This window comes from Mytilus galloprovincialis, chromosome 1, assembly GCF_965363235.1.
Source record: "Mytilus galloprovincialis chromosome 1, xbMytGall1.hap1.1, whole genome shotgun sequence".
Taxonomy (NCBI): domain Eukaryota; kingdom Metazoa; phylum Mollusca; class Bivalvia; order Mytilida; family Mytilidae; genus Mytilus; species Mytilus galloprovincialis.
This window is the reverse complement of record NC_134838.1, coordinates 85,685,081-85,757,169: the sequence shown is the minus strand read 5'-3', so window position 1 is coordinate 85,757,169 and position 72,089 is coordinate 85,685,081. Positions and strand designations below refer to the sequence as shown.

Genomic DNA, 72,089 nt, shown 5'->3' with positions numbered 1-72,089 from the left:
GTCATTTTGGTCTCTTGTAGAGAGTTGTCTCATACCACATCTATTTTTTATATATACCTGTTTAATATTTGATACTACATGTATATTTTTCAATGTTTTTAAAAAACTAGTTCAAATTGAAGGAAAATATGTATCCTTGTAGAGCTGCTGATCAATGATTTGCTTGACGTGTCATAAAACGTTACTGATTGAGGTCACTGTAACCTACTCTGTTTGTAATAATCAAATTTGTACAGACAGTAAACTGACAAACAAAAACATGATTTATTTCATTGATTTTGCACCTTTCATATATATTAGAAGATGCCAGTACATTGTATATATTAATTGAAATGGTTTTTTTTCTTTTCTGTAGACATTGAAGCCTGGTCTAAAGAGAAAGTTGACTATCAAAGAGGAACTATCAATCACACTTATACGTTTAAGAAGGGATTTCGATACCAAGTCACTTGGGAATATGTTTGGCATGTCAGAAAGTAGTGTCATTAAAATATTTAACACCTGGATCAACTTAGTGAGCCATGAGTTAAATTTTCTTATTAGATGGCCATCTATGGAGCAAATAAGAAATACACTATCCAAATGTTTTAAGTATTTTCCTAAAACCAGATGTATCATTGTTTATACCGAGTTCTTCACACAACGACCAAGTCTTCCTTCAGCACAACGAATTACCTATTCACAATACAAACACCACAACACATTCAAATGCCTACTGGGAATAACTCCAAGTGGTACTTTTAGTTTCATATCTGATTTATTCACTGGCAGTATTTCTGACAAAAAAATTGTTCAAGATTCAGGATTTTTAGATAACATACAATTTGGCGATGATATTATGGCAGACAGAGGTTTTTTTAATAAGGGGGGAATTAGCTTTAAAAGGTGGCACACTGAACATTCCACCTTTCTCTTTTGGCAAACAGATGTGCAGAAATGCAACCACTAAGACTCGCAGAATAGCAAGGGCAAGAATTCATGTTGAGGGAGCCATTGGAAGGTTAAAAAATTTTGCTATTTTACAGGGAATAATTCCTTTGCGTATGAAGCCTATCTACAGTGAGGTAGTAAAAGTATGTGCAATGTTATGCAACTTGGATGAACAGCTTGTAAAATGAATAAATCAATCATGTTATGATTGCTAATGGGACAATTATCCAAGTTGTGCATTTGTATGTCTTATCACCTATTTCTACTTTCCCAATACTAATGATACAGAAACCCAACACAAAAGAAAACAACATACATTTTTTGTATATAGTATGTTGTCTTAAGAAGAAAGAACTCCTTATCATTCAATCAATATAACTTGAGTTCATTCATTGGCTTCTTGTTTTACTGTTATCCAAGATCATTAATCATGCTGTGTCCTTTGTTAGACTTGCCAAGATATAAAATGCAATTCAAGGGAAATGTGGGACGGACAGACGGACAGCATAACACTAGTTAATCACCATCTATGGAGTAGGTCTACATAAATAAATAAGAAGAATTGTACATGTTTGAATAATGTGATGAGTCTTTGTATTTATAATTCGTTGTCACATGTTCTCCAAATCTGATAGCATATGGAAGTAAGTGTTCTCTATAAAATTTATCTAGTTTTGTCACCATGTTATTGAAAAAAATTGGGTCAAAGTCTACAGTTGTTACACATATTCCTTTTGAAGTGTAAATCACTAGGTCACATTTGTCAAGTCCATAAATACCCATTTTCCCTTGTATTTGATGGTAATAATCATTCTTATGAGATTTATCTATTGCCACATCCTTTGGGTTGTCAAAGCGTGCTGAATATGGACATTTCACTTCAATAACTTTTGAAGTGTGACATTTGCATGTGAAAATGCCATCTACCGAACACCCAATGTATGGCATGTTCTCATACAGCAGTAATCCCTTGTTCTGCATACAAGCTTTTTGATGTGCTTTCTTGTTTACTTTCATATACAAGTGTAAAGCTGTTTCTTCCTTTTTTCGACCCCAATCTAAAGAAGCTGAAGAAGCATTGCTGTATTCCCCAATTAACTGTTTCAAAAGTGAAGGAGGGCATCGGTCTCTTTGGACAGCATTTAAAACTTTCTCAAAATTTGACGCAGTAATAATACCTTTTCTCATTGCAAACCACAAATCATTATTTGATTGTCCACGAGTGTTCATTTCTATCAAATCAATATCACCAGAACTGTATTTTAATGTATCTGTAATAGAACCTATGTCATCATTGTTGTTCAATTGGTCAATTACTCTTTTATGTACTTTCAAGTTATCACAATTTAAATCAATGTTATTCACTTCCTCTACATGATCACTAGGGTCTCCTAAAATGTCTAGTGCCTGCAAATTTGGAGATATCTGAAGTACAGTATATAGAAAATACATTTATACAATATTTACATTTTTTGTAAGAAGAAATAAATAAGTACAGATGATGATTTAAGTTTCAAAAGTTCACATTGGTTTCTGTGGGTAATCATAAGTATGCAATTTTTTTTACACTAGTAATTTTTAGGGCCCTTAATAGCTTGTTGTTCGGTGTGAGCCAAGGCTCTGTGTTGAAGGCCGTACATTGACCTATAATGGTTTACTTTTTTAAATTGTTATTTGGATGGAGAGTTGTCTCATTGGCACTCACACCACATGTTCCTATATCTAAAGTTACAATTAACATCAATGCAAAATATAGGAACACACTTAAATTAATTGAAAGTGTATAAATGGACTTACAAACTAAATTCTTAATGATGTAACTCCTAGTTTAATCACAATTTCCTGTCATTATTATATACAAATGTATACATAGCATATCCTTATTATGTAAAACGTTTTATGTAATTATGCTGTGTTGTTTCAGAAAGGTTCAATTGACAAACTTAAAGTAATATTTTAAGGCCAAAATTATAAGGTCAAAGGGGCACAACTCCTAGAAAAACAAAGGAGTAGGTTCAGTAAGATCCCTTTTTGGCCCCAAAATATAGCAGTTTTACAAAATTGTTAAAATGTAAACCTTTAGTTATTTATTGAACAGTAGAATGCTTCTGCAACATAAATATGGGCTGTTTTTGACAATACAATGCACATATATCCGGTGCTAGCACCATTAAGTCATGCTAAATTACTGAAATCCTCATAATTCTAGCATTTTTGTTAAATTTTAGACGGTTTTCGTGTAAAACGAAAGTGGCCGCATTCGTGTTCATCCTTAATATTGAAATGTAAGTTGTATTTTATGATAATACATAACATATATAAAGGTTGAGGATGAACACGGATGCGGCCACTTTCATTTTTACCAAAAACCATCTGAAAAGTGACAATTTTCGGCATATTAGGTAGATTTGTCATATTTGAGCTTGAATCGGATCGTTTTTAATGACTAAATCTGTTAAAATCTTTCACATAAACGAATTAATTCAAATAAAATAGACACTAAGTGTTTAAAAAGTGGTCAAAATCTTTCGTCAGATGAACCTGAAATTTGAGGCCAAAATCGATCCTTACCGGACCTACTCCTTTATGTAGATCACAAGTTCCATAGTTTGATGAAAATATGTGTTTCCTTTGAAATATTTTCTTTTGGCATAGTACTTAATTACTGAAGGCATGTAAGGGTTATAGACTCAGTATTAAAATTCATTTGAACAAAGTCAAATGAAAGTTTGTATGTGAGGCTTTTATACATGTAATTTTGTCTTTCTGACATTAATACCAAACTAAAAACATAGTAATGTGTATACCTTTTCAAGGTCTCTTGCTATAGCTTGAATTCTTTCCAAGTTGTAATTTGCCCTCTGATCCACACTTCTGGGGTCAAAGTTTTGTAGGCCACTGAAATCCATGGTAGGTTCTTCATTGTACCTGTTATTAAAAAAAAAGCAAACTATACAATTCTAGTTAAGAATTTGATACTGAAAATATGTTGATCAATATAAATAAGATGCGGTATGAGTGCAAAGGAGAAAATTGTCCATCAAAGCCACAATATTAAACTCATTAAGTAATTCAGGTTACATTTCTTATCATTTTTAACACAAACTGATGATAATACAGAATAGATTTAATAAATAATAGACATTATTAAATATTTAGGTCTTTTGTCCTTCATAATCAATGGTTAACTATTTCAATGTTGGTTTATTTAGGGATCAATATATAAATTCCAGTAAAATGGGTTCATGAAATGAAAAATCATATAATATTTGTCTAGCTTCATCTGTTTAATTGGGACTGGACAGTCATGGCTTCTTGATCTTTTCTTCCATTGGTTTTCTCCATCTGTTACAGATTTAACCTCAAATGCTTCTATTTCATACAAAGTGGCTCCAACATGCCTACAAGCACCATCTGCCCTGAAAGTTATGATAAGGATTAATCATAATGTGATATTAAAAAATGTTAATTTTCTTGCAATGATTATGTATACATTGTACATGTGTATTATAAGTATTCAATTGTTTAAAAGGTAATTTTAAGTCTTATTTTTTAGTTGTTATTTTTTTTGAATTTGTGATTTCTTGTTCTTTAGTTCATTGTCTAGCACTATATATATACATTAAACATAAACTAGCAAAGTCCAGCTTCTCTCTGACCAACTAGTAATGAGGTCACTTTGTAATATTTAAGAGTCAAAGTTAAGCCTAGATAACTAAGAGATTTCCAAATTTTGTCATTGTAATTTCATAGCACTTGCTATATATTCCTTTTCTTTTTTGGCTCACACAATATGTGCACTAATGAAAAGTTTGCAAAAATTTATAATGTTTCCCTCTTATATAATACTGTATGTTGTATCAATTATATATGTTATGTGTATATGCCCCCCCTGGGGACCTAATTTGGAAAATAAAATTTATCTTTATCTTATCTTATAGAATCAGTGTATTGCTTGAAATAGAAATTTCATGTAGTTAGAGGCCATGTCATAAAAAATCCCAGGTGCATAGGTCTGGCTGTATCTGCATGTTCATTGGTACATACATTGTACATGTACATAATAACTGAGTTATGCAAGTACATTAAAATTTGTCATTTTTTTTCTGTTTAAACCCTAAACATGCTAGAGCCAATCATAAATTAGGGAGAGATCAACAATTATAAATATTAAGTTGTCAACTTTTTACAAACAATCAGGTTACGGAACAAATGCTATATTTTCTCCTAATAATATATATTATATGTATATAGTTACCCGCCAATGCATGTACAGTAGGCAGTTTTAACCTCTCCATTTTTCTTGTCCATGATGACCCACACATCATATGTTGCCTTGTTTAGATATGTCTTATCTTTCTGTGTAGATTTGACTTTGGCCTTGAAAACACATATGTCCCGACTTGGCACTTCTGTATATTGTAACTCCTCTACATACCGATCAAATAAAGTCTGTAGTCCTCACTGGATTTGTAGGCCTTTAATTTTCGTCGGTCATAGCTAGCAGTACTATGAATCAGGTAGTTAAAAAGGTCACACAAGCTAAAGTTTGAAATGAACGATAAGTCTGACGTATACCCGTCAAGGCTAAAAGGATCACAAACAATTGTTCTAAATTATGCTTAACACTGGTTACTGATTCATTTTTTCTCAAATCTGGTTCCAACGGTAAATTTAGCTTATCCACGGCCTCACATAACTTGGTTAGTTTCAGTTTGTTAATATTAGTAACACTTATACCCCGTTCTTTGAGATATTCCTGCAACTGAGGAACTTTAAAGGCATTGAATCTGGCGCCGTCCATCTTGTTGTCAATAAACAAACGATGTCGGGTGTCACGTGATACAACAACTTCCGAAGCAAGGTTGTCGGCTCTCCGGACATTCCCGAAGTCCTGCGTTTAACAAGAAACGGCAATTTTGTTTATTGTCCACCAGCGATCAGACCTGACACCTATGCAATTGAATTCTTATACATTGATTTAAAATAGTTATATCGTTTAATATAAGTAAAAATCATACCTGCATGGTTTGTACGCTGGCGGCCGCCAACTTGGAAAACGTAAACAAAGTAGTTCGCATGTACGCACTTTCCACAGAATGGTCAAACGGCTACAAATTGTCGTATGTTTAAAAATGAACCGTTAAAGTTAATACAAAAACATATTTTAAGTATATGTTTATGCAATTAACGAGAAAATGTATGCATGCGCTGCGGATGATTAAGTTCTGCAAGATCTTGCACGGTGTGAGTACGGCTGAAGGCAAGGGTGTTAAACGCAGGACTTCGGGATTGCCGAGTTTATGAGCTTCGGTCCTTGCTTGGAAGTTGGTGATACAAGTTATGTAAAAGCGGGAAAAAATACGGAACGGTCTAACGGAACAAACAATACGAAAAAGGTCTATTGAGTTACCGTCTTTAAATAAAGATTTTATTATTATTATCATTATTATTATTATTATTATTATTATTATTATTATTATTATTATTATTATTATTATGTGACTACTGACCTAGCTATGCAAATGACCCACATTGACGTCACACCGTCTATGATGTAACTCTCACAACTTTGAGCGCCAAATTCGACCCATTTCACTTTCTCTGTCCAGTTGGAAAGCAAGTACTTGGAAACGTACGTTGTCGTCAAGCTCTACCAGCAACAATAGCAGGGGGAATTAATAAGGTGGCACTACAGTCGTCCGTAACGTCAAAAAGTCCGCCAAATCAATCGGATAAAAGTTTGACGTTTAAAGTATTTTCTTGAACTTGTCATGCTTTTATCATAATTGATTTTTAAAATTTGTAGCATTTATGACCAATATAATTTCAATACGACATACAAACATTATCAAAAAATGCTTGTTACTGCTATTTCTTTGTCCAGTCCATTCTAAAAATTGTCAGCCATCTTTTTTTGTTCGCCAAAAAAACATTGATTTTTCATAACTTGACGTTTTCGTATCCAAATACGTAAAAGAACGATAATAATCTTAAATGAACCTGGAAAACCTATTTCAAATTTCTACACAATTTTGAAACCATGATTTTTTACTATTATACATCAATTTTAGTGACCACCAGACATGTCAATTTGTACCTGGTTTTAGTGGCGTTTCTACATCAAAACAGTAAGTTTCAAACTTTCAACTACTTTTCGTTGTACTTGTTTCCAAAGTACTCTTAAATACTGATTTTATTAAAGACATGAATGCAATTGTGATTAAAAATTGCTGTTTTCACAATTTCATAAGATACCTCCATTTTGATGTTAAATTAAAACCCTTTTTGATTCCGTACACAAGTTGACGATGCCATTGTTTTCTTTTTGAACACACGTCATATAAAGGTTAACAAAATATGTTCATAGTGAAAATTTACACATTGGAAAAGTGAACAACACACAAAGTTCTTCTTTGTTGCGTTTGAAACTATACGTCTTAGAAATAATCATTTATACTGGAAACAAATATGACAAATTAATGCTAGCCTATGCCTATGGATGGACAAAAGCCCCCCAAAAAAAGCAATAGAAAAAGCATTGCAAAGAAAATTTTTGAAGGAAAAAAAACATATGAAAAAAAGGAAAATTGAAACCATTGAAGGTCAGTTAATTATATTTCTATTTTATAAGTTAAAAAATTTGCTTATTTGATTATCTCTTCACTAAGTAAGCTACATTAGTAAGAGCAAAAACTAGCTTATAAAGTCAAACAAGAAGTTAATTTATACAATACTAGTACTTTGTTTGTAAATATGTAAAGTAGCTGATGTTGTACAGCTCCCTGAAGAGAAGAAGCTACATTTTTTCTCTCTCAAAAAGTATACTTTCATAATCTATAAAATACCCTGAGAAATTAGACAAGGGCTATGCTAGCTAATTTAAAAGTAGAATTCTACAATAAAAATGATTTTATTATTCAAAATTGTGTTACTTTCACTTATTATTGCAGAATTTCTGTCAATATTTTTGGTAAACTTATCCTTTTTCTGTAGGATATTTTCTAGGCAATATTGTACTGTTCAACTAAGAAACATAAGTTTGAGTCTAAAGGCTCTTTTACTTTGATTAAACTTATTGTGACTTTTGATCCTACTTTAATTTATATATATATAAAATATAAATGGTGCTATAATATTTATTATTTTTATTTTCAAAAAAAAAATATTCAAATTGTATAAAATATGTTTCAATGCATTACACATTATCAGATATGTTTACAAAAAAAAAATTACTATTCTACCAATATAAAAATGACAAAGTTAGTATATTTCACCAACCAGAGCTAATTTATATCACTATAGCCAAGTTTCTACATGTAGGTGCCATTATCCACATTCATTTTCTGCTCTTTTTTTAATAATTTTTTGTGTCTTTTTACATTTAATCCTTATTTTAAAAGTATCTCTTTTTTTTTTTTTTATTATTATAACATAGTTGAAATTCGAATTTCGTTTATTTTCTCACTGATTTTTGTAAAGTTAACTCCTTTTTATGCACTTTGCTGGGTTTTTACTTTTGCCTGGTGATATTAAGGGGAGATAACCACCTGCACAAATCGACAAAAAAAAAAAAAACCCAACGCTTCGTAATAACTTGACGTTTGCGTATCCAAGACTATATAGCCTAGATCGTCATCAAAAGCAAACAAATTAGCAAAACTTTTTATCAATGCATCACAAGATTGTTCTGTTTTTCGTTTAATATATTTTACATAATGTCCGTTCCTGTCTCGGGATGTTTCTTGAATAGTCAGAAACATGAACAAATCAAAACGACTTCAGGACATAACTTAAACTCCGTACAGTGATCGTTTCCGTTCCGGAACCTTTTTCCTTTACTTCATCAATAGAGTAGTATTCGGGCCCGTATGCGAATCGGAACTGGAACTGCCGGGGAGTTTGGACATGACCCTTTACCAAGACTTGGTGCTCATCCTTATTGGTCACGGCTAAGTACATTACCAAGCGGATTTTTTTTAAATTTATGTATAGAGGCGATTATTTGATCTTCTGAGGAGGAGGGGAGACAGTTTTCCGGATTGATATTCTCTTTTCATTTTTTGCTAGTACAAATTGTTTTCATTCATGCTGATTCCCTTTATTGTAATGCATTTTGTTGGACAAAATATTCATTTTCATTACGACTTGGGCCTCATTATTCATAATGCCATAATATTCATTTTCACATTCCTACCAGCCCCATTCTCCTATCCTCAGAATTTTAAATGGTCATCTCCTAAAGACATGATTTCGTTGACCGTCACGGTATTCATGACTTTGTAATGGCTATGACCGCACCTTACTGTTGCATAAGTTTACAAAAAAAGATAAAGAAATACTTTCAGAATATATGTTAAAAGCGGGAAAAAATTAACAAGAAAAATGGGTCCTTTATATCATAAATTATAAATATGTCTGTTTTAAGTAAAACACTTGATAAATTTCATGCTTCCGTAGCCCTTTTCTGGATTTACTTTCATCATGCAGAAATGCTTAAAATTAATTATTTAAAAGCAAAGAATGTTTAAGAAGCGAAACATGTGAAGACAGTACATGATCAAAAGTATTCGTCACCTCTATTTTTTGGCCATATATTTATTTCATGTAAAAACAACTTTTTTTCTCAAAAAAATAAATTGTTTTTGGACAAAAAAAAAAATCCCAATAGAAAATAAAAAAGCTCCACAACAAAAATATAACCAATTAAAGAAATAAACCTGTGAAAATTTGGCACCAAATTGCTTATTATTCAACTAGAAATTACCCCCAAAATTTTTTTGAAAAAACGTAGTTATATGATATATAAAGTGAAATATCACAAGTTACGAATTCTTATGGACCAAATGATAAAAAAGGCCAATCTGTCTTCGGTCAACTAAATATGTCTTATTGAAATTATCAACAATATAAACATAAGAAGATATGGTATGATTACAAATGTAGCAATTACCAAACATCTTCTTTGAGGCCATTTGACGTGTAGTCTGTTTCCCGGCCGTTATTGAAATTCTTGACAATACTTGTATATTCCGAAGGCATACTGAATGTTTTACGGAGGGGACCAACCTATTTGACGTGATGAATGAAATCGTAAACCACCGTACGGCCTTCAAGACCTTCAACAATGATGAGCAAAACCCATATCGTACAGTAAGGATCCGAAATGACAAAGTGTGAAACATTTAAAACAACAAAAAAAAAAACAAAAAAAAACCCCAAACGGATTTATTAACGAACAGCAAAATTCAGATATGATAGCTAAATATACATGACATCATTGTAACGTCATAAAAATGGCTAATGACGTCATGAAAAAAGGAAACGTTAATGAAATGGCATTGACAGAACATCATTTAATTATGCTTTTATTGCTAAAATCAATATTTATATTATTAACCTTAACCATCGGCCATATCGGCCCATTGGCAGTTAAAGAACAACTAAATCGGCCCAATCGGCCCTTTGGCAGTTAAAGACAACGTTCATTTCGCCTTTACTGGAAATTCCAAGTAAATAAGGTAAAAAATATACTAAGGCCAGATGGGAATTGAATTAAGGCGAAATGTGAATTTAGATAAAAATATTAAATAAACAAATTAAACCTCTGTGTTGTTTTTATTGCAATTTAAACAACATGCAATTAGGGAATTATTTGTCTTGAATTATTATTTTTAATTAAAGTGACCATTTGTATGATTTCAAAAGTTGTGAAATCAGGAAAAATCTAAAATAGTAGGAAACTTGCTTCTCTTGAACTATTGTTTGTTTCATATTTAATAAAAGTTGAAACTTTTTTTTATTTTATGAAGTTAGAAAAATCTAAATAATCTTAGAGTTATCCTCAGAATTATCCTTTTACATTATGCAACACACAAAAAAGTTTAATAACAAAAAAACATGTTTTCCAACAGACTTTTATAACAGAAACTTTAATAATAATAAAAATTTTAATTAAAAAAAAAGGTGTGCTTATTGTATATTAAATTTGCAAGGATTCCATTGAACCTGGTGTCTCGCCTACTTTTGATGTTAATCGCAGCCTCAACAAAAAATGAGAAAAAAAATGATAAAGATATTCCTCTCTATACTAACTTTCGATTGTCCAATTTTTGTAAAAAAAAAAGAAGAAGAGGATAGTTTATGAATCTAATAAATGTTTTAAAAACTTTAACTGCAGACTATATGTAATGTATCTAGAAGAAAAGCTAAGTCCATTCATAAGTAAAATACTGAAATAAAGAACAAAATTTTAACTTAATTTCTTTCTAGATACTACCTTATGATAATAAACAAGCTTCTGTCCAAGTTTGGTACAAATCCAGGATAGTATAAAACTAGAGGCTCTCAAGAGCCTGTGTCGCTCACCTGTTACTGTATTTACTGATGTCGGCCATCTTGGTTGGTAGGCAGGGTCATTAGACACTTTTTTAAAATAGATACCCTAGTAATGATTGTGGCCAAGTTTGGTTAAATTTGGCCCATAGTTTTAGAAAAGAAGATTTTTGTTACAAAAATGGCGAAAAGTTGTTCAATATTGACTATAAAGGACAAAATTTAACTCCTTAAGGAGTTCTCTGACAATTTTGGTCATGTTGACTTATTTGTAGAAAATACTTTGCTGAACATTATTGCTGTTTACAGTTTATCTCTATCTATTATAGTATTCAAGATAATAACCAAAAACTGCAAAATTTCCTTAAAATTACCAATTCAGGGGCAGCAACCCAACAACCAGCTGTTCAAACCATCTGAAAAAGAGTAGGTCCGGTAAGACCTCTTTTTGGCCCCAAAATATAGCAGTTTTACAAAATTGTTAAAATGTAAACTTTTAGTTATTTATTGGACAGTAGAATGCTTCTGCTACATAAATATGGGCTGTTTTTGACAATACAATGCACATATATCGGGTACTAGCACCATTAGGTCGTGCTAAATTACTGAAATCTTCACAATTCCATCATTTTAGTTAAAATTTAGACGGGTTTTGGGTTAAACGAAAGTGGCCGCATTCGTGTTCATCCTTAATATTGAAATGTAAGTTGTTTATTATGATAAGACATAACATATATAAAGGTTAAGGATGAACACGGATGCGGCCACTTTCATTTTTGACAAAAAGACATCAGAAAAGTGACATTTTTCGGCATATTTGGTAGATTTTTGATATTTGAGCTTGAATCAGATCGAGTTTAATCAGTTAAAATCTTTCACATACACTAATTGATTCAAATGAAAAAGACACTTAAGTGTTTAAAAAGTGGTCAAAATCTTTCGTCAGATGAACCTGAAATTTGAGGCCAAAATCGGTCCTTACCGGACCTACTCCTTTCAGGGCAGATAAATCTTGACCTGATAATCAATTTTACCCCTGTCAGATTTGCTCTAAATGCTTTGGTTTTTGAGTTATAAGCCAAAAACTGCATTTTACCCCTGTGTTCTATGTTTAGCCATGGCGGCCATCTTGGTTTGATGGCCAGGTCATCGGACACATTTTTTAAACTAGATACCCCAAGGATGATTGTGGCCAAGTTTGGTTAAATTTGGCCCAGTAGTTTCAGAGGAGAAGATTTATGTAAAAGTTTACGGACGACGTACGACGGACGCCAAGTGATGAGAAAAGCTCACTTGACCTTTCAAAAGTTAAAAACTTAAAAAGTTATCAAAATTTTAAAAACTTTAACCTCTGAGTGAATGTAATATTTCCTGGCAGAAACAATAAGTCCATTTATATGTAAAATACTGAAAAAAATTGAATATTTCATCTTAGAAAATTTACTTCTGTAAACTATCTTATGATCATAAACAAGCTTCTGTCCAAGTTTGGTACAAATCCAGGATAGTTTAAGAAAGTTATTTTAAAAACTTTAACCACAGAGGGAATTTTATGTTTCCTGGCAGAAAAACTAAGTCCATTTATATGTAAAATACTATCATTATATTAATATTTATTTATGTTTATGTAAATAATTTTTGTGCTTTAAGTATTAACGCTTTTTCTCTCATGTGATTCTTAATTACATGTACATTATTAGTTTTCTAATTTAAAAATACATTTTAAAAAAGATGAGCCACTCTAAAGTCTTAAAAGAATTATTCAAAAAGAGAGACATTGGAAAGACACAAAAAAAATCTTTAAAAAGTATTTCAAGACTTATTTTGACATTAATAACACATATCAAACATAATTGCAATATAAACAAAGAATAAGTTAATTCCATTGTTTACACAAGTTCCCATTTCGCCTTATTTAATTCTTTGGTGTCTTCTCATTTATCCAACTTTTTAAAATAAGGCATTCTCATTTAGCCAACTTTTATTTTTGTTAATTATTGAGTTGTTTGTTTAGTAATTATAAGGTGTTTTTCTAAAATTTGACAGTAAGTTTGTTCCTGTATGTTTTTATATTATTTTAAAAATATATACATAAAAGAGGCTATAGTAAACTTGTTACATTTTATTTTAGAATAAAATTTAGTATATTTCATATAAAATTCAGTATACTTTGAATAATAAATAAATGTTTCATCTTTTATACAGAAGAAACCCACAAATCAATAATAATTTTATATTAACATTTTATTGAGTAAATATGATGTGTTTATTACTTTTTTAGACCTGTTAACTTTTATTTGTGGTGCTGATTCAAAGTGATTACCAAATTAATCATTGTTCGTGTTCAGCATATTTGCTCATCAATGCAAAAATCTAAACATTTTTCACAACCTAATCCCATATCTCCAAGTGTTAAAAATTAAAACTATGTAACAGTACTCAGCAATCTTTCCAAAACATGTGAATGAATGAATGAATGAATGAACTCTATTCTTATAAAGAATATTTCTTAGTTAAGCTCATGGTTAGTATATATATAGCCATTTAATCCGAAATTTTATTATTGCACAAATGGCAAACGCACAAGTAAGAGTACAACTAATTCCTCATGCCAGAGGTCACTACCTAGCAGTTGCATGCTACAGATATTGTGTTAAGACCAGAAAACAGGGAAGAGATGGAGAACTTGTATACTGGAAATGTACAGAAATGGACTGCCCTGGCACTGTCAACACCACAGATAATCTAGTTATGAGTATTTTATATTCTTTGTTCTAGAATTGCTTTTGCTTTTTTTTATATATATATATGCATGCATATATGTTTTGTGAACTTTGTTCTGTTCAGTCTTTGTGTAGTAAAACGTATTCAACTTATATTTTGTCCTATTTGGATCATTTGGACAGAAGAACAGAAACCTGAAAATTTGTACTTACTAAAGGCAAACTGGGATTAATTTTATATATTAATTTTGACAGCTAAGGCGAAATGAAAATAAGCCGTTAAAGGTAACGTCAATCGGCCCAGATCGGCCCGCTGGCAGTATAAGGGTTAACTGTACAAATTAGATTTAAATTGAGTCCATCATTTTTAGTTTCCTCGAAAATATTTAGATTTTGCGATCGGGAGACTTTACGTACAATTTTCACACAAACTTCAAGTTTGGAGATAAAATAAAGAATGAAGGACTTTGATTTGATGTGTAAGTTTTGACGAGTGATTGAAAACTATTTATATTCAAGATTATTTGGATTCATAAGTTTTTATTACGACAGTGGTATTTACAAGTAAAAAAAGCATGGTGTGACATTATGACTAGACAAAAGTAGTCGCTGACTGTGTCGTTAATTCTTCCGACATGTGATCGAAAATGGGTTAAAAAAAATCCCTGAACAGTAAATTTCAATGTTATATAGTATTTTTGTGCTATAATAATTTCAAATTTCCCCCTCCAAAACTGTATAATATGACTTATCATACTTGTAACAAAAATGTAAAAAAACGGCGTTTTGTGACCTTTTGACTAGACAAAAAAGAAGATCGCGTTTATTTTTTTTTCAATATTTTCTCTTAAAACTTCGACACAATTTTTTTTCATACACTTAAAAAAATAGTTTTCACGTTTGAATAAAATTTTATATCGTAGAAAAGACTGCAACTGCCTATTACTTTTCATAAGACACTTAACAAATACACCAAAACGTCAGAAAACGGCGAGTGTGACATTTCAACGGATTTAATAAAATGAACAATTGAGGACATAATTTAAACAATACTAACTAATTGAAGACATAGAAAATTGTATATTTATTGTATAATTTTGACACAGGAAGGGTGGATATGTAAATTGTGGTTTGGATCTGCAGCATTAGTTCTAATTTTGAAGAGCTCCAAAAAATATGCGAGATTTGGGTTTTGTGACAGAAATACAAATTTCAAAAAATTATAAATTCTGACACGATCTTTTGAAATGTTGTAACAAAACTTTTTATTTTTTTTCCTTATTATATACGGAATAAAAAGATATATCATTTTCGGAATAATCTATTTGAATTACCTTTTAAAAATCACTCTTAACTTCACCCTATCCATATTTTTTTTCTATTTTCGGCTTTACCACAAAATAAAGTGAACTTTTCGTCCTGGTCAGACGCGTCCAGTTAACGATGACGTCACAAATAAAACACACCATTAACACCATAGACTACTCTTGCTAGGAGTACAACTTTTTTTTTAATAAGTTTAAAAAATGACAAGAATAACTTCAAAGCAACGCTGATCATATGTCGCGGTGTTACTTGTCTACACGCTCAAAATCAGTGTTATGAGGGATCATTCGAGTAACAAAATGAATAAAAGTATTGATTTTAAGGCATATTCCATTTCTACTTTTAATAACGCACATTTTGATATATACATTTATATAGTTATCAATTCCGAAACTTCTAACAAATGCAATAAAGGCGAACTGGAAAGCAAAACCCGTATTATCACCAACACCGTACGCGACGTCTATACATTTTATAGTTTTAAACCTCTAAATCATTTTGTATCTGGTGGAAAGTTTCCTTATTGGTTTATGATTGTTTGACTTTTCGTATTTTGTTGTCTTCATAAGTAATGTGGTTTTTATTAATTTTTTGCGCAACGAGAACACTGAACCATAACAGTTTCATCACTTTCAGATGATTCTAAGCCTTTGAACAGACTTATAAAAGAATACTGAGTTTCCGTTAAAAATGTGAATGGCGTTTTGAAATGCTATTAAGTCTTGGGAACTGTTTAGAGGAATCCTCGTCACAATTAAAAGCCATTATTGAAGTTAGTGAAAGTTTTTTAACCGCCAAACACATTTTTAAATTAGTATTATAATGATTACAGCACAATGTGTAAAATAGTTTTATTGTAACGGTTTTGAGATAGTTCCCGTCATTTAAACTGTCTTGATATGACTCGTAGTCGGACTCGGGTCGGAGTCAGACAGGTGTTGTAAATCTCTACTTGTAGTAAACAAAGACTGACTACGATTATAAAAATTATAACCCTATATACACATAAACATAGATATACATATATAGCAAACTCGTATAAAGATACGTGATAAGTTACTATTTTAAATCCTAAACGAAACTGTCTGTCTACAAAAATTTTGCAGAAATTTCCTATTAAGATGAAAAACATCAATTCATTTGAATTCAATTTCATGTAAAATTAAATGTCTTAAAACTTCATAGTCTCGATTATCCAGACGCTCCATATGCATATGTAGAGTCTGGATCCAATCGGTTCGAATGATTGTAATGTGAGGGCGGGCGTTTGCAAATATGCAAACACACGAGTTGGATATTTTCGGAATGTTTCTAGACTTATCGTACATTTGCGATAAAACTAGATGAAAACAAACGGAGGAAGTAGCAATCACCATGCCTGAAAAATTTGTAAAGCTAGGTAATTATATCTGAAGCTTTGCTTTTGTAAATATACTTTCAAACACTTCATTAATAAGAACTACCTTCTTCTTCTTTATTCTTTCCTCCACTATCTGGAGTACCACTACTTTTGTAGTGTAGCACGGATAAGCAACTGATTGATACTATAAGCAACTGTTTCTGTTTCTGTCGGGTAATAGTCTCCTTCAACAAACTGAAGATTCTGCTATATGTGTTTCTGACGAGTTCCGTTTGCAGGAGAAGACATCCAAGTAAATAAATTGTTGAAGTAAAACCGTGGAACTAACTATATACAGTGAATTTGAATTAAACTTTAAAAACTGGCTAAAAACAGTAGGAGCCTCCAAGGCTCTAGAGGTTTGACACTAGAGCCTTGAAGGCACCTAGTGTCTCTGCCTGTGGGGTGTCTGGTGGTAAGGCGTTCCAGTCCCTTATAGTCTGTGGTAAGTATGATGTCTTGTGTGCATCAATACGTGAGTGCGGTACTTGGTATGCCTTAGGATGTATATTTCTCCCTTTTCTTACTGATGGTGTGAGTCGTCCTTCTTTCTCTATTGCTACCATATTATTCTCTATCTTATAGAACATCACTAGTCTGGTTTCCTTTCTTCGTTGTTGCAGTGGTTTCCATTTAAGGTGGTCTATCATTTCTGTGACACTTGCAGTTGGTTTGTACTTATTTGTCACGTATCTTGCAGCTCTTCTTTGTATCTGTTCTATTTTGTAGATTGATTCTTTTGTTGCTGGGTCCCAGACAGATGCTGCATATTCTAATTGTGGTCTTACTAGTCCAATGTAAGCTTGGCTCTTTACTTTTGTTGATGATATTCTGATGTTTCTCCTCAGGAATCCCAGTGTTTTATTTGCTTTATCAGTTACCTGTTGTATATGTTGGTCCCATTTTAGGTTGTTTTGAATGGTGAGACCTAAATATTTGGCTGTCTGCACTTCTTCCAAATTGTGACCATGGAGATTGTATGAAGTTTGAATTGGTGTTTTCTTGTTTGTTACCCTCAATATGTTGCATTTGTCGGGGTGGAATCTCATGCACCATAATTGTTCCCATTCAGCTAACTTATCAAGGTCTTCTTGTAATATTTTTCCACTGTCTTTTGATGTTATTGTCAGGTAGGCGATGGTATCATCTGCAAACAGGCGAACTGTAGCATTTATATATTCTTGCAGATGCTAAAATTGAAAGAAAAAAATTGTTTTCGACTTGTCGCGAAAAAAATAGATGCGGCGAAAAAAAAAGTTTGTACAGAAAAAAAAACATAGCCCCCCCCCCTAGAAAATCAAATGGTTGCTGCCTAAGGCTGCGATCCCAGCTGGGTGCTCAATTAAAACATAAAACTTGAGTGTTATTAAAATAACTTAATGCAAAATCACTTTTGTACAAGTGCAGGAAACTGTTCCATCACCATACTATATACATTTGTACTCCATTTAAGGCACACATGTTATTATGTCAATTATACACTAATCAATGTATATTACTTTAAAAGTTCATGCACTGTTTACACTAATATTTTCTACCTCTAAAGAAATAAAACACTGCATACTCAAGTACGTGCATTACTTTCTTGTAGATACGTCTGTTTGTTATTTACAGTCCCCTTTATCATTAAACAGTTAAAGTTGCAATTTTGTCATTTATAATTTTCAGATCAATTTTGCACATCTTTGAGAGAAAGTAAAACAAACAATGGAATGTAGCAAAGTGGACATTATTCCTGATGAGTGCTGAATATGAAGATTGTTTGAACGGCGGTATACAACTGCATGTTGCCTTTATTTGATAAATTTACTGATAGGATAAATCTATAATTGTTTATTTTAAACTGACTTTGAAATAACCAATAGAATTTCCATAACAACATATACATGTAGTTTCTTCCATTTACAAGCTGATTTAATCATTCATAATGTGATCAAGCACAGAATCCTCTATAAACTGGTGGTCCCAAGATTTGACAATCAAATATTTTAAAGGACTTCTATATGACTGGTTATTTTTTGCAATAGAAATTATAGATCATTATAGTGAGGACCAGAGTAGGTTTTCTTGTAGGAACATCAGGAAAAAATATTTTCAAGAACTCTAGTCTGCAAGCATGCATTCCACAACTCACTGGTCAGTGATTTTTTGGTATTTCAGATCATAGAAAATTGCCAGATATTATGATGATCTTATCAATTAAAGATATATTACCGTAGCTATCTTTTTTTTTTGTTCTAACCACAACCATATTTGGTTATTCATAATTTCTATTATTCATTATTTTGCAACCCTGCAAATTAAAACAGATCTGGAGACATTGTTTACTTTTTATAATGATAAATTGTTACTCTTAAAATTTTATAGTTTTTTAACTAATGATTATTCCATTATTGTTTTTTCTAGCACTTCTTTTTAACATGATGGAATTTCGAAAATTTACCACGGTTCTATGGACAACTGAAGGAGAATAATTTCATTTGTCAAAGGACAGGAGACTTTCCATGCTTCAAGACTTTAAATGCTGAAATTGTAAGGCTTTAAGAAACTAATGTATATGTATATGGTCTTGTCTTAAGTTTCCATAAAAAACATTAAGTATAATTTAAGTCTTAACTTTTTTATTTAGACATATTATTAAGAAAAATATAATGTTTAAACTTTGTTCAATGCATTTTTATAATTTTTTTAATTGGAAGAAATAAAGCACTTAATTTATACACAATAACCTTTTTGATTTAAGCTTTTGTATGAACCTTTTTTAAGATCATTACATGGAGCTTACACTGTTTGAAGAGATTTGGGTATATGCCAATGAGACAGCAACTCAACTACAAGAATAACCAAAGGAACATATCAAGATACTTGTTTTAACTGTCTAATTAAACCTAATGCTCCCTACAGTCAAATATCAAACAATTAAAAGATTAAACGCATGCAGTAATTCTTTAAATACATAATGTTTGTCTCCAATTAATAAAGCAGTTGTCTGAACTTGTGTCATATCTTTGTAGGGAAATAAGATGCAGAGAACCATTCATGAAGTGTATACATGAAACTGATATTTACAATGATCTTCAGAGCTATAACTCTAGCCCTTAAGATTACATTACACTACTATTGCTTGCTAATTCTACTATCAACAGTAGAAGAGAGAAGATTCAGGACTAAGAGTGATTTTTGCAATTTGCTGTGGATGATGACTCAAATCAAATTTGGATGCATTGATGAAATTCATACAACGATGACAGTTAATTCTTTGAACAAGAAAAAGCTGTATATATTTTCAATGGTGCAAAACCAAAAAAGTATGAACTATAAAATGATTAAAACTGTGTTGAGTTTACAATTTTTATAAAAGTTACAACATTTACCTACATGTAAAGAAATATAATAAACACCAAAGATGCTTTTATTTAGATTGATTGTAAAGTTTACATGTCTGGCTGGCATGCATCATCTGTCTTTGTTCAGGGTTCATAAGTCAGTGTAACTTTTCAAATGGTGGATCCTCCTCTAAGATACTAGAAACAAAATGTCTCTAAATGTCTATTTGGTTAATGGAATGATTGGAAGGTGTACAAGTCTGTCAGGCTTGGTTTATCTGTCAGACCTTGACCTCATTGTTATGAATCATTAATATCTTTAAACTTGTAGTAAACTTTTATCTGTTAGACTGATAATATAAATCATTTTAGCAGGAAACAAATTCCAGCTTGTTTAAGATATCAATCTCTTGGTGAAATTTCTTATTTTACAAATCTTGAAAAAAATAATTTATGATCAAATTGCAGAATATTTTATTTCATGTTGCTATATTATACTGATAGGGTTTGAGTCTTTTGCAATTTTTATATAAACATGAAGATTGCATTTTTTGGTTCATGCATAAAAAAATCTAAGTCAACAGTCCTAGAATGTAGATGGCAGATTTGCTTAAAATTGGTGTAAGGAAGATATTATTAGTGCAAACTTTACAAATATATCTTTTCATTATTAAGTCTTTTAAGTTTTTGCAGTGAACATTTACATATAATTGTCAATATTTTTTTTTATACATAAATAACTTAGTTAAGAAGATGCGGTTATAATTGCAAATGAGACTACTTTCCACTAGAGAGCAAATGACATGGAACTTGATAACTCAATAAATGTGACCATATTGCTTTCAAAAATGAGAAAAACCTATATTGCATAGTGAGCTATAAATGGCCACACAATAGAAATGTAAAACAATTCCATAGAGAAAACTTAGTCTGATTTATGTTAAAAATGAATTAAATATAAATATGATATACAGCAACTGAAGTACAGGTTCTCGACTTGGGACAGGCACATTCAGAATTCAAAAGTGGTGGGCTTAAATATGTTGGCCAGCGCCAAACCCCCTTCTAACCTTGGACAATGATTTAACAGTACCATATATGAAGTTGAACTATGAAAATCAGTTGATTAGGACTGAACTTGTATTGTATTTACTGGTAGTTACTGCTAGTTCAAAGTCAATAACAACTTGTAAAAAAAAATCTGTTTTTTAAGACTAAAGTATCAATCAGCATACATCCAATCGATTTAAGTGTAAATATGTAATTAATAGTCTAATTTATGACTGTGCAACAAGAAGTATTACAGAAATCCACCTATAGGATAAAAACAAGTTCATGCCAAATGAATAAAAGCACTGCTCTGTTTTATAGATGTACATTAGAGGGGCGGATCCCAGATGTCCCGATTCAAATGCATAGTTCTAAAAAAAAAGAGGTCTGGATTTGTACTGCATTTACATTGTCTAATTCTTACAGTAACAATTTTCACTAATTTAATCTTTGAACTTATCAATGATGATATGACTTGCAGAATGTTTATGCTCCAAAGTAAGAGAGTTCCAGACTTCTGCTCTTATGTGTGTGCAAAAATGTAATATTCTACAGCACGATTGTATATGCCATTTGCTAAGGTGAGCTGCATGCCTTTTTCTCATTAATTACTTTGTCATTCATTCTTCCGTTGGTCTTTCCTTTTTTTAATTTTTATTCAGTTGGTTATGTCAGTGCCTGGTTTAGACTATACGGTAATAATTTTGCTCATTGTTCATTGGTGTTGTATGGTGGACTACAATACTTTAACCAAGGTCATTTCATAGATATTTGTGGACCGACCAATAGTTAAGCCCTTTTTCCAATATCCGTACGGTTTCACCTAAAAATTTCTAAATTTTCCCCGTTTTTCTGTCATATGAATTAAAATATATTACAAATAACTTGCATTTGCTATTTTCTATCAATTTCAAGTTTAGTTTCCACAGCGGTCATACTTATTTATTTTACCTTGTTTATGAATTCCCTACTCTGCCTTCTTGGTCATCATTGTCATATTTTACTTTCTCTATTTTTGGGGGGTTAATCCCTACACGCATATACAAACAAAATGGACAGCACTGTTTTCTTCTCAAAACCAGTGAGGCCGTCAACAAGGAGCAACAATTCGTCTTTTTCGTGTGATGATAAATCCCCCTGGAAAATGCATGCATGACGTATTTTCCTAAAACAAATCAATCATCTTTCCGAAATGGAAGGGAGGAGTAAAAGTACTATCAGTTATTGTCAAGATAAACACAATATATTCGCTATTGTATTGATACTGACAAATCAGTGATTTGTGTACCACCCCCACCGATTTAATACAGTCAATACACAAAGCGTGTATATATGTCAATATACATGAAGTGGCCGTGAGTGGCGTATCTAGAAGTGTAACGTGTAACCGGGCGATCGATGGATCCGTATCTGAATAAATCAGGATTTCAAGTGTTCAACTCAATTTTTCACCACAACCAGTTGTCCTATTCAAACAATCAACACATCCATAAAAGGATTTACAACGAAAAATATATACACAGCACAATGCACATAAATCAAAATTCAAGGCGAAGTTTCTCATTCACAATATATAAACACACTGTATCATAACAAAATATATTTACACAATGTCACTATGCAATCACTATGCAACATGTATCAGACCGATTTATTCACAATGTCACTAACAGATTATTTTGCAACATGCATACGGCCCTTTATTACACCATGTCACCAACAGAATACTTTGCAACATGCATCAAGTAAGTATTACACAAAACGTATGAACACAAAATCACATATATACAACTTCTATTTACAACGTCCACCAATATGTAGTATCACCTTGTTAGTCTGCAACTAACCACAATAACACAATGACACAATTACACTTGCCCAATGTTTCAATTCACAAGGAATATATATATAACACAGCTGAACTCACGCACTAACTATCCCTTTGAGTTCCCACACATTGAATATTATCCAACTGGTAAGGTTTAACACAGTGCACTTTCACTAATACACTTCCACAATATAATAACTTGCAACACTAGCAAATAAACACCTTGTATTCTCACTATTACAAATCTATGAAGTATTCACACTTCCACATAGTACAACTTGCAACACCAGCAAGTATACACCTTGTATTCTCATTAATACAATAACTACTTATATATATATATATATCAGATTCACTTTATACATTGTATCACAATCACTATTGCAATATCCACATATAAATCCGAACACTATTTATATATCCTTTGGAATCACTTAATTCACTCTACTTACCAGTTGGAAAATAATCCCTGATGTTATCACTTCAACGGTCCACATAAAACTGACAAAGTTTCTCTGTCTTGAGCTGGTTTATATACTACGATATGGAACGGTCCATTATACTTGAAGGGATGAAAATCAAGACTATACCAACTTTAGGGGTGTTTTAAGTAATAGATGGTGCTCCAACTATGGAGAAACTTATATACATATAGAAACACAATTACTAGGGAAAGACAACTGGTGTTTCACATCAAAATAAATAAACTATGACCAATTTTCGTTACAGAAGTTTTCACTGACTGTCTCAGAGGGGCCGATGCAGTCTGCTGTGGTTATTCCCTATATAATCAGCCCATATATTTTTTCCGCATTAAAAAAAAACGAGAGTGGTGCCACCAATGGGCTGAAATTAAAACTTGCCTTTTCAAATAAATGGTTCAATCATTCATCTTTTGATGAGGTGGTGAATGGGTTCAAGATTTATAATGTTTCTTTTATACCAAAAACAATATATATATATATTATTTTTTAACCAAGGATGTATATGGAAATACTTGTACAGTAGAAAAGGCCTTATTAAGATTCTTTTATATCTAAATACAGGAGTTTTACACATTCAATGAAAATATTTTGTTCATCTCGCTTTTAACACAAATCATTCCTAAATGCATCTAAATAACATAAATAAAAGATAAAACTCTCCTCTTTAAAATAAAACCACACGATACACGTGCTCTTCGACCACGTTGTTGTTATTGAAGTAAGGAAGGAGTTTATTATCCAACATGTAAATACCATCCAATCGCGTATTAGAAAAAAAATCCAAAAATTGGGTGCGAGGCTCATGAATATAACATACATCTCTAGAATTGACACCAGACGTTATTGTTGGCTGTAAGAACGATAACTCTGGTGCATCGAGACTAAAAACTTCATGGTGGTGACGCCATTTTTAAAGTAGATAGTTAGCTCATTAAGTATTTAGCAAAGTGCCTTAATTATCATTAATGTATCACAGTCAGTTATAAGTCAATGTTCATATTTTCAATATAAATATCTTTATTTTCATAAAGCCAATTCATTACATCGATACATACACCAAGAAATATTTACAATATGTACAAAACAAGCGAGAGAGGTTACAAAAGTTAAAAGCCAGGAGTACAAACACAAGTATTTATAAATAAAGGCAACAGTAGTATACCGCTGTTCAAAACTCATAAATCCATGGACAAAAAACAAAATCGGGGTAACAAACCAAAACCGAGCGAAACGCATTAAATATAAGAGGAGAACAACGACACAACATCGAAACGCAACACACACAGAAACAGACCAATCATCAGACAAAACACCACGAGAATAACAAATGTAACATGAAAACCAAATACATGAATTTGGGATAGACAAGTACCGTGCCACGTCTTATCTCAATATCTCAAAAATAAGAGAAAACACAAACGACTCAACGTTAAAATGCAACACAAAGAGAAACGAACAATATATAACAATGACCATCTTCCTGACTTGGTATAAATATTTTTTATAAAAGAACAAAGCTTCTTCAGAACTGGTTTTCTTGTACTTGAAAAAAAAGTCAGTGAATTTAACTGTATTTTGCCGTTTTGTAAAATATGCAGTTAAAAACTCTTTTCGTTTTTGATGGAAAAAATTGCATTCAAATATATAATGGTATTCGCCACCTATCTGTCGATTGACACATAGACTGCAAAAGCGGTTTTCTCTGATCACGTTTTGTCATCTTCCTGTTTCAATCGGCAACTTAGTATTATTCGTTCTAAATCGACAAAAAGCAATTATAGCGTCATTGAAGTCCAAAACATTAAAATAATAATCCTCGAATTCCAAGTCTTTCGTTAAATTTTTGTAGTTTATACCTTTTGGCGAATTTTGAATGAGGGAATTCCAGTTCTGAAGATATTGATCTAGCAATCTCTGCTTATAACAGTTTTTAACCATTCTTTATAACAAATTTTGTGTTTCCCATATGTACGAGAAACCACAATCTTAAAATATATTTTGTACAAACAAGATCCATTTTATCTGGTTATTATGGTGATCGTTCATATGACGAGAAAGTTGATATAATATGAAGGATAACTTTGCTTGTTTACCGGATATCAAATTTGCCCAGTATAGAACTGTTCGAACTTTAATATCTATTTCGATCGGATGACGACCTAGTTCCCCGTAAACCATATAACTTGGCGTTGAGGATTTCAATTTTAATAGAATTTTACAAAATTTTAAATGAATCTTTTCCAGAATATCATTATTACTAAAGCCCCATACTTCGCACCCATACAATAGAATGGGCTTGATCATTTTGTCAGAAAGCTGATACATCCTTCCCATTTTCCGGACTTCGTACATATGTACATTGCTTTTAATGCCTTATCGGATAAATATTTTTTAGTCATAATCAAATTTCCTGTTTTAGTAAAAACAATACCCAAAATAATGAAACTGCTTTACTATCTCAATGTTTATGCCATTATAAGTAAATTGGAGATTTTTAAGCAAACGTCCCAAACCAAATACTAGGGTTTTCGTTTTGTCAACGCTTACTTTCAGTTTCCAAACCTTACAACAGTCATGAAAGGCATTGAGTTAAGTCTGCAGATCCTGTGCTGTTTCTACCAACATCACCGTGTCATCTGCGTATAATATGATAAAAAACTTTAGATATATTTCTAATTCTCTTTCAAGGTCTTTTGATATGGGTTTAAGTCCTGTAATATTTTTACTGACTAAGAAATCTTCTAAATCGTTTAAAAAAAAAGAAAATAGGAAAGGTGATAAAATTTCGCCTTGTCGTACGCCGTTGTCACAAGCAAAGTATTCTGAATTGCAATTATTATATGATATACGAGATTTAGTATCACAGTACATATTAAATATAACCTTATACATCTTACCATTTATATTATTTAATAACATTTTATAAAACAAACCATCTCGCCATACCTTGTCAAATAAGTATTCAAACAAATGTTTATCATAACTTTTTCTACTGCTATCTTTAAAAGCTTTTCAGCTCACCTGGCCCAAAGGACCAAGTGAGCTTTTTCCATCACTTGGCGTCCGTCGTCCGTCGTCGTCGTCCGTCGTTCGTCGTCGTCGTCGTCCGTCGTCGTTAACTTTTACAAAAATCTTCTCCTCTGAAACTACTGGGTCAAATTAAACCAAACTTGGCCACAATCATCATTGGGGTATTTAGTTTTAAAAATGTGTGGCGTGACCCGGCCAACTAACCAAGATGCCCGCCATGGCTAAAAATAGAACATAGGGGTAACATGAAGTTTTTTGTTTATAACTCAAAAACCAAAGCATTTAGAGCGTTGTTGGGTTGCTGCCACTGAACTGGTAATTTTAGGGAATTTTTGCTGTTTTTGGTTATTATCTTGAATATTATTATAGATAGAGATAAACTGTAAACAGCAATAATGTTCAACAAAGTAAGATTTACAAATAAGTCAACATGACCAAAATGGTCAGTTGACCCCTGAAGGAGTTATTGACCTTTATAGTCAATTTTTAACCATTTTTTCGTAAATCTTAGTAATCTTTTACAAAAATCTTCTCCTCTGAAACTACTGGGCCAAATTAAACTAAACTTGGCCACAATCATCATTGGGGTAACTTGTTTAACCCGGTCAATCAACCAAAATGGCTGTTTACGGCTAATAATAGAACATAGGGGGTAAAATGCAGTGTTTGGCTTATAACTCAAAAACCGAAGCATTAAGAGAAAATCTGACAGGGTTTAATTGTTTATCAGGTCAAGATCTATCTGCCCTGAAATTTTCAGACTAATCGGACAACCCGTTGTTTGGTTGCTGCCCCTGAATTAGTAATTTTAAGGAAATTTTGCAGTTTTTGCTTATTATCTAGAATATTATTAAAGATAGAGATAAACTGTATACAGCAATAACGTTCAGCAAAATAAGATCTACAAATAAGTGTACATGACCAAAATAGTCAGTTGACCCCTTAAGGAGTTATTGCCCTTTATAGTCTTTTTTTACCACTTTTTCATAGTATTTTGTTATCTTTTAAAAAAATCTTCTCCTCTGAAACTACTGAACCAAGTTTAACCAAACTTGGCCACAATTATCATTGGAGTATCTTGTTTAAAAAAATATGTGGGGTGACAGGGCCAACCAACCAAGATGGTGGCTATGACTAAATATAGAACATAGGGATAAAATGTAGATTTTGGCTTATAATTCTGAAACCAAAGCATTTAGAGCAAATCTGACTGTGTTAAATTGTTAATCAAGTCAAGATCTATCTGCCCTGAAATTTTCAGACCAATCAGACAACTGGTTGTTGGATTGATGCCATTGAATTGGTAATTTTTAAAGAAATTTTACCGTTTTTGGTTATTATCATTTTTATAGATAGAGATAAACTGTAAACATCAATAAAGTTCAGCAAAGTCAGATCTACAAATAGGTCAACATGACCAAAATTGTCAGTTGACTCCTTAAGGAGTTATTGCCATTTATAGTCAATTAACAAAATATTTTCCTCTGTTACTAATGGGCCAAGTTCATTGTAGATAGAGATAATTGTAAGTAGCAAGTACGTTCAGTAAAGTAAGAACTTCAAACACATCACCATCTGACACCAAAACACAATTTTGTCATGAATCCATCTGTGTCCTTTGTTTAATATGGACAAACACCAAGGTGAGCGACACAGGCTCTTTAGAGCCTCTAGTTTAAACATACATATTGCAAGAATCTTAAAAAAAATTACTGGTGAATTGGCATATTCTTTAGAAAGTTCATTTTGTATATAATGTGTCCAAAAATGTTCAGTTGGTGCGTAAACGTTCAACTTAGTTCTTTTTGCATATAGAACATGTGTGGACCTGTAGATGTCTTTAACCATTCTAAGTCAATTACAATAACTTTATAAGAGTACAGAACATGAAGGTCCAAAAGGAATGGATAATTTTGTGAAAATTATTATACATGTATGTAAATCAAGCCTATATATAATTACCTTTTAGATAGCTGTCGACAAGTTTAAAAGTTACCTTCATTTTGTAAATACACTCCATTCATAGATATGGATCTGTACTTGTCGTATCCATCAGCCCTTCACCAACTTCGTATGCTTTTCTTGATATGATTGCTTCATCTCCAAACGTAAAATTGTTCAGCATGCTAATACCTACCAAAAATACAGGTACATGAACAGTTATCATGTTATACAAATTAAAAGACATTAGTATCTTTACCCACACACAAGTATCAGGTTTTCTCTTAAATGTTTTATTGTTTAAGAAAATTCTCAAATATCATTTAGTCAGGGTCTCTTATTTAACGCCAACTATATGGTATGGGATTTTCTCATTATAGAAAATTGTAAGGTTGTCTATAATTGCTTTCATCAACTTCATTCGAGCTTTGGTGAATAGTTAGTCTCATTGGCAAACATATCACATCTTCTTATTATTTATATTTATCATATACTTAACATTAATATGATAGCTTTTGCATATGAGTAATGAACGAAAGTACACAAGCCATAATTTCCCACCCGGGCTGATAACCCATATCAGGGGCGTCTCGTGCAAAAAAACCATAACAGTGTTTCTCGTGCAAGTTACTTCCGGTATTTCCGGTATCGTATGTTTACTTTTACATATTGTGGCGTCAGATATTTTTTATTATGACGTCAAAATTTTACGGGGGAACTTTTGGAGATGTCCAGTAATGGCGGACATATAGCAATAAGGTTTATTAGATCCAGTGAAAAATCTGTTTGTACAGAACCAGCTGTTGTTGAAAAACATATGTTAACATAGCTAAGTCCAATGATAAAGATTTTCAAAACGATGCTAGTTTACAAGTTGTACTTTCTAACAAATGTCTTTGACAATTATGAATCATCGCATATAGTACATGTAGTAATAATGATCATAAAACTGTAAATACTTCCTCCATGCTTCCAGCTTCCATATTATCAATGTTCCAAAATGCATCTACAGGAAATGATACCATAATATATATGGAGGTAGTGATGCTATTGTTAGATAATCATAGTGTATTTGTTGGATTCATGATTTAACTTCTTTAAAAAGTTTTTGACTTTTTTAGTTATTTCATTTGTTTATTTGCCTTGCATAAAACCATTGTCGGAAGTATATGATAAACATATTAATACATGGCCTTTTCTATATCGGCCCGCGTATCATCCCTCGACCCATATCAGCACCTCGACCACGTCTCTGTCTGATATGGGTGTCTCGGGATGATACCCGGGTCGATATGGAAAAGGCCATGTACCAATCGCTATATATTGACCCCTAAATATCATCATTATCACAGAATTATGCAAAACTTATTTACAAAGCAGGATATGTTTAAAAGTTGTAGCTAGCATTATCATGTATATAGAGAAAAAGTAACAGTTAAATCAAAGCACTGTAAGCGCTATAGTCGAATAATTAAAAACCAATGCACTCGTTATTATGAAAACTGTGGCAGTGTTGCATCAATTTTTGTTTAAAGATTTGAAGGAAAAAAAACCCATTAAACATTCGTATATTGTACATGTATGTTTATTTTATGAATTGATTATAAAGGCAAATCAATTAATATTTAATCAAAACTTTCAAAGGAAAGACATATATCAATGTATATTTTAATGGTGAGTCTGCAGTGGTACAAGTTTGTAATGATTGCAGTTGTTCTAGTTGGTTGTTAACATTGGAACCTGTTTACTTTTAGTGGTGCAAGTTGACTTAGTACGAGTTTGTAATAGTATAAATGGATTTGCTTCCTGGAAGGAACACTGAGTGTGGGTTCTACTATGGAACGCCACATATGTCTTATGTGGAACTCTGATATTACGTTATGTCGGTTTATTATTACTTAATAATAGTTTGTCTTTATATAATATGGTTTCGACATTACGTAATGATGTTTTGATCTAACTCGATATGGAATATCATTGTAATATTTTGATATTTCATGATATGGTTTCGTATTAACTTGATATAGTTTTGCCATTACTTGATATGGTTTTGGCATTGTTCGATGTGGTATCACCATTATTTAATGTTGTTGTGTCATTAGGCAATGTGGTTCTAATATTCCTTTGTATGTGACTGAACGTAATGTAGTTGTTTCATTACATGATGTAGTTTTGTTATTTCGTAGTGATGATTTGTCATTTCTTTATATGGCATTATCCTTACGTAACGATGTTTCAAGAATTGACGATTTTACATTTCATGATGTGAGTGTTTCACTATTTGATGTGGTCCTGTCATTCTTTAATGTGGTTATCATAGTACTTGATGATGTATAACCACGTGACCATTTGGGCAAAATCTGATAAAAATCTCTTAATTGATTCTTATTTAAATAAATGTATGAATGTTGTTGATAATCGAATATCACATTTTGAAAATAATTCAGAAATAAATAAAAGAGTACATACTACGCCTATTTCTAGAATTGGAAACAAACTTCAAGAACTTTCAAAGCGGTTTGTGTTTGTACCAGCCGCCAAATCATCCAACAATGTGGTTGTGTTACATATGTATGCCGTAAATACCCAACAGACGTTCTTAAGAATTGAATTTTAGATTCATCTACATCCATATCCGTGTGCTCCAAAAGAGTCATTTAGTGAACAAACATATCAAAACCACATCACAGCTTAAAATTTCTTCTGAATATTTGAAGGTGTCAACTATGTATATGTTACATAAACTACACAAAAAAAAAGAAGGAACATATCGTTTCAACTCGGCCTCAAGTAAGTGTTTTACAACTAATCTTTCAGTGCATGTCATTAGTTCCTTAACTTCTGTACAAAGAACTTATCATTAACTTTAGTAATAAAAAATAAGAAACTAGTGGAAATAACTATTTTTTAGTGTAAACAAATCCTTAGATATTTCAGATTAATTACGTGCTTTAGGTGGTCCTTTTAATTCTGTAGACAGTTTTGACTATTCAACTGTTTACAATACACTTCCACACAATCTTATCAAACAGAGGATTTCCTAATTAGTTAAAGGGTCGGTTAGCAAATCTGAATGCAAATATATTTCTGCAACTCATTTAAAACATTCTTCTCTTATGAGAAAGTTAGATATGATAAATATACTTACTGGAGGTGTGATGACTAAAGCTGTTAGTTTTCCCATGATAAAGTTTATAGACAGGTTGTGGTATTCCGATAGGCACCAATTGCGAACCTTTGATAGCAGAATTGTTCTTGTACTGTTATGAATAACAGTTTATGTCAAAACGTAGTCCTAATTGTATTTAATTGAAAAATTCAACACTAAAAATAACGACAAAAGGGACGAATTTTGATTCCGTTTTGCTAATTTTACTTTTTGGATGGTGGTGTTCCTTTGGCACCATCTTACGATGTTTATATATCACAAATCGTTCGCTATGCCCATGTCTGTTGTGCCGTTTTTAAATTTAGTGAACATGATCTGTTTAATACTGGAAAATTATTAAGTCAGGGATTTAGTAACCACAAGCCAAAGTTATTATAATAAAACATTTACTAAATTCTTCCATAGATATTACTGATGCATAGATATGTAGATGAAGTTTGGTTGTATCTGTAATTAAAACTTATTTTAAACGAGATAGAACATCCTAATTTTTACGGAGATGTTGTTAACCGAGCCTGGAAATTTATAAACGATCCGGTTAAACTTGTCGATCCTTTGAATAAATGTACTCTGAAAGTTTAGCAATTCAACACTGTTATTAGATCTTTGAATATTGTTTTTATTGGTATTACCATTGTTTTGTTATCAGTAAATTAAAAGTATACTGAAAAATATTGTTTTAAACACATGCATGTTCATGACTGTCGATACCTGTATCTTGGCATTGCACAAGGTCATGTTTTTTCTCTGACTGTTCATTACGTCTTTATTCTAAATCCATTAGATGTTGGATGTGTAATAATTGATGACCTAGTCTTAGATACATGATTGTTTTAACTTTTCAACTGATTTTTATAGTTTGTTCTTATGTTGTACTGTTACACCACTGTACCAGATTAGGGGAGGGTTGGTCGTGTTACATATTTGGTTTTTGTTCTTTATTTTCTACGAAAATTAGAACGTTAGTTTTCTTGTTAAGTTGGTACTTAACACTACAGAGAGATAACTCTGTAAAATCAGCTAAACGTTTTAATTACATTGTATAGTTAAGGAAATATTAAGCTTCTCGATGATCAAAACTAGTGTTTTTCAAACTGCTATATATCCAAAAAAAAATTTCTGAGAAAGTGATTGGTAGAAGTTTTTTGAAATTTTTATATTTTTGTTAAACTTTTAGGGTCAAAATAATTATTTTGTCAAAAATTTATGAAAATTAAACGAGCCAAATTATTTTAAAATAAATAGAATATATAAATAAAAAAAGAGGTGAGGCCTAGAAAATAATGGCATTAACCAGCCAGCATAACGTCGAAAACACTAAATGGAGAACCATATGGGGCACCGATGAGCAGATACTCCTCGACTCGCTCGTCCTCATGAATGAAAAAGAACAAACGTTATTTGGTGCAGTAATAGAGGAGATGGCAACATCTACGCTCTGAAGATTTGTAAAATTGTAATTGATTTTGTATTTTTCAGCTTTATATCGTTTGTTTTATTGGTTTTAAATTAAAGTATCTGCACTTGATAGATTGTTTGCTTAGGCACAATCTTCGATGATACATTATGGTCAGGCCATTACAACTTTTGACAAAGTTTCCCTAGATAAAACCATCTCTCGGGCTTCTTTTTAATCAAAATATTCTCGTCAAAGAAAGTTTGAATTGGTATCCTTGGCAGAAAAAATAATTTTTCTGAGTACATTGCAAACAAGATTTGCTGATCAGAGTTCATCAGTTTCATTTTAAGCAAAGTTTCTACTGCTAATTTATAATCCTCGATGAACACAGAAAGATATTCCGGTTTTCCAATAAAAAGTCCACCTGCTATATAAAATCTGCTTTGATACATTATTTTCTTTAGAGTAAGCCTAGGTTTGAAAAAATCAACTTGCGAAAATGAAATATGACCATCTTTCATACTTGTGAGCGGTTTTATTACAAAGGAATCAGATGTGTTGCTTCTCAGATAACCTATATCAATCCATGCAAGATATGACGTCGATAATATATTTTCGTTTATCACCTTTTCGACCAGTTCATACTTAGCATGCATTGCAGACGAATAAGCAGGTATTCCTGGATTAGGGTATCCTTTTTGATCGTAAATCTCTTTGATTCTTGGTAGCAAACTAAAAGCCCAAAGACTTGTTTGTTTCAAAATGAATACTTTCGTCAAATTCATTGGAAAATGACTGCGATATAATCTGAAGTCCAATGATAAATCTATGTCATCCGTATAAAGAATAACACAATTGTTCACATACTGAAAATTTTTCATCCAATTATTATATGTGTTTTTAGAAAATATTAAATTCGGAGTTTTGTTGAATGAACCTATGTTAAAATAAGCTGTGACTAGAGTTAGTTCGTCTCCATTACCACTGTGTTGGTAATTTGCTGGAACCGACAACTGAGGTGATGAATCGGACTTGAACTCTGAAAAATAAACAAGGCGCAATTATACAATGATGATATGAACACTGAATGGACTTAATTGTCATTTTATACCTTATTAACGGAGAATGGAGCTAAAACACGCTGATATTAGTATAAAAAAATATAAAACTGTGATCTACCAATGCACGCAACAGTTCTCGAAGCAAATAGGTTAAGCTCTTCTTAAGATTCTGTGTAGAAAGGTGATAAATTAATCTCCTTTCACTCAGGAAAACTGTTTTATCAATGTGCATAGAGAACGCAGCTGGTGCATCAGCCGTCTCCGTTGTGGATAACTGCCTCAATATTAGTTGATCTAAATTATCTAAATTTTTGTTATACCCTCGCTTTAAAAAAAACCGGGGTATGCTGTTTTACCTGTGTCTGTCAATCCGTCCATCCGTCCACCCATTAGTTCGTCCGTTCGTATCGTGAAAATATTCGTCGCATCGTTCTCAGGAACTACATTACAAGGATTTCAGAAATCTGGTTTCAGGGTTTATATAAGTCAGCTATACCGTGTGATGCGTTTACAGATTCATCACTCAACAAATCTCAGAGTCTGCTTACCTTATACTTTTCGTGAAGCATCATTAGTATGCAGTAGCTCTCAGATTCACTTGGTTCAATGGTCCATTTTCCAATTACCGATTTGATTCTGTTATTACACACTTTTTAAGCAAATTACTTCCCTTTGTCAATCGTACACTGGTTCCATACCGGACAAAAATGACTTTTGCTAATGTAAAACCTGATGAATTGAAAGTGATGTTTCGGCGGTTTGGCTAATTTTTCATGACAAATAATTTCTGATGTCAAAAGTATTTAGCTGAACAACAAATTAACGTAATTAAAAGATTTGAAAACCTTAAAGATTTCTCACATTACGCACTGGTAAATTTGCTCTTTTTGCTAGCTCTCCATTGGAAATAAATTTTATTTAATGTCCCTCATAAGGGAGGCAACTAGCAGAAGGGATTTCTAATTACAGGGTCAATTACGGGAATTGGCAAATAGCCTATTGCACTAGGTTTTCAGGAGATTGCTCTTTATGGAAATGGTGTATAAAAATCAATGAAATGTTTTAAGGCTTCAATACATTTTTGGGATTCGTTTGGGTATCACCGGCTTTTGTTCAAATGGTTTGTGTCATTGAAGTAGGTGTATGGTGTTTTGTGAATATAGACGGGTGGTGTAAGAGGGTATATTGCATGAATCGTTGAGCGTTGGATTCCGGAATAGTCGATTGAAAGTAAATTTAAAAATTGTTATGTATTCTATTTTGTGCCATTTTTTGCTTAAATCATGGGATACTTTTCATATTGACGAATCCAGTCAAATTAAATTCTCAAAAGTATATCACTACAACGTGTTGAACAGAGCTGTACATTATTATAGATCTTGTTTTCAATTTTAATAAAATGAAGAAAACAAAAAGATAGCTGTGTTACTATTAACATCTTACGCAGTTTCGGTTTAGGATTTGTTCGTGTGCAAATCTGCAACATTATGTATCTTTACTATCCGGTTTTGTATTTCTCGAGCTAGACAGAGAAGCAAAACTCTCCAACGCACCTTTTCTCCATCCAAATAGAGTTTGATCGAGTCCTTCAAATTGGTTTTGTTACCTCAATCTTTGGTCTTTATAAAGGTATTTGATTTGCATATCGGTAACCTACTTTAGAAAGGTTTTAAAAGCCAATGATGTATACGAAACTTAGATGCCATACCAATAAGCATTGATCTTCCAACTGTTCAGACGTTACGCGCGATGTTCGTATCTCATTGGAAAATCGGCGTAGTTGGCAAGATACAAATCCAAAATATATAATTTTGTGATATCATACATGTATTCATTGCTATTGTACGTATTTAAAAAAAAGTGTTTTTTAAAGTAAAAATGGAAAAAAATAATTGTTGAAACTGTTTTATGATGCATGCAACAAGCTTCATTAAAAAAAAAAAAACGGTTATTTTTAGGCTGTCCGCGTAACATATTTCATTTATTGTTACCACTAAACTATAATTTTCGTCTAAACCACTTATAATTTGAAAAACGTTATTTTCCATTATTTAACAGAAAGGTTCCTTCAGTCTTTTATGCATTTTTTTATGACGTTATAATGACGTCATAGAAAAAAAGCGTTCCATAATATAAGGGCAAATCTGTTCCACGGGAAAAAATAGGATTACCATGATTACAGATTTGAGAATCAAAAAAAACATTTATCTAACATGCCGAAAGGTTAGTATTTGTATTTACTACATCTATGTTAATTTGCTTAAGAATTTAACGACCAGTATCCTGAAAAATGATATATGGCAAATATGAGCGATATACACTTTATCGCTATTTGTCCGCCATTACTGGATATCATAAAGGTTCTCGTAAAATGTTGACGTCATATAACATAATATCTGACGCCACAATAGAAAAGTGATTGTTGTATGCGTCAAAAATTCAAGCGGCCGGGTCAGCCGAGATTTGCGATAAGATGTATTTTTCAAAGGCTTATTTTACATTTGAAGCTTTGAACATGCTTATTTTTTCGGAACTATTTATTGAGTACAGTATAGCTTTAATATGTTTAAATAGTATAATAGTGGTAATAATGGAATCCGAAATTTTAATTTACTTCATTCTTTTAAGACAGGATTCATTGAGGACTTGTGTAAACGCCAAAAAAAAAAAAGAAGAAAAAAAAAGCAGGAAGTTGATGAACCAAATTTCGCGGATTTAATGTTTAAAATAACAGCGGAACAGAGGAATAAAACTTTTTATTCAATCTGAAAATGTAACGCCGAACAAGCGATTATTAGCGTAAAGTACGATTTATGTGATCAACAAAATAAATGTATGACCACACAAATTTATAGAATAAAGTATAAATAAGAAAAATTGTTAAGGCCTTTCTGTAGATATATGTATGTTGATGGGTTTATTTTGTATAGGCGAATGGTTGTTGTTCTAAAATCATTTTAATCCGAACGCACTGCCGTGCTTAACGTCTCTCTCTCTATATATAAATGTGTACAATTTCGTACCTGATGGAAGTTTTTTGTCGTACCTAATAGAACTTTAAGGTTTGTATGTTTACCATTCCGTACATTATTAAAAATGTACATGTATGCATGCCATTGCGTACCTCACGGAATGTTTACATGTATGTCATTTCGTACCTCATGAAGATTTATATCATTTATACCAAAATAGACTTTAGGTTTTGTGACCCTTTTTATTGCATTTTCTGACAAAATCAACTGTAAATAACTATAAAGGAAACAGTGGGCAGATAACTATTTATTTGTTGGTTAATTAACCGCAAAATTTTAGAGTTTAACACTTAATTAAGGACAAATCCATGCATACGAACAAAGTGTATTTATAACTTTAAAATTTTTGCAGTGCTGCTCAATCAATTGAAACCAATCATCGGTCCTAATAACATTTTTACGTCTAGATGCATCATTTTATTTAGGTTTTATTTTAAAAAACCCCGTTAAAATCAAGAACAAATTACAAAGATATGAAACGGAACCATTAACACGTATTATTAAGTCCATGAGGTACGAAATAGTAGATCCATTTGGTCCATAAGGTAGGAAATGGATATTATCATGGGTACGAAATTGTAAATGTTGGGTACAAAATGGCAAATTTTGGTACGAAATGGCAGAGGTACGAAATGGTCATAATGTGATTTAAGTACAAAACAAATTAAAAAAGCAAATATATTAATACACTACAACAAACGACAACCAATACATAAAAGGTATGCTTATAATTTTGCTACAGCCACACATTTTCTACATGGTGGGGTTGATATAAAAATAAGAAGATGTGGTATGATTGCCAATGAGTCAACTCTCCACATGTGACCAAAGTATACAGCAATTTAGAACTAAAGTTTACTGTATGGCCTTCGAACCAACAATGCGAAAAGCAAATTTCTCAGAAAAAGGTAAAATAACACAAATACTGAATTCCGAGAAATATTCAAAACGGATAGTCCATCAAATGATAAAACACATCAAACGAATGGACAACTGTCATATTCCTGACTTGGTACAGGCTTTTTCAAATGTAGAAAATGGTGGATTGAACCTAGTTTTATAGCGCTAAACCTGTCTGTGTCTGTCAGCTATGGCAGACCCCGAAATGTCAAATGTAAATTAATTCAAACTAGAAAGCTATCGGCCATATTCATATACATAACAATGAACGGAAAACAAATATGTTAAAAAGCAACAAACAACACAAATGAATAACGTGCTCCTGACTCAGGACAGGCATATACAGAAAGTTGCACATACATAATCATGATTTCGGGTGCCCAATCTAAAACTTTGGTGATAAGGCAGAACACACATCAATTGAGCGCTGTTACTTTGCTTTAAGTTTTTTATGATTGTGCATGTACCCACATTGTGTCTTGGATGGATATCCCTTATCCTTGTGTTTCTATTGTGTAAGAACTTTTTGTAAAAATCATATGCAAAGGGGTTGACTCATCAGATTGATACAGAGCTAAACAATAAGAAGAAAACCCATATAACCGACTTTAAACTGATTCACTCTATAAAGATTATTCGCAGAAACTATGTACCCTAACAAACCAATAGAATCTGCTCAAGTAGAATATAGGGCAAATTAGTTCCGGTATAAAACAGATTGAAGAAATAGAAGTTCCGTAATAATATTAGTTCCAAATGAAAAAAAATTATTCTGGAATTTTATTTCCACTGTAATAAATATAACAGTATATGTTCCTAACGGAATAATGGTATAGAGAAAAGAAAATTGTATGTCTTACGAAAACAAATTAGCCTTTCCAATGTTCTACTTTTTTTACCCCAAGACAAGAGTAATATTTCGAATGGATGATTCTACAAATTAAAAATCATTTTACAACATAATAAGCTCAAACAACGGCTAGTTTTTTAGAAAAGCTTTTACTTGTTAGTTATACTACAATTGATAGGATAGGTCACGTCGAATTTCACGGCGATTCGACGGGAAATATTTTCAAAATTAGCTAAAATATTTTCAAAATTAACTGAGATGATTTCCTAGTAGCAATACTATATTATTTCGGTTTGTAATAGATTTAATTTGTATTTCTTTATATTTGTCAGATTTCTCTGTTTTCAGTCAAACATTTTTTCTCTTTTAAAGCACCACCAGTCACTTAATCAGACAGCTTTAAAAACCAGATAGACTATCTGAAAATTAAATGCGATGAGCTAGAACAGCACAGCAGGAAGCAGTGTGTAAGGCTTAGCGGTGTACCATATACTTTAGGTGAAAATACTAATACAAATATTATAGAAATCGCCAATAAATTAGGTGTTGATATGCAGCCAAATGACATACTGATTAGTCATCGTACAGGGAGAGCTAAACCTAGACAGATTATAGCTCGAATACCAAACCATAATTTAAAAAAGAAACTACTGAAGGCATCCAAACAACTAAAAGACAGACCTGACCTACAAGGTATTTCTATTAACCAAGACCTAACCGTAGCAAGAAGTGGTCTAGCTTACGAAGCACGACAGTTAGTTAGAAGGAAGAAAATCAAGTCAACTTTTGTGGTAGATGGTAAAATATATGTATATGACTTATCAGAAAATAGACATGTTATCCGGAACGAAATTGAATTCTCCAAGATGTTGAGCGTATGCCATATCGACACAGACATCTCAGATGATGAATCTACACCTGAAAAACAACCTGTATCTGATGAAGTAGTGATGGGAAATGGGAACTGAATCTATCCTGAACGTTTATGTTTTTTCGCAAACCGCTATCTTTATATATAATTAAGATATTACTTGTACTAAATCTCAGTCTGAAATAGTAATTTGAAACTGTTCTGAGTAAAGAATATTATTTTTCATTTTTGAAACATCTGCAACTGTAATGTTGGGTCTGTTCGAATGTCTTTTCTTGATTTATTGTCAAGAACTGGTTCTCTTTCTACATTTTATTAGTTTAATTCGAATATGTTAATACAAGTTGTCTCCTTAGACAAATGATACTATAAGGCAGCATTCATTAAGTATTATGCACTGCTAAAACTTTTGAAAAGATATTTTCATAAAGTTCATATTATGCTACTTGAAGATGAATGAAAAAAGATAAACAGACTAAGCCAACATTCAGATTTTTCTGTATTCCTTGACATTACTATTTTGATTTGAAACATACCAATTACAAGAACTAAATCTTCTATTTTTTTTTTTTTTTCTGTTTGTTTGGTTTTTTTTTGGTTTTTCTTTATTTGTTTTCTTTATTTGTTTGTTTTTTGTTTTGTTTCTTTTTTTGGGGGGGGGGATTGATTGTTTGTTTGTTTTTTCTTTTTCTTTTCCATTTTATCATAGAAACATTTGCATTTAATACCTTGTCCATACTCATTCAAAAAAATTTTTTTTTTATTTTTTTTTATTTTTTTGTTGTTGTCCAGTACATAAACTGAAAACATATGGAAAGATCCTATACTAAGTTGGATCTTTATAAGTAAAGTCACATTGGAAGGCCTTAACCAACAACTAAACAAAATTTGTGTATATATGTTTATCTTGTTCTTTTTATTTTATTTTGTTTTATATGCCTGTTCTGTGGTTTGCCATGCTTTATGTCTGTTTGAAATTGTTTATTATATTGTTGAAGCCCCACCCTTGTACTCTATACCGTCATTTTTTTATAACTTTATATGTCTACTGATATAACTATTTATAGAATAAGGGTGGGGTTAAATTATACGAGGTCAACTCGACTTCATCATAAAAAATGTATTGACATGAATACTGTTGTTCTTGTATTACTTATGCTTCGATATGGTTATTTAGGGATCACAATTGCTCTATTATATACTGTTATTTTTGAATTAGATCAACTTCCAATAACACCATTTTCAAGTACACGATTAACTACCAAAGTGTGTAAAGACGTATCAAGATGCCTTTTTGTAAAAACTGAGCTTATTTGTTATTTGATATTTCTTGTAGTTTTTATTATATTGCTTTCTGGTGATATTGAAACAAATCCTGGGCCATCATTTGCAAATGATTTTAGCCTAAATGATTCAGTTTCGAATTTAGATCTGCGCGATTTGATCACATTTACTTGCATTAATATTCAAAGTGTTAAATCAAAACTTGATATTTTGGAGGCAGAGCTTGGGGATAGAGATATAATTATGTTAACAGAATCTTGGTTAAAGCCGAATATATCCGACAATTCAGTCGCATTATCAAACTTTAAGGCTCCTTATCGTAACGACAGAGAAGGTGATAAGCTTGGAGGGGGTGTCATGATTTATGTAAAACAAAATATCCCAAGTAAGCGACGAAATGATCTAGAAATCAATACTCTCGAATGCTTATGGGTTGAAGTAGTAGTTAAGGATTGTAAAGTTTTGTTTGGCCTATTTTACAGACCTCCAGATTCACCATATCATATTTGGAATCATATAAATCAGTCAATCGAAAACGCAGTAAACAGCGGTATAAAAAATATTGTGGTCATGGGTGACTTCAACGAAAACTTACTACTGGCCAACCGTAATAATTTAAAAAACATATTATTAGATAATGGTATGCACCAAGCAATTACCGAGCCAACATTTTATTGTGAGAATTCCTCATCACTTCTCGACCCCCTTATAGTTAATGATATCCATATTCTTGCATATCACGAAGTGAGTGAAAATATTTTAGAAGCAAACACTAGGTTCCATTGTCCAGTAAGTGGAATACTGAATTTGCACAAACCGAAATACACCCAATTTAAACGTAAGGTTTGGGATTTTGAAAAAGGGGACTACGATCGCTACTGCGAGGAGTTAAGACAAGTTGACTGGGACACAATACTTGATACAAATTTAAATAATGCAGTCTCCATTGTTACACAAAAAATTATAGATGCTGCTAACAAGCATATTCCAAGTAAACTAATTGTTGTTCGCACGAAAGATCCTCCTTGGATGACGTCACTTATAAGGAGACAAATTCGTAAACGGAAACGTTCGCACAAAAAAGCAAAAAAATACAATACTGCTGAGTCTTGGGCAAACTTTAAGAAAATTAGGAATGAATGCGTAAACTTGATTAAACTAGCAAAAACCCATTATTTTGAAAAACAATGTGAATCATTACATTCAAACGTAGATTCCATTAAGAATTGGTGGAAAAAATTGCGCAACCTGGCTGGATTTCCTTCCAAATCCTCAGACTACCCCCCTATTTTATTAAATGATACCTACTTAGACGATAATAAGGATAAAGCAAATGCATTTAATCGTTATTTTTGTGATCAATCGAGTGTTGATGACTCATCTGCAAATATCCCAGAACTAAATTTAGATGAAATCATACATACATTAGATAATATCATTATAACGCAAGATGAAGTTTATGACCAACTTCTCCTGTTAGATGTGTCTAAGGCAACAGGCCCCGATAGCATCAGTCCAAGATTTCTTAAATATGCTGCTTTAGAATTAAGCTATCCCCTGGCTCTGTTGTTCAATAAGTCACTTCAATTATGCACTTATCCGTATGAATGGAAAATAGCAAATGTGATACCAGTTTTTAAGAGTGGTTCTCAAGAAATTTTATCAAACTATAGACCAATCTCTCTGTTATCTATTATTGGTAAAACGATGGAAAAATGTGTTTTTAAATATTTATTTAATTTCCTTTCTTGTTATAAAATTATTACAAACTTGCAATCAGGTTTTATGCCTGGAGATAGTACTGTTAATCAACTTATTTATATTACAAACGATATCGCTAAAGCCCTTGATTTTGGAAAGGAAATAAGAGTTGTGTTTTGTGATATCAGTAAAGCGTTTGACCGGGTCTGGCATGAAGGCCTCCTTCATAAACTAGAAAAATATGGAATAAGAGGGGACTTATTAAAATGGTTTAAAAGTTATTTATCTGAAAGAAGACAAAGAGTTGTCATAGGAGGACAGACCTCTGATGTGTATAGCATTAATGCAGGTGTCCCCCAGGGCTCAATTTTAGGACCTGTATTATTTTTACTATTCATAAACGATATTGTATGTGACATATCATGCAACATCAGACTTTTTGCTGACGATACGTCATTATATATAGTTGTTGAGGACGAGTATGCTACATCTGAATTGATGAATTCTGATATAGAAAAAATTCACCAATGGTCTCAACAATGGCTTGTTAATTTTAATCCAAGAAAAACTGAAACCATGACCATATCTAGAAAAAGAGCAAAACCCCATAATCCACCAATATATATGAATGATACACTGATACAAGAGGTTGAAGAACATAAACATTTAGGGTTAATTTTTCAAGAAAACGGTTGTTGGGAAAGTCATGTAAACTATATTATTGATAAAGCTACGCCTCGCTTAAATCTTATGAGGAGTTTAAAGTTTAAGCTATCGCGTAATAATCTACAAGTTATATATATCAGTTTTATCAGGCCTATTCTTGAATATGCGGATACTGTGTGGGATAATATACCAATTTATTTAAAGGACAAACTAGAGAGCATTCAAATAGAAGCGGCTCGTATAGTCACAGGTGCCACTAAGCTTTGCTCTAAATCTAATCTTTATAATGATACTGGTTGGGTATCTCTGAGTGAAAGAAGATCCAGACATAAAATTATTAAATTCCACGAAATGTTTCATGATCAAGCTCCTAATTATCTCTGTAGTCTCGTACCTCAACAACTATATCAAGTCTATAACTATAATACTAGAAGTGCATTTAATGTCCAAAATATGAACTGTAGAACTACCTTTTATCAAAACTCTTTCCTACCATCTGTTATTCGTGAATGGAACAGGCTTCCACAAGACGTTAGATGTAATCCATCAAAATTTACACTTAAAAATTACATAAATCGAGATACTAAGAAAGTCCCTACATATTATAATACTGGTTGTAGAAAAGGCCAAATACTTCACGCCAGACTCCGGTTGAACTGCAGTGGCTTAAATGAACACCTTTTCCAGAAAAATATTGTTCTTTCAAGCCTGTGTAAATGTGGGCAAGATGAGAGCAGCAAACATTATTTGCTAGAATGTCATAATTATAGACTCATCAGGGCACAAACCATTTCTACACTACCAATATATAATGTACAAACATTAGTATCAGGTAGTGAACTCATCAGTGATGAGGAAAACGAAAATATTTTTAAAGTTGTACAAAGATTTATTTTAGAAACAGGGAGATTTGGTCCATAACAATTATCTTTATGTCGATGTCGATTTAGATGTTGAAACTTTGATTTAATGTTACCTTTTTTTAGGAACATTTACACATTTCTCAGATACATGAACCATAATTATAATAAAAAGAGTTGATCCCATTTTTCGATCAAACTGACTTCTGAGTAACTGGCAAACCACAGAATAAACATGCTAAATGTGAATTGAAAATTAGATTATACGAGTTTCTTATATACTATGTTCCTAATTCTGTCATTTTTTCTTAAGGGAGACGGATTTATATAAGTTTTTCTTGTTTCCGAATCCCTGTATTTATATTGTATATTTATATTTCATGCACTTTTTGAATAAATATTGTTTAAACTAATCAGACAGCTTAACTTAACTTGGTACAGGTCATTAGGGTCAAGTGTATACTATTTGTAACCTTCAGACGATACCCAATGAGTTCTTAACTATGTCGCAACGTAGTTTTACGGTATACCTTCTTTGAGAGACTTGTGATTATAAACTCTTGATGTTGTGTTTCACTATGCAGTATATGTTATATGTAACAAGTGGTGAAACTTTGATAACGTATTTGCCTTGTCTTGTCTTGCATTAAAAAAACACCCAAAACATCAATATTTGTTACAAATGTAACCAAATCGTCTAATATTTTATAACTGATTTAACATTTTGGAAGTCAAGATAGGATATAAGAATATCGTAATAATATACCATCATTTAATTCTGCTTAATATATTGAAATGTTTATCCACTGTAATCAGATTTACTAAATTTCTAGAAGTTGAGTTAAATGTTGTACAATGGACGAGGAAAAAATGTCCACAACCAGATCTAACAAGAGTTAAACAACAAAAAATACAGAAATTCAACGAAAGTTCAAAACGGAGAGTACCTTAAGGTTTTTTTTCTCTCCAACAAATCAATTCGTGTTGGCCCCAGGTGACTTTTAAAACGGAGGTATCACGGTGGGTATGGTTGTCCTGCGAGAGAACGTACTGTGCTGGTGATTCGGTCCTGACGGGTGCTGGGATCAATGAAAAAATGTAAACAAAGACGAAAATGATGATTTTTGATGTTTTCACTCATAAAAAATGGAAGAAAACAGTTGAGATTTTTCAATTTCGTTTCTTATGGGTTCATATATAAACCATTAAAAAATTGACCCTCTAAACTGTTTCAGTAAGCGTAACACAAAAATGCTCATTTTCAGAAAATCTCGAACTGAAAAAATAAAACAAAAATGCTCATAGAGTCCGCTTTCTATACCGCAATCCACACGACAAAACAATTTTGTAAAAAAACATTGCAATTTCTTAAAATTTAGCATTTTCTCAATTTATGCATGTCCTGATACTGTGCTGGTGGGTCCTGTCATTGTGCTGGTGGGTCCTGATACGGTGCTGGTGATTTTGGATAAGAAGTTGGTCATATTTGAAACAAATGTTACAAAATCAATAAAATTGGGCAGATAATTGTTGCCAACAGGATCTATGACTCCTATTTTAGCTCTTGTGCATCCATTTGGCTGTTTAATATGTGTTTTCAAATTATCTTAACTTGTATTACATAATAACATAAAAGGGCAACATCTTTCGTCCAATATCAGATAACAATATATAGTATCTAAAATAAGTTAAAAATTCCACAATACTATATAATTCATTTTATGTGTCAATTTGTTCGAAAAAAGTCGAAAAGAAGAGAGTTTAAGTTAATGTCATGATTATCTGTCGCTTTCTAGATCTATGCTTAGCATTTATTTCAGATGACATGGACTCCTCACCCTGATGACCCTGCTGCCTTTCATAACTTCATCCGTATACATATATTAATAGATAAACGAAAGGCTGCAACTGGTATTTTTGTATTTAAAATGATTCGTTGTAACGAGAATATTTGTGGTGAATGGAAACTGTGAGGGTCAAAATCTTAAATTGCTTATAAATGTTGCTGGACCTAGTTTCGTTATCTGATCCGAATTTTCTGAAATGTGCAAGGTAGATAGACATTTTGATTTGTTTACTCGGTAATGAACCCTTGTGTTGATCCCATGGTAAACATAACAAAAATCTCTGTACAAGGTCTGTGAATTTTCTACAAAAATAGTGATTTTATTTTCACTAAATTCTCTTTTTTCTACTAAATACAATAATGAACTATAATAAATAATAATGCTTTGCAAGAAGTTTCCCCTTGATATATGCACATTTCGTAATTGACATTGTCATAAACCGTACACGAAAAGATAAAATATTGATATAAGTACTTAATTTGCATCTTTGAACCCCCACCCCGGCTTGTTTTTTAGGAGCCTGGGGTGTCTAAAAATGGTCGATTACAGACAGCCGAGTACGCATTTTACTTTCCAGGCGTGTTTATGTTTTTTAAATATAAATTAAGGCTACATTTTAATATAATAATTCTATGAATTCACAATATAAAAAAATGCAGAAAAAAAAAATGAATGAAGTGAAATATCTTAGTAAGGAGTCATAACTACAGAGATGGTGTGTTTGACACACAAAACTTAAAAGCTTAGTGATATTACCAATATTAAAATAAAAGTGTATTTTAGTTGGGTAATTTTTCCATTTACTCATTTTCAATTATAATCAAGGCACATTTGATTTTTATTCATGAAAAATATTTAAATATAGAAAAGTAGGACACATTGTTCACTTCCTCCCCCGTAATTCTTTATGAAAAATATTTATTTTGAAATGAAAAAGCTAAGAAATCTTAGGTTTTTTAGTGTTTTCTAGGTTATCTCGTCTTCATTCTCTGACATATTCTAGCTTGCCCTTTCATAAAATAGTGATTTTTTTTAGTGTTTTATCGAATTTTCGAAAAACAAATACCTGATAACCGCTTAGACAAAAAAAAATATGTTGGAAAAATCTTACAGCAAGTGATTCTTAATAGCTATAGCCTCGGTCACACCTTACCGGATAGCTCGAACGGACGCCTAACGGATAAAAAAAAAAGTTATCCGTTGACAAAATTTGTATCTGTTGGGAGTCCGTTGGTGTACTAACGAACATGTAACGAATGCCAAACGGACACACAACGGACACTGAACGTACGTGAAACGGATACGTACCGGACAGAATGGACGTCGAACGTACATCCAACGGACGAGTACCGGATAAAACAGACACCGCTATGGAAGCGTAACGGATAAAACGGATGAACAAAATAATCTGAAAATTAAAGGCAATAAACCATCTAAAAATTAAAGGCAATAAACCATGAGAAATTTCAATTGGCATTTGTCCATTTTACATCCGGTAGTCATCCGTTTTATCCGTTATCCTTCCGTTAATATCCGTTTTACATCCGTTTTATCCGTTAGGCGTCCGGTAGACATCCGTTGGTGAGTTGGTCTACCGGATCTCCAACGGATGCATAACGGATACGTAACGGATACAAAACGGACGAGTACCGTACAAAACGGATGCCTAACGGACGTTCAACGGACATTTTATCCGTTGGACGTCCGTTCAAAGTTTGAACATGCTCAAAATTTTCCACCGGACAGAACGGACGTCAACGGATAAAACGGACGCTTAACGGACATGCAACGGATATGGACGGACGCCTAACGGATAAGAACGGACGTCAAACGGACATGAACGGATTGAGAAAAAGTTATCCGTTAGGCGTCCGTTCGAGCTATCCGGTAAGGTGTGACCAAGGCTAATATAAAGCCTCGGTCACACCTTACCGGATAGCTCGAACGGACGCCTAACGGATAACTTTTTTTCAATCCGTTCATGTCCGTTAGACGTCCGTTCTTATCCGTTAGACATCCGTCCATATCCGTTGCATGTCCGTTAAGCGTACGTTTTATCCGTCGTCGTCCGTTCTGTCCGGTGGAAAATTTTGAGCATGTTCAAAACTTTGAACGGACGTCCAACGGATAAAACGTCCGTTGAACGTCCGTTAGGCGTCCGTTTTGTACGGTACTCGTCCGTTTCGTTTCCGTTTTGTATCCGTTACGTGTCCGTTATACATCCGTTGGAGGTCTGGAAAATAAATTCACCAACGGACTTCTACCGGACGTTTAACGGATAAAACGGATGTTGAACGGATGAGAAACGGACTTCTACCGGACGTATAACGGATAAAACGGATGATGAACGGATCTGAAACGGATAAATGCAAATTGAAAATTTCGCGTCAGAAATGCCAATTATTGGTATGTCAGATTTCTTAAGGTTCATGAATTCTTATTATTCATAATCGATCTTAGAGTATAGGCACGTCTTCACAATCAAACAGTTCTTATTCAGGCCAGACACTGCCCTTTGGCGGAATTTTGAAGAATAAACCAAAACCAGTTACACAGAAACATTTTGAATATATATGCAATTTACACGTATTATTATTGTCGCCTTTGATTTTTCCGTATATCTTGTTCATCCGTTTTATCCGGTACGCTTCCGTTAGGTGTCCGTTTTATGCGGTACTCGTCCGTTGGATGTACGTTCGACATCCGTTCTGTCCGGTACGTGTCCGTTTCTCGTACGTTGCATATCCGGTGTGTGTCCGTTATGCATCCGTTACACGTCCGTTTCATTCGGTCAGTACATAAACGGACTCCCAACAAATACCAATTTTGTCAACGGACAACTTTTATTTTCATCCGTTAGGCGTCCGTTCGTCTTATCCGGTAAGGTGTGACCGAGGCTTAAGATACATTTTTCTTTTACAATCCACCTTTAAAATTTTACGGGAAACTATTCCAAGCTTTCACTGTAACCTCGCTCTAACTTATCCCCCTCCCTCCCCCACCCTCCCCCCAAAAAAACACCAAACAAACAAACCCGCAATACTATTGTCATTCTTATAGTCAACACTCAATTGTTCACAAACAAATGTGTTTTAAGCTGCTAAAGACATGATTCAAACGCTCAGAAAGTCCTTTGTTCTATATTTATGCAAAACCTTTCACATTTTTATTTTATGGGTTATTGTTGAAGGTCGTACGATGACGTATGGTTGTTAACACATACTTCCTTTGGTTTCTTATGGAAATTTGTCCATTGACAACAAACATACCACATCATCTACATTATATTAAGTATTGTATAAATTACAACGTATTTTGGTGATCTTGCAAAATGATCGTAATCCCGAAAATCGTAAACATATTTTCTTATCTTAAAAGGGGGCAAGAAGGGTTCCATTAACAGGCCAATAAATAAGATTACAGTTAATTTCATTTTTTTTTTTTTAAATAGGGGTATTTTTTCTCTCATAATAACAGTAAACAGATCCACAACAATGTCAATTTCAAGAAAGCAGACAACAGCTAATTAATCAACAACAGTACAGCATCAATACTCTTGAATATATGCCACTTTTAACTAAAATATAAAAGCACAGAACCAGGACATAGGAGCACAGAACCAGGACCGTTTTTCTTATCACCAGCACAGCGTCAGGACAATTCCGTTTAACGAACTTGCACGACTTTTGCAATATAATATTGTTGTAATATACTTTGCATGGTACTTATGACACATCAGAGAAAAATTAAGCAACAAAACAGTCGTTTTATTGCCGTTCTGATACAATGTAAACAAACCCACCAGCACAGAATCAGGACCCACCAGCACCCGTCAAGACCAAATCACCAGCACAGTACGTTCTCTCGCAGGACAACCATACCCACCGTGGGTATCATTGATAAAACACAAAATTATCTCCCTTTGGTGCAAAAATGCCATTATTTGGCATTAAAATTGAAATATCTTTTTTTAACTCATCGGTGACCTATATTTTTTATTGTGGTTTTCGAATAAGCTGTATATAAACTAAATAATTGTAAAATTTAAGCGATTTCTGTAATTCATTTCTTTTTTTATTTCGATATTACCTTTATTTCTCCTATTAGTTCAACAGAAAAAAAGGACATTAACAAAAATGTATGCTTCTTTTGATGGCAGATTGGGAGCGTAAATGAACGGTGACCCCATTTTTTTAATTTCTTTTTCTATTAAGTATTAGATAAAGTTCATTTATAGAAAAATATAGCGAAATCCTATATTAAATAAAAATTTTGATTTAGACCCGCGAGCCCCCTTAATTATCAAATGGCAAAATCAAGTGCTCAAATACATCAATCAAATAGAAAACAACTTTCACATTACTGACTTGGTACATGCCAAAAAAAACAAACCCTTAAAGAACCTGAAGTGTGGGTGTTGTGTACAGTAGAACAGCTGCAGTTTTATAGAGAGAATCTGTTGTGTGATTCTTTCCTACATTTCTCTTTTCAATTGACAATTTCTGCCACTTTGAACATTTACCAATTGAAAGTACATAGTATTGCACACTTATTTTGAGAGTGGTGTCTGTTGAACTTGTGTTTGTCTAAAATAATGCAGACTATATGACTACTTTAATGATGTAAATGCAGGTCAACTGTAATTAGAAAAATATTCAGACAAATAAGAATATGACTGGATTCAGATGAGTGTTGAACTACTCGGGAAAAGTTTTATGAAACTTGGGACAGTACCATGATAACAAAAGTTTGAAAATATTTTTTTTACAGTTAACGTTAAGATTTATTCTGTCCAATCCTCATAAAATGTATACTTTTTTTGACAGATTAGCTTTTATATGAGATAATTAATATCTAGCAATTTTTTTTAAATTGATAAAATTGAGAATGGAAATGAGGGAATGTGAAATGGACTAATTTTTGTGCAGAGATGGAAGGTGCTTGCTGAAATGTTATGACTTTGGACATACGCCTCTGCAAGATAAAAAAGAATGGAACATTCAGATGTCAGTTTTTGTTTGTTTTCTTTTTTTGTATTCCAATAAAAGATACCATCATTTTTACAGTCAAATTACACTTTAACACTGAGGACAGCAATTACAGGTGAGACTCGGGAGTTTCGTGAATCCTTAAAAAAAACCATCTCAAATTTATCAACTTGATGCCTTATACATGTTATGTGATTGCAAAATACATTTTGGCCGTATTAATCTATAAATGGGGGAATATAAAACAACTGTTCCATCAGTGCACCTATAGAACAAATGTCAAAGGACCCCTGTCCTGATTGGAACTCCTAATAGCTCTAGACAAAGGTAAAAGAGCCATCTCTGATTGACAGTATACATTTGCCAATGCCATGATCAGATGACTGTAGTCTTTTGAATTTTTCCATTGTCGTGATCATTCTGCCCTACAGTCAGGTTTGTATAAAACCTCAATTGAATTCAATTCACGGACAAATTAATAAAACACAAATGTGTAAGGGTTCTACGGAACCCAGTGTCTTGCCTACGTTTGCTGTTAATCGCAGGAGCTGCTCAACAAAAATGAGAAAAAATCAATAAAAATATTCCTATTCGTACCTCTCAAATTTTGGTTGAAAGGGTACGTAGACAATAAATGGGAGTTTTCGCCCATCTAATTTTTAGAATTATGCGTAAAGTGATGAAACTCATTAACCATTCATATTAAAGACCTAGGGTCTTTTGATTTGAGGTCCTTGGTTTGTGACCTTGAAATTAAGGTCAAGGTCAAAGGTTAATACGACGTTCTAGATTTTGACCCTTGCTTAAAATTCATATTTATAGATCATAAATCCATAGGAACTGACATTTTAGACTGATTTTCAATATTTTGATATCAAAATTGATCTTTACTGGTGGAAAGACCTTCAATTGTTCTCTGAACAATTGTTTTTTAATTTTAGATTAAGTTTGGTAAGTCGTGTACATCCCCCTTTATTTCTTACTTAATTGAAGAAATACAATAAATTAGCTGGTTTTGTGATTTTTTTAAGATTTGCAAATATTTAACAGAATTACATTATCATACAGAATCTTTTTTATATTTACCCCCTAAAAAAAACAAAAAACAAACCCACCCCCACGTTCTTTTAGTGTCTGTCCCATGTTGAGTGCATATGATTCAGTGGAAGTAGTTGTTTGCTATGTGTCACACTTGTTACTTTATTTTTTTGGGCATTAATAAGGCATGGGTTTTTCCATTTTATTTGTCTAAAACATTTGTATATGCCGTTGTCTTCTGTAAGATACTAAAGGGACATTCAAACTTATAACACAATAATAAACTGATATTGCCATGGCTAAAAAAGAAAAAGATAAACAAACAAACAACAGTATACAAAACACAACATAGAAAATTGTAGTCTGAGCAACACGAGTCCCATTAAAAATCTGGGGTTGATCTAATAAAGCTTGCTATAGAGTATTGGGTTTTCTCATTGTTGAACGGTATTATAATAGTCTGAAAAAATAACATATAAGTCATCTTGTATTAGATTAAAAAAAATAATATAGGAATACAATATATACAAAGTAATTGGAGTCAGAAAAAAACTTGTAAACTGCACGTCATACTCGTCTAATTATTTCATAATTTAAAAAACAAATGTCTGATACCGATACCAATAGTAATATATTCACTTGTTACCTATTACCTTATCTGCACGTTCCGCATCTGACAGGCGCACCACCAAACGGTGTATTTAGGATTTTGCTATACACGGGTAATAATCAAAGGGTTGACACTACTAAATCGACGGGTTCAAATAGAAAGATTTTGAAAGCAGAGAAAACTGTGCAACTTATAATCGGCATGACTTTATCAGATGACAATACCAATACTAAAATAAGGCTTACGCATAGTTATATACTTTAATTCAGTCACGGACCCGCGATATAACGGGTGTGTTCTAGTACTAATACAATAACATTCCCAGAGAATACACTGGTTTGTTGTTATATATAATTATATTGATATTACGGTTGCATGTATATGTTACAGGCATTTTCTAAATTTAGGCATTTTGTAAAATGCCTGAAAACTTTAGGCATTTTCTATAATGCCTGCAAGATTCAGTCATTATACATAATGACTAAATTTTCTAGGCATTTTACAAAATGCCTGGAAAAATTGAAAGGCATTTTACAAAATGCCTGAAATTATTTTATCGAATAAAATGTTAAGAAAAACAATTAAAAGCTTTGAACACCAGAGCTGTTTTATTTATGATAATTACTGAATTAAAAAAGAAGAGCTTTTATAAAAAATAATCCAGAATACATTTTACTGAATTATTACAAATAAACTCATTATAGATACCAGGACCAAATTTTATATTTACGCCAGACGTGCGTTTCGTCTACAAAAGACTCATCAGTGACGCTCGAATAAAAAAAATTGAAAGCCAAATAAAGTACGAAGTTGAAGAGCATTGAGGACCAAACATTCCTTAAAGTTTTGCAAATACAGCTAAGGTAAACTATTCCTGAGGTAGAAAAGCCTTAGGTTTTTAAAAATTCTAAGTTTTGCTTACACTTAATTTATAATTATGAGCATATCTCATTGATAACTCAAGTCAACACAGTTGACTACAATTCATACAAGTGTGACAGTGCAAAAAGCAGCTTCGTTTATTATTTTGGACTTTAATTTAAAATTCTCAATTTTGATATTTTAGACTTTAATTCTCTGTGTTTTATAATTCATATTATTTTATAATTTCGTTTCTATTTACATTTCATATCCAGGACTTAAAATCAACATGCTTTGGACATTGAGTGACATGTTTCAATCTGTTAGCTAATTAGTGACATTTTATCTTATTCATAATGTATGTTCTTAATTGTCTTAATCAGATTATCATTTAATATTTATTCTTCAAGTTCTAAAAATAGTTTAATCTTTGTCCGTGAACAATATCACTCAAATTAATTGTTATTTGTTATGTCTATACTTGTTTATTCAATTGTGTATAAATACTTGTGTATAATTTCTATAAGCAAGATTTGGACTCAGGACTTTACACTGAACACAGTCCATCTGTAATAAAAGTATTCGTATTCCATGCTGAATTATTGGTTTATTCATCGCTAGTTCCAGAGTCTCAAGAGTTAGTTTTCACCAGAGTTTCAGTCCCAGAGTTCTTATTGCTATTCAGAGCAATCGTTCGTTGTGTGATCAGGTGCATCACACAGTTTCAGTAACAAGAGGCCATTCAGTCAGGCTCTTGTTGCACACCCGACAAGTCACCCTCGTTTCCCCGGTGACACAAGCACAGACTTGACATTTTTGTTTATTTCTCAAAATGTTTGCACGACAGAGCTGTACACAATATTTCACCTGTTTTTAGGCAAATACTTTGTTTGGCGTAAAATCTGATTTAGCACTCCGACCACATTAGGAAAAATCGGGATCATCACACTTTTAATTCTTTCATTACCTTTACTGATATAACACTTAACGTAAGGCAACATAAGGTTTTGCAATAAGCACACACGTCACCAATGCATTTCTTCTTTTTCGTATGTTCCCCAAAAAAAAAAACCAACTATATTATCCACATCTGTTGACTTATAGCTTTAGACGGACTTAAACAGATCTGCCAATGAAGGGCGATCCCTCTTTTTCTTGAAACGCTTCTCTCACTGCACTGTTATTTTTTTTTCATCGTCAATTTTTAGCTATCTCATCTGGGCGGCTGTCTTCCGTCTTCGTCTGTTAACTTTTACAAGCATGGTATCATATGGAACTACTAGGTTAAATTTAACCAAACTTGGCCACAATCATCATTAGAGTATCTTGTATAAAAAAAACAGCAATCCGTTAATTAAAAAACGAACTTTTCTCTACTTCAAATGCTTCACTTTACTGTTTTGAATCTACATTTTCTAAACATGTGATTTTAAATGTTGTTCTAATGACAGAATAATTTGTCTTTTTGCCATTTTGACAAAATAATTATAAATTTACTGTTGGTATCATAAATACAGATGTAGTACATGTACGTACTTAACACGTAGTTTCACTAAAAAGAACATATCATAAGGCATAAAAAAAAATCGATCTGGTTTTTGGAGAATAACTTAGTTCTACCGAACTATTAGTTATTTTCTTTGCAAGATATTGTGCTTTTGTCAACTTTTGACATACGCATCTCAATGATATCCTCCTTCTACAAATTGCCTGAAACTCAACAGGCAATTTGTGGAATTTTGCTTCAAAATTTCAGTCATTTTACAAAATGACTAGGTATTTTTAGTCATTTTGTATAATGCCTGTCAAGGTTAGGCATTTTCTAAATTGCCTGAAAAATTAGTCATTTCACAAAATGCCTAAATTTAGAAAATGCCTGTAACATATATATTGCTGAGCTCACACTTTATTCGAATTCGATTCGCATTTACTAATTCGAATTAGTTTAATTCGCATTCGAAATTTTTTTTCGTCCTAACGTCAATTCTAATTCGAATTGCAATGCGCGTCAAATTCGCATTACTGTCCTAACGACTTTAACTTTTAATTCGTATTTACAAAAACGTATTTCTAATGCGAATTGGTAAATTCGAATTAGCCAACTCGAATCAATTCGAACTAAGAAAAAGAAGAGTGTGTGAACGCGATAGAGAATTCGATTTGCATTCGATTCGAATTCAATTCGAATTAAATGTACGTGTGGATACAATACAATGATTTTCATCTATCTGTATTTCATTCTATTCTACTATTATTATAGTGCAGGGCAATTGCATGGTGGACACTCTTCTGTCAAAGCAATTGCTGTCATGTTAAAATGTTTTGGGGACTTTTATTTTTCATCCACATATATAAGAATTACACCTGACAGGACAGGAGTGTTGTCTAGTGAGAAGCAAGAAGGTTTTTATATCAATAAAAGACTTTAGCAGGAAATCATTTTTAATATGTTTTATATTTCACAAGGAAACAACAAGTTTACCAGGCTAACATTGGGGTTATACATGTGCTGAAACATATAACCCAAAAAGAAATCATTATGGAGTATCCCCTGGTAGTGTTTGTAACTGGGAAATAATTTCCTTTATTGATTTAATTTTAACAATTTTCATAATTAATTTAAATCAACCATTCAGGTAAAACATTTCAACTTTCCAGACGCAAATGTTGAAAAACGTGACAGAAATAAAATATCTTACAAGACATAAACATGTAAAAAATAAATATATATGCTTACTAAAAATATTTTCATAATGTTACTTTAACCATCATTTTTAAAGTCCCAAACATAATTGCTCAGTTGATATGTGACATCCTCATGCGATACGAGAGAACTATAATTCTGATGCAACCCGAAAAGGCGGATTATCACAGACAAACATGACATTAAATCGTCATTATACGAACAAGAACAAACAGCTCTATGTTGCTTTTATATTTATCAATTTTCAGGAAACATTGCGAAAAATGATCTTGTAAAATGTGGTACATTCGTTAAATGAATTATTATTATTATTATTATTATTATTATTATTATTATTATTATTATTATTATTATTATTATTATTATTATCTTCAATATTTCGAAAACATGTGAAATAAATTTCAGGTCCATTTCATTAGTAAGGGGAGTCAGTTAAGTTTGTCTATTTTTAGATTACAGGTAATCATTTGACACTACGTATAACCTGTGTGACCTGTGTAGTGATTTTGATTTTACGATAAATTTATGAATCAACGATAATTTTATGAATGAACAAGAGCACCTGACCTCTTTCTTAAACACCAATTAAACATATAAAACCGTATTTAGTTAGAGATAATTCAGTCAAATTTTCAGTACTAAATCAACAACTGATATGATTCCATATTTTGTTTAAACATCGTACGAACGGAGAACGGAATCGCAGGTATAAAAATGCACTTTTCACTTGTAATGACAGCAAATCTATAATTTTTATAGATCGGTTGAAAACCCAAAACTAATTTGCATAATGGAAATTAAGGCGACAGCAATACATCGAAATGACCTCACGGTCATCGCGCGATGTAAAAATATTTCGTTATCGCTTACTGTCTGTCAATCCAGTAAATCAGTTTTCCAGACTTTTTTTCATGCTTGAAGATATTGATTTGATTTTAATGTACTGTTTTATCATTACAAGTTACGGTTCAACTTCCATTTTCACGATTTAAGCTTTTCTCCTTGTTCAGTTAAAGCCCTTTCCCTACAATTACATTTTTTGATGAAATACTTATTAGTTCTGTTCAAACGGAAATAACTCATTTTTGGTTTGTATTAGACATTGTATTTAGATAAATGACATTTTGGACTTTTTCCTTTTCTTAGTAAATTGTTTTCAAGAATTTAGTGGTAGGTTTGTTTGGTAATTTATGTAGTTTGAACCATGACAACTTATAGATCTAGTTAGAATTTCGTTCCATTACAATGAATTTTAATTTCAATAGTAGGGGACTATGTATTGCCATGCAATACTCGCAGAATGCTTGCTATATATTGCAAATGCTCTGAAATTTTTTATATGGTCTGAACTTCCAACTCATATTTTGTGTGCTAACTGGTACCAGCCTGGTATCTTTGTTCATTATACAAAGACAATTTAACTTTTTTTTGAAGATTATATGGTCTCAACATTAATTTCAGCTCTTCTTTTCAATTTCTACGCATAATACTATAACTAATACTACTCATAGTATATAGTCAATTTAAAATGCAACCGATGACCTTCAAATGATTTAGAAAATGTGATATTGTACCATATGGACAGATTTCAATTAAGATTAAACTGTTTTATACTTTTAGATTTTGGTAGTTATGCAATCTATAATAAAGAATACATTTGAATTTTATAACACTCGGCTAAACTACTTACGGGAAATCGACATGGAGCGAAACTGTCTGGTTAGACTGATAGTAGTGTAGAAACGACATTGGGTTCGAACAAGAAAGTGGGGTAAAACAAACCCAGATGCGGCCTAGAATCGAGGTGAAACGAACTAGATTATGCATCAATATCTATGAAAAATCTCTGCATGTACAGTACAATATAAACTAATTAATCATTGAATGCTCACCATAACCTTTTTGGACACCTATTGTACTTAGTGAATATTTAAAAAAAAGTTGACATAAAACACGATTCTTCGTATAAATTAAAAGTTATATTTGTATACCCCTTTTTTCGATCTGAATACACCAATTAAAAATCAGTATTTCAAGCCTAGCTTCAGAGTTGTAAAATATGACATGCTCACCATTTCTTGATTACATTTTATACCCGTTGTAATAAATACACGCTCCTTGTCGCTGTTCATTTCAACCTGTAGCCTTATTTTACAACACATCCTGATTAACCATTAAGTCCTGATAGAAGGTGAGATTTTGGTAACCTTTATCACGATTAAGGATAAAATATTTATATAACATTGAAACAAACATTAACGATTCATATTTACATCTTTTGACGCAAACGTTTGCATCATTTATATAAGTTGGTTTAAATTTGATACGTCTGGGCCTTTTTAAACAAGTCCAAATAATTATGACGTCTTGAAAAGCATTTTTTTCTGGGACGCCTTCCTATTACGTCATAACGCTGAAGTCATTTTTCCCGTCTGGACTTTCAGAGAATTTTGGGGAGAACTTTAAGACCTAAATACGTCTTTGCATGAAGCCTTCATCGCCGGCTAGAAAATTTTGAATAGTTACAAATTATAACCTGTTTGTGCTTATTGTTGCAAAATATTTCCAGAAATATTCAAAAGAACTGATAAATATATAATACAATTCCATTAAAGATGAGCAAATTTACTTTGATTTCAAAACTGTTTCCAAGAATTTCCAAAAACGCGTCAATTCCGGAGAGTGTATAATATCAAACTCGGTAAACTCTGATGGGGATGATCTTATCTGGAAATTTGGGTCTGCCAAATTTTACCGAGTTTGTTATTCTATACCATTTCTTTTGAATATTCCTGGACATATTTTGTCTACATAAGCACAACGAAAGCTAAGGCCATGTAACTATGCAAAACTTTATAACCGGCAATGAAGATTTTTAAATTCATGTCAAAATTGGATCTCAAAGTTACCCTCAAAATTCTCTCTCGATATCCAGACGGGGGGGAAAAAAAAAGCTTCAGCGTTATGACGTCGTAGGAAGATGTCAAAGAAAAAAATATAGCTTTAATAGACGTCATAATCATTTGGACTGGGCGTTTAACTTGAATTTACTGTATTTATGTTTAACATCACTGTCATATGTAAGGGTAACGTTTGAGCGCTCCAAAACATATCTAAACCTGGAAAATTGAGTATCTGCCTGTCCCAACCCAGGAGTCTGTATTCCTATGCTTGAGTGTGCCGCTGTCTACCATAATTATTCTCTACTTATTGTTGTAGTTTATGTCTAGGTTTTGATTTTTCCTTATATTATTTCACATTTTTGTTTCACCTCAGACCTTTCCTGTCTCGTTATAACGTAAAGATGGTGGTCTTGTTTTAGAGCGGTACGTTGAACATGCATGCATGTATGGTCTGATAGATTGATGATGTCTCGTTGGGAATCTTATCACATCTTTTTTTTTGCATATCAGCGTGTCTCGAATAAATAAAGTATCATTGGGTTAATGTAATCCCTTCTCTTCTTATCAAATTACATACCTTGAAATACCATGTAAGTGCCCATGAACAAAGTGCAAATTACTTTTAGAAAAGAATAAATCTTTTTGTAGCATCTCGGCCGCCTCTGAAATTATATCGAGAAATGTAGAATTTCAATTACTAGATGCAGTAAAAGATAATATATCCGACACTTAATCTGAATTTGAATGATCTTCATTAAATTCATTCTCAGTCAGATAATAAACAGAAATATATTTTATGATTAAAATTATGTGCTTGTTATTTACCATCGTGTCAGTTATTTAATGTGGTGGATTACTATATGAACAGTGATGCATGACAAAATTTGTTATTAGTTTTAAGCATTGAAATATGTTGATACTATAATACTATGGATTGGTAATTTCTCGGTGCAACATTTTTTCAAAGTACAATACGCGATTTGCTCCAAAATAGTTTCCGTTTTACCTACTCTGTAAACACCTGTTAAGCTATGACGTTTTAGAAATTCATGCACCAACAAGTAGAAGGTATACCTAATCAGAATAATCATGAACAGTAATCCTTCTAACGAACATGTCTCAAGGTGTAATAATAATTGTAATTATTGATTAATCGAATGAATAACTATGCATTGTTAGGATTTCTTAAGGAGTACTGTCACGAAAATCTAAACTAGGAGAGACAGATTAACTACTTCATCCGATGCATCCACTTCGATTGATTGGGATGTCTTCTCTGAAAATAAGAATACATGTATTTACACATTTTTTTTAATGAAAGTCAAATATCAAAAGGCATGATAAAACTGCCAAAACTCTCTCTTTTTCTTCGTCTATCATAATATTTTCGTCAAAATTTGTTTTTCGGCTTCATTTTTGTGCATGCAACTGCCATGTGGTGTCAATTATATCAACACCACCGAACTGTGAGTGATGAAAAAAGCTAGAGGCTCTCATGAGCCTGTGTCGCTCACCTGACTCTACTTTAGTTTTAAAAATTATGTGAAAATAGACAAAAACCATAATAGATACCCAACATCATAGTAGATACCAAACTAACTGTTGAAGCCCAATTTGGTGTAATATTGGCCCAGTAATTTAATAAAGACTTCTGGTGGCCATATTGAACTGTAAATCGTCAACAAAGAAACAATACTTCATCAGCACCTTATAAGAACATTTAAGCAATGTTTGGTTTCGTAGGACATTTGTATATATTTCCCTTAGGGTTCTATGTTAAATTAAGTCCCCCCTCTAGTGGCCATCTTGGATGATACGTCAGCTTCAAAGTAACAACACTTGACCAGAACATTAAAAGCAAAATTCATGTCATTTTGGGTTCCATTCCATTTAGTGGTTCTCCAAAAGAAGACATTTGAATGTATTTCTTTTAATGGTCCTATGTTAAACTTAGTCCCTCGATGGGAGCCATCGTGGATGATTAATGCAAAATACAGTCACAGAAAATAATTATATTTATAAGTCTGAGTCAGTGACAACTCTACAACAGATTTATCCATCGGATCACCAGCAATGATGGTGATACATGGCTGTGTACATTATGTATATACAACTTGTCAAAACATCAACCCAACAATGTTAGATCTGTGAATTTGCTTTCGCAAATTTTTTGTTCTTTCTTCGCCGGGATTCGAACCCATGCTACTGAGATATCGTGACACCAAATCGCCTGCACTGTATCCGGTGCGATAGACCACACGACAACCTTGGCTTCACAAACATGAAGCTTTCGGTGGCCGGGTGTTACATTTCCTCGTCAATTGTAATCTAGCGTCGTAATACAGTACATGATACATAAGTCATGGAGATGTTATTGTTACATATCAGCTCAATTATCTATAGTAAAGGATCCTACAAATTAATGCAAGATACAGTCACAGAAAAAAATTATATTTATAAGTACGTCTGAGTCAGTGACAATATATATTCAAGAGTTTATCTTAAATTGAAAGTAAATTATATGGCCTTCCAAATACCGTTTCGATCCCCAACATCACTGAAGAAACATTTATTGTCGAAATCCGGATCTGGTGTACAAAAAAATATTGACACCTTATGTTTGTTGCAAAACATCTTGGCCAAAAGTTTATTGTTTTCTGTTTAGTATTAAATTGATATAAAGATCCATTTTATTACATCTTGTGATCAATTTTATTTGGCAATCGCCAATGGCAGTCAGCAGGGTTAAAGAACATCAGTTGTTCGACCTGTTAGTCAAATGCGTTTTGTTTAAATATACTTTTTTCACTTTTTTGGTCTTTTGGAAAATGTTGTTTGTGCTGTATTTAGACCCTTCTACAACGAAATTTCTTTTACATGCACACGTATAAAAATTGCGATTTTTATCCAACGCAATCATAGGTTTGAACGTAGTTTTCAATTTAGACTTGTATATATTTTTTCGTTTGGCCTTGTATCATATTTTCCCTCCGGTTTATATGATCCGTTCATCTTATATTGACTCTTTTTAAAAAAAATTCAAGAGTCTGTCTAAAATTGAGGGTAAATTATATGGCCTTCCAATTACCGTTTCGATCCCTAACATCACTGAAGAGACATTTATTGTCGAAATCCGGATCTGGTGTACTAAAAATATTGACACCTCATGTTTGTGGCATAACATCTTGGCCACAAGTTTATTGTTTTCTGTTTAGTATTAAATTTATATTAAGATCTATTTTGTTACATCTTGTGATCAATTTTATTTGGCAATCGCCATGGCAGTCAGCAGGGTTATAGAACATCAGTTGTTCGACCTGTTGGTCAAATGCGATTTGTTTAAATATACTTTTTCACTTTTTTGGTCTTTTGGAAAATGTTGTTTGTGATGTATTTAGACCCGTCTACAACAAAATTTGTTTTACATGCACACGTATAAAAATTGCGGTTTTTATCCAACGCAATCATAGGTTTGAACGTAGTTTTCAATTTAGACTTGTATATATATATACATATGTAGGACTCTAAAGTGCGATGGGGACGCTAAACTACGATGGTCACGCTAAAACCCGATGGTCTACGCTAAAGTGAGATGCCTACACAAGCTAAAGTGCGGTGGTCCGCGAAAGTATAGACGTGATAAACTTACTATGGATTATGACGTGAACAGTCTTTTATACACAAAAAAAAAAAATGAACATGCCGAAAGATTAATGTAGAATATTTGATTAACAGTCCATGACTCACTCAATTTAAACATAACTGTGATTTGTCAGCTGAGGCAAATCTGTTTTTTTTTTCGGGTACGGGAAGAAGGACTTTTGTCCTGCAGTCGACCATCTTACTATACAGATACAAAAGTATACGCTATAAGTATCCTTTATCCTGTTTCTATTAGAAGCTAACGGATGCATTGAAATAATTGTTTGTGTTGCAGTTACTTTGCGGTCCCCGTTAAAATATTGTCGATTTTATTGAAAATTAAAATCGGTAAAATAAAGATACATGTTTTCATGCGTAAATCATAAATTGTCTGCTAAATGTTTTTTTGTACATTGTATGAAAAACAACCTGTATTTGTACTCGCTGCGAAAAAGGAGAAAGCTAGGCAAACATTACATTTATCTCTCATTTAAATTAAGAATGTTTTAAACAATTAAATGTTTCACAATGAACGAATTTTGTTTTTGTAATTTACAATGACAACTTTAAGGGGAGATGTTCACATCAGTGATAGAAAGCTACACCAATTATCCAAATATTTGATACCGTCCCGAATTACAAAAAAATCATATACAGGATATATAGATGTTTGTCACACCTACATTACCATTTTAGCAATGATTACGTGGTCGTTCTTCTTAATTTATATATGTTATAATACCTTTTAATACTAGCTTTTGCAAAAAGACTATTTATTACATCCGTGTTTTTTAATGTCTTAATCCCTTTAACATTACTCTGTTGGTCAATCGCACTTTAGCGTGATAAACCATCGTACTTTAGCGTAGACCATCGCACTTTAGCGTGACCATCGCACTTTAGAGTACCATCGCACTTTAGAGTCCTACATATATATATTTAATTTAGCTGATCTGTAAAAATAACATCTCCATGTCTTACATACCATGTACTGTAGTACGACGCTAGATTAAAACTGACGTGGAAAGGTAACACCCGGCCACCGAAAGCTTCATTTTTATGAAGTCCAGGTGGTGGTGGGGTCTAGCGGGACGGCTACAGTGCAGGCGATTTGGTGTCACGATATCTCAGTAGCATGGGTTCGAATCCCGGCGAGGGAAGAACAAACAATTTGCGAAAGCAAATTAACAGATCTAACATTGTTGGGTTGATGTTTAGACAAGTTGTATATTCATTAAATAAATAAAATAGTAAAATAAAGACCATCTTAACGACGTCGCATATAGCGACACAAAATCAGTTATCCTGATGAGTCCCAAACAGAATCAGTTATCCTGATGAGTCCCAAATGGAAGGATGAAATCGATAGAATGGAACTGTTAGCTCTTTACTTATTTTACTATTTTATATAATGAATATATATATATCTGCACAAATGAAAATTATTGTTTACGCCTATATATATATATATCATTAACTGTCATTGAAATCCGAAACGTCACAACACACACAAGCATAGCAAACGAGTTGTGATATTTAAACACAGAAAGATGTTGCCAAAGGAAAATGTTAGTGTAGAGTTTCCCGTGTAAAACTGAATATCTAAACCATGGAAATAAACTCATTATAGATAGATGCCAGGATTAAAATTTTATATTTACCCCAGACGCGCGTTTCGTCTACAAAAGACTCATCTGTGACGCTCGAATCAAAAAATGTTTAAAAGGCCAAAATAAAGTACGAAGTTGAAGAGCATTGGAAAGGACAGGTATCACTTTTTATATTTGGTTAATTTGAATATAAAAAAAGAAGATGTGGTATGATTGAAGTTCCTTTAAGTAAATTTTAACAGTATATTTAGATTTTTTTTAATTATTTATCGAAAAATACCAGCAATGTTGAATATATGAATTACGTGCAATGTAAACGGGTCTTTAGGTTGCAGTCTTAAAATTGACGGCTCATCAGGTTTACAACGTAAATATGTGATCTTTGAAAAAAGAACGGTACATAAAAACATATTTTCATGTTCTATCAATTGAATAGCATGAAAATTCATAAACCCTTGAAATCAAATGCTTATGATTTGAACTGACTAAATTGCAATTAACCTGGAAATCAGAGGCTAATACTTGAGTTGATTTTATGAATAATATATAACAATGCTGTCCGAGAGCAGCAAAATGTGTCAAAAAGGCCAGACTATCTAAAAAACAATTTTTGACAGAAAGGCCATCCGCCACAATGTAGGGGGAGGGAGGGGGTAAGCTGTGCCTTACTGTGAAAATTACTGCAGTATTGACTGAAAAAGATATGTCAATAATTATTGGATGACACAACTAATATACTATTATGATATTCAAAACATGTTTGTTTACCAACAGTAAATTCCTCGAGAAAAACAAAATTGCTAAGGAAACGTTTTTTAGCATGTCCGCATGTCAAAAAGATTTTTTAAGTGCAGCCTGACTAATATTTAAGAACACTTCATTGCTAAGAGATGTAAGGTGAATACCATCTTTTACCAATAGTTTCTTGTTCTTTTTTATCTGTGGATAATGTAACATTTTAACAAGTAATATAGCTTTTACAGAAAAAAACCAACTTTGTGTGGAAAATCACGACAAAGTAATCCCGCCTTCTTTTTCAGCCTACACAGGAACCCTCACCTCATATATTTTAAATTTTAAATATAATGAATCAGATTTTCAACGACCCAGTACCTTTATATAATTATCTGCATAACTTTCGATCGAAAGAGTAGTGGCCATACATATTTTAAAAGAATATGACATGCAAGTAGAAACTTTAAATCATAAAACATTCAGTGATTTTAAAGGACGGCAGAAAGCTGATATCTAGTCCACGGTTTAGTACCATAGTGACAAAACACTGGTCTTTCAACAGAGGGACGAACCATGAAATAAGAACTGAATGATTTCACTGGACATATTTTAACATTTTATTTACTTGAAATGGCGAGCACTTTTCTTGTTCCTAACTGGTCAGTCTTTGATGTTGCCTAATAAAAAATCTATCGCACACCTTCACGTTATTAAACAAAACTGTATGAACAGCAATACCCTTAACTGCCTACCGTTATCTCTCCTACCCTGAATAAACCATGAAATGATTATGAGGTACTTTAGTAAGTGATAATCCAGTGGAGTCCAATTGAGATTTCGTGCACCTTACATCTTCAACCATTTTACGAACAACAAAACACTGTGTATTGTCCAACAAATTATTAAATTTATGAAAGAAACCGATTCCTGATAAATAACAGTTTACCGAAGAATGTGAAAGTCCATTTTTTAACAAATGTGGTATTAAAAATATAGCATCCTGAAGATGTGCAGGCCATTTCTGATAATTGTAATGATTTAATGGTTCCGGTCCTGCCTGGAAATAAAAGTATCTGACTTTTATAGAATGGATGTATGAACATCCTTCTGAACTTTTTAATGTTTCATTTCAACATATACAAAATGTTTTTCTGTTACAAATCATGATGCACTGTGTGTACATGTAATGCTGCCCATCAAGGGCCCTTGATAAAATTAATAAATATTCTTATTCTTATTCTATTTATCTACTGTCGGCTCTTACTTATGCACATTTAGAATACTGGTATAAACCTCATTTGCAGGAATTGTGAAACACGTCAGGCATAAATTAACTACAAAGGAGCACAAAATATGTTTAAACCTGAGAAAGTTATGTTGCAATTTTGTCATTTTATATCTATTCAGGGTATTATTAAGTTTAATAACCAATTATAGAGGAGTTGTTCTTGTATATTAAAATCACAACAAAACAAATTTGTTGTTTTTGTTAACTTTAAAATCAGATGTTGGTTGAAATATTTAAGGAATGCTTATCTTAATAATTTGATTACTGGGCACTTGTTTGTAATAAGCATTATGAATTACTCTATCTAATTTTGATCACATAATTGTATCTCTTTAATCTTTAATTAAGGAATGACGATTTGTTTAATTTTTTATCCATATTTTCGGAAATGAAATCGCTAAGTATGGTAAAACCACTTCCAAATTTACCAAGAAAAGCAAACTGGTCTTATATTTCTAAGAGCGGCGAAATCCTAAATATATATTGCAATGATTTTATCGTTTTAAACAACAACTTTGTTTCTGAATAATAGAAGAGTGAAGAAACTTTAAAGTTTTTTTTTATTGAAAGAATAGAAATCTTTTGTTCATTTTTTATATTGAATAAAATATTTTTGTTCTTTGGAAAGAGCAGTTTTTCATAAAATATGATGAAATGAATGTAAATATAGCATACAGTTTGTTTGCATTCAGTTATGTGAACTGTCCAGTTTTCTTTATCTTATTGACAAAAGTGCAACCGATATTTGCAATATTTGATAGTTTATCTAAGGTACCAGTGTTATAATTTGATACACCAGACGCGTGTTTCGTCTACATAATACTCATCAGATTGAAATAGTTAGAAAACCAAAAAAAGCACAAAATTGAAGAGCACTGAATGACACCCGATATATTACCCAGTCATACCGATTTGTTGAGTTTATGTTGTGCTGTTATACCACAGTTCGAGGTTAGGTTAGGATTAAGCACTCACAGAAATGTCAAATTCGGCTACGTACACTTCCTATATGTGCCCGCCCAAGTCAGGTGTAACCTGCACTTCAATGGTTGTCTTTGTTTCATATGTGTCTTATTTGCTTTTCTTAGATTGTTAAGTTATAAATAGACCGTTAGTTTTCTCGTTTGAATTGTTTCATATTTTCAACCGGTGGCCTTTTGTCGCCGTACGATGTGCTGAAGGCTGACAGGTGCCTATGATTGCTTACATCCACTGCATTTAAACTCTTGAGGATAGTCTCATTGGCAATCACACCACATCTTATTATTATAATTTATTTCGATATCTATGTACGCATACTCCTGAGCCTCTTTGGAAGCATGAGCAAATGTCCTTGATCCACGAGATAAAATTTAAATGCAGACTATCATTAAATATCTCAAATTTGAACTCGAAATCTTAATCTAAATGAGACCAAAAAAAAAAAAAAAACGAGTCTAACTCAAACTCTACATATAAAGGCTACTTAAATTCGAAGTTGAAGTTGAATTGTAACTCAAACTCTACCTTTAAATGTGACTCAATTTCGAACTCGATGCGATCTAGAGCATTTCTTCTAATTATGGCTAGAATTCTAACTCAAAATCGAAGACTAACTGAATTAAGCATCTCATGCAAATATACTTTTCGTGTTCCATAATTAAGGGTGTTGTTTTTTCTTTACCCTTTTATCTTATTAAACTTGTCGCTAACATCTTACACAAATTTGCAATTTGTTGGCCTAAATTTCGATCAAATAGCTAAAACATCTTGTATTTTACCCTATTATTTTTAAATTATATGTGTGCAACACTCTCGTCGAACTTGTCATGGTCATCCCATGATTTTATAAGCTCAAATTTTCCTTCTATTAAATATATTTTACTAGCTGAACATACATGTTTGTCTCTGTCATCATGCGCGAGAAAACGGTTTTCTATATTGTCCAAATTGTTGCACGTAGTACTAACGTTTCAACCTCTACGTATACGATTGACGAAATTGTTTTGATTATAATGTTCGATGAGATGAAAGTATCGTACCTTGTTAATGTTCAAAGCACTCACAATAACATCACATGCACGAACTTTGAACTGAGTCCTTTTAATAAACTTAGTATTCTTACAGGGTTGAATTTGTTGTTAGTATTTACATGTGTTAAGAGTAAAAACAAAGTGTTGTTTTGCCATCTTTTGTTTTGTCAAGAAAAGTGAAGATTTCAAGTTTTAACAACGATCTCGCTATTGTGTTATTGTTCTATCATAATTTTTGTATTCTTGTCTTTGATGTTTGCCAATGACTTGCCTATATGCCCTGTTGTGTTTCTTTAATACATAATTAGGTGGCTCGTTGTTTAGAAGAAATACACAATTAACTTACAGACAAGCGGCAAGAAGGAAATTTAAACTTATAACTTTCATTCTGCAGAGGAAATACCTAAAGAACTATAATAGACTATATTATTATTATACTTTGAACGACATTATCTTATATAAATCTACATGTATGACATTTACATATTGACGTAATACGCGCGATTCAACGTTATAGCCATGTTGATCTGGCCATTCGGTCTTAGTGCATTAAACTGTTTAATCGTTTATGGGAGGATATAACGTACATACATACAATTTATAAAAAGAAAGTAATGAATGAGGTTGTTACATTTGATAAATGCCATTTTTTTTGAATAGTCGTTTGTTTTTATTGATATCAAGATACTTGTGGTACTTGTACATTCTGTCATTATTGTTTATGATATTGTCGTATTCTTGTCCTTCATTTATTTAATGTGCTTTGTCTATATAACTAGCTTTTGGGGTTACTCTAAAAACTATTTTGTTGCTCGTCTTTCATTTTTGCTATGTACTTTGTCTATATGCTTTTTTATGTTTCTTTATTATATATATGACGTGCCTCTGTACTTATACATCCCGTCATTGTAGTATTAAACTATGGTAAATTTATTTTCATAAATTCATTTATCCTCTTTTTATGTGACAATGATACATGTATATAGATAGAGGTCAATATACAAACTGTTGTTTTATTCCTTACATTCATTTTGCTTATCTTCTATCTGTATATATGTATAAACATGTTTGCATATGCATTTTGTCTTCTATAAATGTTTTTGTTTTACACTAATCATATCGTATACACATATATATGCATAGACATCACACCAAGGTACTTTTGTTCATCTGAATATTGGTTAAAGTCTATTTTAATATAGGTTGTAAACAATGTGAAGTTGTTAAATTTGTAATTTTCAAACATTCTGCTTTTGAAATGTAGGGAGGGATCGAATGAATTTGCATAACGCTGGTAGGTGTACATGACAAACATTAAAAGAAGAGGTCAGCAGGGCTTGCTCTGATTTTTACAATTTTACAATCTTATATCCTTTACATTCAGACCTAACATCAGTTGTTCGTTTGTGCCAAATACTAGTACCTAACCACAACATTATTTTCATTTACCTGAAGTGTGTACATTATTCTATTTTGTGGCACTTTGTTCAAGGTTATGCTTGCTTTTCTAAAATTGTGTAACATCTAATCTTATTTTATTGATTTTGTATTTAGATTGTGTCATACACCATATTGATTCGTTCAGTGTATTTTCACATGTGTAATTATGTCTTTTGATTGAGTTAAGCCATTTCAATTGATACTTTTATAGTGTGTCTTTCTATGTTGGGATGTTATAAAATTGTTTCAGATAAGGGTGAAGGTTAACACTTATTAAAACGTTTACACCTTCTGTATTTGTTTGCACCTGTCGTAAGTCAGAAATCTAATGATCAGGAGTTGTCATTTGTTGGTATCGGTCATACGTGGTTCTCGTTTCTCGTTTCTCGTTTTATTTTAATATAGATTAGAACGTTGGTTTTCCCCTTTAATTTTTTTGACTTGAGTTATCATTGATGTTCACAATTATAAATTAACTGCTAACAAAACTTTGAAGTTTTGAAACACTAAGGCTTTTCTACCTCAGGAATAGATCACATTAGCTGTATTTGGCAAAACTTTTGGGATTTTTTTTTATCCTCAATGCTCTTTAACTTCGTATTTTTTGGGGGCCTTTTTAACATGTTTTGATTTCACTGTTGAGTCTTTTGTAGACGAAACGTGCGTCTGGCGTAAATATAAAATTTCAATCCTGGTATCTATGATGAGTTTATTCACACTTATTATTTTGAGGGCCTTTTATAGCTTGTTGTTTTTTGTGAGCCAAGGCTCCGCGTTGAAGACCGAACTTTTACCTATAATGGTTTACATTTACAAATTGTGACTTGGAGGGAGAGCTGTCTGAATGGCACTGATACCACATCGTCCTATATCTAATTATATTTTGATAACCTCTTTTGTATCTTTCGCCTCTCTTTTAATGTAACAGCCATTCCATAGTGTGAACGAATATATAGTTGCTGTTAAATATTCATAATATGGGGATCATCTGTTTCGAGAGGGCATACATAAATGTTATAAATATGAATCATTGTTACAGGTTTTTTTTTATTATTTAAATGTATTCTTTTTTGCAATTAGAGGAGCAGCTATTAAAGGTAGGATGAAGACGATCGCGCTTCAAGTTTGGGGGTTTCAGGGGCAGAACATATTTTTTATCTGGATGTTTATGATTTTTCAGTAAATTGATGATTGATGACAATTTATTTACGATTTGCTTGTGATTTGCTTGAGCTAGGAATATATGATTTACCTCTGATTTGTTAAAGATTTGAAAACAATTTGTTTATAATTTGTTCATAATTGAAAACAATTTGTTTATGATCTGCTTGAAGTATAAAAGCAAGTAATTCTGATTTGTTGATGATTTCAAAACAATTTCTTTACAATTTGTTTATGATTTGCTTATGAATTGTCAGCAATTTGTTTGTGATTTGTTCTTGTGATTTGTAAGCTCATTTGCATGTGAAATTTTATCACTTTCAAATCACAAAGAAATCATGAAATTTGTTTATCATTTGTTATCATGATTTTGTCATCAATTGTTTTTGATTGGGTGAATATGGCGATCATCTGTTTCGAGAGGGCATACATAAATGTTATCAATATGAATTATTGTTACAGGATTTTTTTAATTATTCAAACTAATATAAACAATGTTTAAATTGCCTCATTTTTCTAAACGTGTTGTTGCTTTAAAATTACTGAAGCGTTTAACATAAAAGTACTCAACATTACACTAATTAAATTTCTCTCCGTCAATAACGTTTTCATGGTCGCTAGTAAAGTGATGTTAATGCGATGAATGCCATCAAGTGCATACGAGTGAAATTACGTAACAGAATTGCATTGGTAATTATGTTAGCAATACTCTTATTGATGTTTGGAAATAAAAGAAATAAAATTTATGAAACTCAGGGACGAATAAACAACAATTGCGTGCCGTTGATTAAATACAGAGGAAAAATGATTTCAACGGAATTTGAAGGCTTTTATAGGAACGTATCGTCTGATAAATTGATGGACCCTCTAGTTCACAGACACCAATATCAATCGCTACTTAATACTGGAAAGGAGTGCAAAGAAAGACATAAATTTATATTAATACTTATTTATTCGTCTACATATAAATTTGACGAACGTCAAATAATGAGGAATACTTTAGGATCGATTTCGAATTTTGCTAAGATAGATATTGTATATGAGTTTGTGCTAGGGCAAACCTCTGATAATGTTCTTCAAGCAA

The 72,089-nt window shown here is 32.3% G+C and overlaps 2 protein-coding genes, 1 long non-coding RNA gene and 1 pseudogene across 5 annotated transcripts; 2 read left to right on the top strand and 2 right to left on the bottom strand.

The window, feature by feature from the left end:
• LOC143042609 (uncharacterized) overlaps positions 1 to 1,129 on the top strand; it is a 2,804-nt pseudogene extending 1,675 nt beyond the window's left edge.
• Positions 1,130 to 1,260: 131 nt separating this feature from the next.
• Positions 1,261 to 9,877, bottom strand: LOC143042618 (uncharacterized). Of its 3 annotated transcripts, none has more exons than XM_076215040.1 (3): positions 5,189 to 9,877; positions 3,738 to 4,349; positions 1,261 to 2,337 (listed from the first exon to the last, which is right to left on the bottom strand). In XM_076215040.1, exons 2-3 carry the CDS (start codon positions 3,837 to 3,839, stop codon positions 1,471 to 1,473), a joined length of 969 nt encoding a protein of 322 aa, XP_076071155.1. In that variant the 5' UTR covers positions 3,840 to 4,349; positions 5,189 to 9,877; the 3' UTR covers positions 1,261 to 1,470. The 3 variants fall into 3 exon arrangements, with proteins under 3 accessions (XP_076071155.1, XP_076071139.1, XP_076071148.1); XM_076215024.1 differs by having other exon boundaries at positions 1,261 to 2,355; positions 5,189 to 9,528; XM_076215033.1 differs by lacking the exon at positions 5,189 to 9,877 and having other exon boundaries at positions 1,261 to 2,355; positions 3,738 to 5,156.
• An 8,143-nt stretch (positions 9,878 to 18,020) lies between these two features.
• LOC143042604 (uncharacterized) lies at positions 18,021 to 20,217 on the top strand. Its single transcript, XR_012968065.1, has 3 exons — positions 18,021 to 18,485; positions 19,120 to 19,245; positions 19,728 to 20,217. It is a non-coding gene; the product is annotated as an uncharacterized LOC143042604 (long non-coding RNA).
• Positions 20,218 to 33,002: 12,785 nt separating this feature from the next.
• On the bottom strand, positions 33,003 to 59,929 carry LOC143042596 (protein HtrL-like). Its single transcript, XM_076214997.1, has 2 exons — positions 59,695 to 59,929; positions 33,003 to 33,980 (listed from the first exon to the last, which is right to left on the bottom strand). The coding sequence occupies exons 1-2, from the start codon at positions 59,717 to 59,719 to the stop codon at positions 33,121 to 33,123; spliced, it is 885 nt and encodes a 294-aa protein (XP_076071112.1). The 5' UTR covers positions 59,720 to 59,929; the 3' UTR covers positions 33,003 to 33,120.
• Positions 59,930 to 72,089: the final 12,160 nt, after the last annotated feature.

What these genes read in the sequence shown, in the direction of transcription:
- LOC143042618 (XM_076215024.1), bottom strand. Translation starts at nt 3,839, where the DNA reads ATGGATTTCAGTGGCCTACAAAACTTTGACCCCAGAAGTGTGGATCAG. An exon ending in TAGCAAGAGACCTTGAAAAG is followed by an intron (nt 2,356 to 3,737) that starts GTATACACATTA and finishes ACTGTACTTCAG; the next exon opens with ATATCTCCAAATTTGCAGGC.
- LOC143042596 (XM_076214997.1), bottom strand. Translation starts at nt 59,719, where the DNA reads ATGGGCACTTACATGGTATTTCAAG. An exon ending in CACTTACATGGTATTTCAAG is followed by an intron (nt 33,981 to 59,694) that starts GTATGTAATTTG and finishes TTTATTTTTCAG; the next exon opens with AGTTCAAGTCCGATTCATCA.